This window comes from Lactuca serriola, chromosome 2 (genome assembly GCF_051521515.1).
Source record: "Lactuca serriola cultivar US96UC23 chromosome 2, Lser_US96UC23_V15, whole genome shotgun sequence".
Taxonomy (NCBI): Eukaryota; Viridiplantae; Streptophyta; class Magnoliopsida; order Asterales; family Asteraceae; genus Lactuca; species Lactuca serriola.
In genome coordinates, this window is record NC_136409.1 from 37,556,508 (window position 1) to 37,628,596 (window position 72,089).

Consider the following 72,089-nt stretch of genomic DNA (forward strand, 5'->3'; position numbering starts at 1 on the left):
ACCCAATAATGTTAGTATTGGTTTCATTCACTTTCTTACCGATGTTAGATCCAAACCCATCTGGCAGTTTCACATTTCTTATAAACTTACAAAAACGAATGCGGTCAGGTTTCGTGAACGAGTAAGGTGGATGGGGTTTATGGAACTTGTTTCCATTCTTTTTCAACCATAGATTTTTCCGAATGTTCAGTTTTGTCAAGTCCGCCCGAGCATTTGATGTGTCTTTAGACTTATCATTCATCAGAGAACTACCCACAAGACTCTCAACCACATTTTTTTCAACATGCATAAGATCGAAGTTGTGCTTCAGCTCTAGAGAAGACCAATACTCAAGTTCAAAGAATATGCTCTTTTTGGACCAATTCAACTCGAAATCCTCACGATCTCTCTTAATACCAGCTCGTTGAGCAGCTACTTTACCCGGTGGACGAAACAATAGACGAGCGTGTTGCGCTTGTATTTCTTCCTCACTAAACTTTCTTGGAGGACCTCTTGTCTCATGTTTGCCATTATAGTCCAAACTTTTTCTCCATGGATGGTCAGCATCTAAGAACTGGCAATGAACAATATATATGACTTTATTTGATACTCGGTATGACGGGGTGTCTTCGTTGCAAGTCGGACAAGCTTTGTACCGTTGTCCGCTCCAACCGGATAAACTACTACGACCGGGAAAGTCGTTTATTGTCCATAACAACATCGCTTTCAAATTGAAGAATGTATTTGTCGCTGCATCTTTAGTACGTACTCCAAAACTCCATAACTGCTTCAACTCATCCACCAACGGCCAAAGGAACACATCCAAGTCCTTCCCGAGTGCTTTAAGGCCGGGAATCAACAAGGTCAACATGAAAGATGACTCTTTCATGCATAGCCATGGTGGAAGATTGTAAGTGGTGAGTATGACAGGCCACATGTTGTGAGGATTACACATGTTACAAAACGGATTAAAACCATCAGCAGCAATCCCTAAGTGTACGTTTCGGGGTTCCCTCGAGAAGTCAGGATACTTCATATCAAATTTTTTCCATGAAGTACCATCAACGGGATGAATCATCGTACCATCTTTGGATTGTCCGGTACTATGCCAAATCATATCTTTAGTTGTGTGTCTTGAACAGTACAAACGTTGTAGTGTGGGGGTCACAGGAAAGTATCGTAAAACCTTATGAGCCACCTTCTTACCCTTTGTATTTTCATTAACCCACCGACTCTCATTACAAACTGGACATTTTTGCAACAACTCGTGTTCTTTCCAGAAAAGAAAGTAGTCATTTTTACATATGTGTATTGACTCATAACCTAAGCCGATCTTTTTAAGTGTCTTTTTTGCTTCGTAATGTGACGGGGGGACCTTGTTTCCTTCAGGAAATGCAGTTTGCAACAACTCAAGAAGCTGATCGAATGAACTATCAATCCGTTTGTTGATCACCTTGATATGCATCAGCTTTGCTAAAAAGTTAAGGGACGAAAACGAACATCCAGGATATAATTTGAATTGGACTTCCTCTAACAGCTTTTGAAATCCAACATCAACACCTCTACCGTCTGTATCTAGGTTCCCTTCGTTGCAGTTGGTATCATTTTCAATCACACCTCCCATAACATCATCAATAACATCGGCCATCTTGTTACTACGCGGTATGTCTTCGACAACCGGGTGAGTTGTATTTTCGCCGTGATACTTCCATATAATATAATGTGGACTAAAACTATGTTGAAGTATATGGAATTTCATTATGGCTAGTAGTATAAATTTATTGACATTGCATTTGTTACACGGGCATCTAATTTGACCTTTGTTATCGACATGTGGTTTGGACCTCTCGAGAAAAGATTCAAGCCCTTGTTGGAACATGGTAGAGTTACAGTTTTCAATAGTAGTCCACGTTTTATCAATAGACATGTTGCAACTGAAACATAAGTTAGGTTTTAGTGTTTACTCTACAAGAAGTAGAACTTGGATTGAATATTTATAACAACCGAATATTTCTTAAATTATTTTTTTTATTATAGCATGATACTTTAAACGATAGTATATATATTTGTTATTTATATCATCGTTTTTTTTTTCATATTTTGATTTATCAACTTATTTTTGTTTTTATTTTTCTATTTTGATTAATTATAACTTAGTAGATTTAGCGTAGCGTTTTAATTTTTAATTTTTTTATTATTAAATTTTACTTTAAATGATATTATATATTTGTTATTTATTTAATTAGTTTATTATGGTTTATTATTATTCTTCTTCTTTTTCTTTTTAAAACCTTTTTGACCAATTTTGATTTATCAATTTATTTTTGTTTTTATTTTTCTATTTTGAAAAACTATAACTTAGTAGATTTAGCATTTTAATTTTTAATTTTTTTTATTACAAAATTTTACTTTAAACGATATTATATATTTGTTATTTATTTAATTGGTTTATTATGGTTTATTTCTTTTTCTTTTAAAAACTTTTTTTACGAATGTTTCTTCATTAGCTTATAGAAAAAAATTATCTATTATGATTTATTTATTTTATTTTTTAATATAGAATAAAATATATTTCTAATAATGATATGAATATTCTTAAACTTTACATACAAATTCATGATAAACATACAATAGTTTCACATATATATATATATATATATATATATATATATATATATATATATATATATATATCAATTTCACATATAAATTCATCAACTCATACATGATCAACAAGTGAATGTATATAAACTACTCAATTCATACAAAACATATCAAATTAATCAACTGAAACATACATTCAAACAATTGAAATTAAAAAAAAAAAAAAAAAAAAAAAAAAAAAAAAAAAAAACAATTTCTCAGTTTCCAGTTTATATCAATCCAAAGAAATCAAAATAATCAAATTCATAATTTCACAGTTCACACTCAAAATCAATTTCACAGCTTCATAATAAATTTCACAGCTTCAAAATAATCATTCACAGCTTCAAAATAATGATTCACATTCACAGCTTCATAAACCATTTCACAGCTTCAAAATAAACAATTTCACAGCTTCAAAATAAACAATTTTACAGTTTCCATCAAGTGAAACTGATCAAACTAACCTATTTTTGCCAGGAAAAATGAAAGCTAGACAATGGTGAAGATTTAGTTGTGGTGAAGCTGCTGGAGCGAAAAAAAAAACAAATCACTTCAAATAAGAATCGATGGTGTTAATGTGAGTTAAAAGAAAAATGCAAACACAATTGGGTCCTGAAAACTAACCTCGCCGGAGATATGAGCACGAAATCGAAGGTCCCGTCGGAATTGGAGGTGGCAGTCGCTTTGGAGGTTATACCGCCGGTGGGACTCGGTTTTGGAGGACAATCGGCGGTGGGAGAAGGGTTTGTAGCCCAATCAACGATGGAGAGCGGTGGGAGTCGCCATAGAAACTGCAGATCGTCGGTGTGAAAGAAAGGAGAGGAACGTTCGTCTGGGGAAGACGAACTGGAACATAAAGGGCTACGCTAATAGCGGCGACATGGGGCTATTTGCGGCGACAAAATGGAGGGAATCATAGGCGCACTTTTTGGCGATTACCAACCGTTGGATTGGGTTGGAATTGTAGGGCCAGATTTCGTCTAAGGGTGAGTCAACGGATCGCCCCCTTTAGCGGCGACATGTCGCCGCTAAAGGTGTCGTCTCTAATGCCTTATCACAGGAACAAACCCTATCCGTTGGATTATTTGCCAAACCAAGGGTCACGATTGAAAGTAGCGTATCTCCGACGGATCACCGGTGGTTATCTTTAGCGACGTCGGTAATAGCGACGACAATGGGGTTTTAGCGGCGACATAAAGCGCGTCAAGTCTAGTGTCGCCGCTATTGCTTTTGTCGTCCCAAAAAGCGTCGTCCCTAATACTCCGAATTCTTGTTGTGAAGGGCTTTCTTTTCACATCATTTTTAGAGAGAGAAAGAAGAATAGATGAAGTAGATATTGTGTAGCAAGAAAGAATGGATGGAGAGCTTTCATGGATTGTGAAATGGTAAAAGCAATCTTGGTATGCAAGTATCCATAATCGGTGGTCTCGAGAAGAGAGCGTATAGGAAAATGAGAGCATGCAGAAGGAGACACATGTCTAACATTGTGGAAGAGTTGTATTGGACTATATTGGCGATGAGAGTAGAAGAAACTATGATTGACACGCCTAACAAAAAACCATACAAGAAATACACATCCCGACCTCAAGAAAATCATAGGAAAATCAGCCAAAATTCAAAAAAAATCTCACAAAATAGTTGTTTAATTCACAAATGTCCCACCTCATCCCACTTATCTTAATTCTTAATAGACAAGGTTTCTTTATATATATATATATATATATATATATATATATATATATATATATATAAAGAGAAGTGTGCGTTAGTCTGTGGAAGTAAGAGTGCAATTCATAACGCACACAAGGGGACATGTACTGCATGCTGAGGTGGCCAAACCGTGGGTGTTACCGCATTCACTCCCTCTGGTCTTATTATCTTTTATTTAATAAACTATAAATTGTTTTAAAAAGATGGGAAAATGTCATTTTTATGAACTTTTTTTAAGGGTTTTAAAAATCTACTTTTAAAAGTACTTCTCCATCTACCAAATCTTTTTTAAATTTATTGACATTTTGAAAAGTTAAAAAAATACTCCCTCTGTCCCAAAATAGTCCATCTTTCCTTTTTGGTTTGTCCCAAAATAATAGTCTACTTCTAAAAATAAATAGCATTTTTACCAAAATACACCCTCATTATTACTTAAACAACTAAGCATTTAATGGAACATTAAATGAAAAGTAAGGACAAAATTGTCATTTTATTTTATAAAGTTAGTTGTAATTAATGATTCCTTAATTTGTATGTTTTTTGTCTGTGGACAATAATATTGGGACGGGGAGAGTAATAAATAAATATTAAAAAAAAACTGTTTAATAATTATTGATTGAGTCACATAATTTCATATCAGATCCAGTAAGAGATATAAGAGTCTATATAACTAAATCAGGAGCTCTGAATTGTTATATCAAATAGTTTGAAGTAAACTTAATTAAAAAAACATATCAAATAAACGTTTTTCAAACTTAATCTCTAATATAAGAGGCGAGACGAGGCGAATAAGAGTGAAATTGTAGACAAACGTGATTCCTAACCACAAGCGAAGCAAAAAATACCAAAAATCCATAAATGAGAAGGTGACTAACAATAAGTTGAATAGTTGTGTCTTTTGACCAAAAATCCATAAATAAGAAGGTGACTAACAATAAGTTTAATAGTTGTGTCTTTTTTTTACTTAATACCGACTTAATTCAAACAATATTAGTTGTTTTTTTTTTTCTTTTTTTCCTTTTTTTACTTAATATATTAAGAATGTTTGAATATATTAAGGGGAAAAAGATGATCCACCTTTCATCACCAAAACAAAACATAATAACATGCTTATCCAATTTTAGTCAAATTGATTAGAGAAAAAAAAACACACACACATATTAAACTAGTTTCTCTATTCTTTTTCTTTTAGGTTGGAGGGAGTGGCTCGCTAGCCAAGCTCGTCTCCTGTGACATCCCCATTTTCACAGCTAGAAAAAACCGATTTGTTTATGTTTTATTTTTAAATAAAAGTAACATTTTAAAGAAAAGTGTTGCAGAATTTGTTTCCAGAAAAACATGATAAATATGTTATCAAAGCATTTTCGAAAAAATGTATTTTATTCATTTTAAAACTTTGGGATGTCATCATCAATACAGAAACATAAGCATAAACAGAACTTCCATTCATTTAAACTAGTGATCTACATCTCTTTAATCTCTCGGTGTAGTGTAGCTTTATGTCGACACTTGTGATAGAAATAAACTGAGTAAGTCAGGTTGGGAAACCTGGTGAGTACATAGGGATTTCAATCCCACAATGTTGTATCATATATATATATATATATATATATATATATATATATATATATATATATATATATATATATATATATATTAGAACTCAAAAAGTATACAATTTCACCATATATAAGCAACTCTTACCCCCACCCCGTCGATCCTCACAACGACATTAAATACTCTCGGACCTTAAAATTTATCTCTTTACTTAATCCATACTCCCGGATCTAATCCATGCTCTCGGATAAATAATTGTGTCCATTTCATACTTTCGGAATAGGGACAATTATCTATGTCTAAATCCATACTCCCGGATTAATGACAAATAACTATGTCATATCCATACTCTCGGACTAAGGAAAACTGACTATGTCTTAATCCATGATCCCGGATTAATGACAAATGACTGTGCTCAATACATACTCTCGGACTAGGGACGAATGACTATGTCTAATCCATGCTCCTGGATCAATGACATAATTTAAAGTTCTATTCTTCGTGTGTATCTCACTCGTACTCATAAGAAGATACTACTCAATATTCCTCATAATTAATTTAGGTTTATTCTTTATCCTAAATCATCATATATTATCAGGTATGCTCTTTAACACGTATTCAAGGAAAAATCAAATATTTCACACATAAACATACATTTAATACTTCAATCAATACTTATATTAAAATCATGTTCATGAAAGTGACTACGTACTCACTTGTTAAGGTGGTGATTCCGAACTCAGGCGGCGCTTCGCTTCTTAAAAATAATTTTTGTGACATCCCTAAATTCACGGTCATTTTAAAAAATTTATTTATGCTTATTTGAAAACCAGAGTATTCATTTTAATGAATAATATTGTGGAATTTGTTCCCAGAAAAACATGATAAATATATTATCACAGCATTTCCAAAGAAATGTATTTTGTTCATATTAAAACTTTAGGATGTCATCGTCAATACAGAAACATAAGCATAAACATACCTTATTTACACTAATGATATACATCTCCGTTAATCTCTCAGTGTAATGTAGATTCGTATCGACACGTGTGATACAAATAAACTGAGTGGGTCAAGTTGGGAAACCTGGTGAGTACATAGGGTTATCAACGCACAATAATATAATTATTATGTTTAATCATCAAACAATTAACCCAATTACCCATCCACATTAATCTTCCCTAAAGATTTATCATAAGGGTCATCTCCTATATCATATGTACCTCTTATTTCCTTACATCGCATTTCCTTATATGTTTGTTCCTAAGGACTTTTCCTAAGGATCATCGTCTACATCGCATAGACAGTACTGATTCGGACAGTAAGGGTTAGGGTATCATTGCATGAATACGTAGTTACAACATTGCCTGAACTCGTAATTCATATTAAGGGTTAGAGTATCATCGCATGAATACGTAGTTACAACATCGCCTGAACTCGTAATTCATAGTAAGGGTTAGAGTATCATCACATGAATACGTAGTTACAACATCGCCTAAACTCGTAATTCATCACCTACATGTTATGAGCCTACTGGTGTTTCCACATGACTGTCTAGAATAGTCAGTGGTCGTCATCTATACTCTGGTAGATGACTACATCACCACATCGCCGGTCAAGGTTATGGTATCTCCTCTCATCTCACATCACCTATTTATCATCACCTAATTATCATCACATTTCTATCATCACCTATCTTTCATCACCTAATTATCATCACATTTCTATCATCACCCGTTGTTACCCAATATATATTTATAAGTATAAAAATACATATACAGTTTAAATCACGTTGTCACACCCCCCAAACCATACGGCGGAAACGTCCGGGGGATTGTGTGACTAACAATTGAATAATCGTCACAATGAATATACATGAAACATAACACATTCATCACCAGCATTACATAATACAACCAGCATTGTTTACACCAAGTACATGTAGTGACATAAGAACATGGTTTGGCATGCGGAATTAAAGCTTGCACAATTGAACATGGTGATTTGGGTGTTTAAGAGATATATTGAATGTATATGGTGTTACACAAAAAGGATATAGATCTAGACTACATAAATAACACACACTTACACACTCACTTTTACATCTCTCAACCACACCTCTACAAGTGGACAAACCCACTATTTATAGAGGTGTTTACATGTCTCTCTCTCACTCTAACTAACAAATGGGTCTAAAGGCTAAAGCACCACATGCAAGTGGGTTTTACAAAAGTCAAACATTTACAAAGTCATGAATGAATAACTTTGCAACCCCAACATTTTCCCCCTCAAAGTTAGGAATGAATGACCCACTTCAAACCTTCCAAAATCAAGCACTACGCGGTTCGAGCCTCAAAGGTGACACATGTCGAAACGAACTTCAATATTCAATTCTTCCATGACTCTTCAATTTGGGCTCTAGGATGTGAGACCATACAAACCAAGCAGCAGCGAATGATCAAGAGTATCCTAAACTCCAAATAATCACCCAAAAGTTGCGCATAAAAACACACCCCAAAAATCTTCAATAATTCCAAACCCATTTCGAATACATCACTTCCGAACTTCCAATTGCATCATCTCGTAGGCTTTAAAAACTTCAAGATCACTTCGGTCTTCAAATCCGTGTAATATTAAAAATTCAAGTTCGAATTTCCATATAAAACTTCTCCCCCTTTTTATAATCGAAATTTGATTATAAAACTCCAAGGAAAAGGAACGTGCTCTATTCAGAATTTTTCATGTCAAAACTCCCCCTTAACATGCAGCATAAACATTGTGCTTCAATCCGAAAAATCCAAAAAATATTGAATTTTTAGCTTCGTTCACGGATTGCCTTTGACAAAATTTCTCAAAAATGGGTAGAAATTGTCAATTTCAAAATTCTGCAGTGACCCGTTGCATCAAAAACAGCCAAATATGCGAAACACACTCCCATTTGCGAAACTGGGTAGAATGTGTAAATTCGCACAAACTGCAGGGACTAGATTTAAAAATTTTGCAATTTCATCATTTTGTGACCCCATTTGCGAAGTTGGACCAATTGTGTAATTCGTGAAAAGATCAGGGACCAAATGCGAAACTCTTAGCTTTCTTCCCCAATTCGCATTCTACTGTAAAAGACTTCGCATTATCATTCAATTTCTTCGCATGTTCCATTCTTTGCATGTTTGACCCAATTAACCAAATGAACCAAATGCGAATGAACTACTTCCAGATATGCGAACCATGGATAAGAAAATACTTCGCATATTAACTCCAAAATTGAACAGAATGCGAACTCATGTTTGAAATCCAGATGCGAATTTGATTTTATATGCGAACCCAAGTGATCTCTGTAACCAAATGCGAACTCAAAATTGAGACCCAAATGCGAATTTCTCCAAAACATCACAGATTGCGAATGAACTTCCTGTTTGACTTCCAAATTGTGAACCATATCATATCCTTATATGCGAATGAAACACTTTTATACCAACCCAGTCATCAAATGCGAACATTATTCGTGAGACCCAGATGCGAACTTGCACAAACCAAATTCGCACTCATTGACATCAAAATATGCGAATCTAAAAACGATTAGTCCAAATTCCATTTTTCTTGACTTTGCATTGATCATCTGTTCTCTATCGCTTCTTTCACAACTCAAGGACGTTCATCAAATCGACTCCAAACATCTATCATTCACCCCAATTCCAAAATCGACTTCAACCGATGATCAACAAATATTTGACTTCAACCATTCGAAATTAAACTCAAAATAAGCTTGATTTCAACATTCACAGTCTTCGTTCAACTCATATCAACTGATTTCAACCTCTAATTCAACGAATCAACTCCAAAAAAAATCAAGTTTTACTTTTCTTTTCTGAGTTTAACTTTTTGAAATCGGAAGTCACAAACACGATATTGCTAAATGCAACCCAGAATTTCAGATCAAAACACGAATATTTCACTGTTCTTCATAATCTTCAAGTGTTCTTGATCAAGAATTTCATCAAAGTAAAAGACCAGTTCCCGATTTCTAAGATATGACTCAAATAAAATCGATTTCATCATATAGTGAATCATATGAAATCAATTTTCAGTTTCACATTAGAAATCAATAAGAATCGATTCAAAAGTCTAACAATTAAAACACATCGATTGTTCAGGATGACGAGAAGAAAACGAATACGTATGAACATAAGTCTAGAACAATGAATGTACAACCACTTTATGCGTATGATAAAAATCGACTCAATCAGTGAATATTAGAAATTGATGGAATTACTTCCTGGGCAAAATCATGAAATCAGATCACAAAAACAAATATGGACTCAAATTATGAATCAATTGGATGGGCTTAAACACCAATTCGCATGAACAGTAACACGAATTTTAATTGGGCTCAAAACTCGGACATGAACAGTAACACTCAAATGTTGGGCTCAATTTAAACGAATCATGAACAGTAAATTTTATTTTTGTTTTTTATTTGAATTTGATCTAAACAAAAATTGATTGGATCAACAATGAGGTTTGAAACGAATTAGATCCAATGAATCAAAACGATCAAAAAACAAGAACGCAAAGCACGAATCCAAATATTATGAGAGATCATAGAGAGAGACTCACCAAAATTGATCAAATTGCGACAAAAATTGCCAAACTGAGAATCGTTCTTCAAAAGTCACGTTGATCGTGAAAACCAAGCTTTGATACCAATTGTAGTGACAAAGAACATGGTTTGGCATGCGGAATTAAAGCTTGCACAATTGAACATGGTGATTTGGGTGTTTAAGAGATATATTGAATGTATATGGTGTTACAAAAAAAGGATATAGATCTAGACTACATAAATAACACACACTTACACACTCACTTTTACATCTCTCAAGCACACCTCTACAAGTGAACAAACCCACTATTTATAGAGGTGTTTACATGTCTCTCTCTCACTCTAACTAACAAATGGGTCTAAAGGCTAAAGCACCACATGCAAGTGGGTTTTACAAAAGTCAAACATTTACAAAGTCATGAATGAATAACTTTGCAACCCCAATAGTACATTGTTAAAAATACATAAGTTCTAACTGTTAAAAGTACGATAAGTGATGTTACATAAAACAAAACCATACACACTTGCAAATCTTCCAGCTTAACGATTACCTGAAAATACAAGTTATTTTGAAAACGGTCAACATATATAATGTTGGTGAGTTCATAAGTATGGTTGAATAAAAGTCTTTGTATCTTTCGTAGAAACCCAGAAAATCCGATATTTTCTGTAAATTGTCTAAAAATGATGTGAAAATCAAGTATGTTTGCATGTGTGAATTTCATAGTTATAACATATATGAGTGTAGTTTAAATTCATTGTATCGTGAATAAGTGATAAATGTATATGAATATTTTTCCCAGAAAATCCAATATTTTCTGTCTTAATGTCTAAGTTCTTGTCTCGTTGATCAAGTGCTTTCGTATTGACACAATTAAAGAATCAATCTTCTATGTGTATGACTAAGTCGCCCGTCTTGGCATTTTTCCAAACGCCGGTATTGCTCAAGATTTTGTCGCCCGAGACTGGCCTAGTCTAGCTGTAGCGAACAGCTAAGGTGTGGTGGGTCACCCCGTATAGATCTATACACAAACTCTCGCTTTCCCTCCAGGAAACTATGGTTATAACTATAGGCTACGATTATACACTCAAAGTTGTCAACCGACAAGTCTCACTAGATTCTTAACCTTTCCCGTTTAATGTGTTTTTCCCCATGTTTAATGTTTTACGCATAGGCTATAGATTTTCCATTCCAAAGGTAAGTATACGAATTCATAAACTATATAGAGGTATATTTACGATCTACAAAGTATATGAATTTTCATTCCAAGCCCAATGTAAACGGGCCACAAAGGTCCAATAACATAATAAAAGGGTAATTTAGGCCCAATAGGCATGTAAATGGGCCACAAAGGCCCAATAACAGATAACCCATAAATTAGGCCCAAATTAACATGTTAGTGGGTCGTAAGGCCCACTAAACATGTCATGGAAAACATCGGGCTCATTATACACTCAAATGGGCCCTTTGGGTCCATCGGCCAAATAGTGTGAATATTAGGCATAATAAATAGTTATCGACGTGTTTCATTCATTTGTTTTTGTTCTGTTGTGTGTTTTAGCTCGATGTTTACTAGATTGATGATAAAAAGTCTTCCTTTTTGTAAAAATGACATTTTTGGCTAATAATCCTCAAATTTTTAATTTAGATCCAAAGTTTTGTAAAATTGACACTTTAGTCCATAATTTATAAAAATTTGCAATTTTGTCCCAAATGTCTAAAAATTTACGGTTTCAACCCAAAAAGTTATATTTTCACATTTAGAACCCTGTTTAGCAGAAAATACATTTTCAGCCCCTTGTTTGTAAAAGTTTACACTTTCGGTCCAATTTTGGAAAACTTTACATTTTTTATTCAATTTGAAAATAAATGTTATTTTCACCTCTAAATTTGGTTTATTTACATTTATAAATCAAAATTTGGCCAATTAATATTTTTAACCCTAAAACTTCTTCTTTTTCACCAATTGGGCCCAAAACCGTGAGGCCCAAAAATTTTAGCCCATTAGGCTAAAATTTGCATTTTTGGCCCTTTTTAAAGTATATTTAACATAAAAATACCTTTTTATACATGTAGGACCTGTTTGGCCCTTATGGAAACATAAATGACACTTTTTGCCCTTATCTTTTGTTTTCTTGACAATTTTTTTACCTTTTACAAGGTTTTTGTTGAAATCTTTTGTATCTTAAACATGTGATTACTTTTGGCTTGACAATGTGATGTATAAAATGTCATAGTTCATAGGTCTTTGCTAAATACTACTTAAAATTTCGAGATTTGCCAAGATCTAACACATTTGTGCCAAATAACTAAGAATTCACACAAAACATTCATATAACACATAGATCTACACATTTTTCTTGTATTCTCCCCCAAAAATCATATGAAAACCGAAAACAAGGGGGTATGAACTCACTTTTTGCTTGATGTTTCGGTTTTTGAAGAAGAAGTGGAAAGAGATGAAGTGATTTTTGGCCCTAGCAACTCCCTTGAGTAGATCTCGAACTTAAGAAGATTTCTAGGAGTATGATTACCAAAAACTTTGCTTAAAAGAGTGATATATCATGAAAATGGAGTTATAAAGCTTGGATATGTAAAAACTTACCAAGAAATGATGATTATCTTGTGAAAATCCTCTTGAAACCCAAGCAAAGTCTTGAGAATTTGTGGAGGAAAAAGATGAATGATTCTTGAGAGTAATGGAGAGAATTTGGTGTAATGTGTGTGTGTGTGTTTCGGCTCTCGGCCGAGAGTAGAAAAGAGAGGGGAGAGAGAGAGAGAGAGAGAGGTGAGGTGACTAGCTTGGTTGTATGGTGGTCTTTGCATGGATACATGATGAACAAAATGGAGGTGGCACCTCCAAAGTCAACCCCCCCCTAAATCTCTTATTTTCTTTCTTTTTTTTATACATGGGCCGAGATTTTGGGCCAAGAAGAAAGGGTGTAGTAGTTTGGGCCCATTAACTTTAGTTAGGATCTTGGATCCTAAACATAAAAAATTTCGGCCCATTGGGCCCTTCGAAGCATTCATGGCCCAAAGCTCACTAAGGTTAGTTTGATTAGTTATGGCCCAATAAGGCCCATTAGGGTTAGAATGAATCATTCTAGACCCAAATGGTTCGAAATGTTTTAGATTTATGAATCGGGTCCAATTAGGATCCAATTTGGGCTTCTAAGTCCAATAAAGTTGAATTGGGTGCTTATTGATCCATTAAGCCCAATAAGGAAATCCTAGTCAAACATGAACTCAAGCCGGGATTCTTAGGGTTTTCAGACTCCTTCATGAACATAATTGATGAATCTAAATGATCATCGAGTGAGATTTACTTAAAGTACATGTTTTACAATAGATGAACGGTTACACAGGAATAGAATTTCTGAAAGACCCCAACTTTCGTATTTATGAAAGACCCAAACTTTCATACTATTTCAACATTACTCTTAAGTTACTTCCTCAAAACATGCTACATCCATATTTATAAAACAATATTTTATATTGATAAAGTAATTACAAAAGATTGGATACAAACCGACTAAGTTTTATTACATTTCATGTCTACCCAGGAATCTACTATTCATATACATATATGAACATTAAAATACAGAGAAATACTATTAACTATTCTAAATCTTTCAGCAGTATAAAACTATATTGGATACTCATCACCTGCAATTGTTAAATATTGAGAGGGATAAGCGATAACGCTTAGTGAATTCAATAAATAGATACAATATAATCTTATGCCTTTTATATACCAATATGACAGAAGCAAAAGGGAGCAAGAACAACAATAGCATATGCGTATCATATGTCACGCTTTCAATATCAACTCAAGATTTGATTCAAATATTTACGATCAATGAGACATAACAATTTCAATAACTGATATGCATCAATAAAGCTTTGGCCCAAATGGCACAGAAGACATATAATTTCTGATTATCAATATGTTAGATTTCAGGTTTTCACGCCCTGATTAGCATTTCGGTAGATTTCAGGTTTTCACGCCCTGTTTAACATTTCAGTAGATTTCAGGTTTTCACACCCTGTTTAACATTTCAGTAGATTTCAGGTTTTCACGCCCTGTTTAATCTTCTGCCAATGCTATTTAAATATAAGTCATTCACTTACGGGGAACATGCTCTACATGGCCAGAGGCTTCGTACCCTTACCAATGTGAATCTAAGTCTTTTCACTGATCACATGGTCAAAGGTATTACTTTTGCTATCAAAATAGCAGAATAAAAATAACACGGAAAAATAACTCGGAATAATAACACTGAGAAGCACATATAACACATAACATACAATTGTTCCTATATATTGAACTCACCTTAAAATAATCGGGGGTTAAAATAGTAATTTGAGCAGCATATCGGCTCCAAATATGGCTTTATTTGTTGAAAACCGGGAGAATTAGCTAAAAGCCGGACTCTAAAAAGGTAGAGCTTCAAAACCGAAAAGATAAATTTTGCGGGCTTCACGGCACTTCGGGCGTGTTTCGGGTGCTAAAAATGATATCGGGGCTTCGGGGGATGTCAAAATAGTGAATATATGGAATTAAGGTGAAAAAGTGACAAAATTTCAAAGTTAGTCGGCAAGTCTCGCAGGTCTCCCTTTTATAGGGTGCGAGACCGAGGATTACATGGCTGAGGAAGCTCCACGTCGTAGCTACGAAGCTCAGATCCAAAGGGAAGACGTGGCTCATGAAAGCTTCGGACACGCGGCAGGAAGTGAGAGGGCCACGAGGCTGCTGCGAGGCTCGGACGTGGCTTCGTATGCGAGGCTGGTAGGCGAGACGTGGCTCGCTTCGGATTGGTCACCGATGCGAGGCGTGTCTAGTTCTTACTAGACCTCGGCCTCGGACGGACACGAAGCGGACACGAAGCGGACACGCGTTGGTCTCGGACTGGGCCACGTTTCGGATACGTTGCTGCTTCGTGCGTGGTGACGTGGCCTGGCACTATTCATGCGAAAATTCTCGAAAATTGTGCCCAAATCTTCTAAAATTCATAACTTTCGCATATGAGTTCCGTTTTTGACGTTCTTTATATGCACGCGTAGCTAAAATTATGCTCTAAAAACTTTCGTTTAGACTTTGTCGGCTAATTTTGAATTTAATTTTAATATTATTATTTTTAACAGACCGGGACAGGAAAATCCGTTAAAAATTCATAACTTCTTCATCCGACATCCGTTTTCGTCAGACTTTTTACCGTTGTACTACAAATGACGAGACCTTCGATTCTTGTTTAGGATGTATCATCCAAATATCGCTCGATCTAAAATTCGAGTTTTTAGTTGTCTACTGCTAATCCGTAACTTAGAAAAATCATAACTTCCTCATGCGAAGTCAGATTTTGGCGTTCTTTTTATCGAATTTCTCAGTTTAACGAATACTATGACTTTCATTTAGATCACTAAGGCGAAAAATTAGTTTATCAAAAACTCACTTTTTACGTCATTCGGCGCCGTGTCGGTTTTATCGCGACTCTTCGGTTGGTCATAACTTATTCGTTATAACTCGGATTTCGACGGGATTTTCGCCTAAACACTTCTAACGAGATTCTCTACAACATTAAATAATAAAATTTTACTTATTTCAAATGTTATATTTTCGCTAAATTTTCATTATTTGGCTATTAATTGGAATCTCATAAGACTTCCAATATTTTATGTGTGATTCTAAACATAGTTTTACTTCATTTCTAGTAATACTATCTGTTAGAACTCAACACTCAATTTTATTCACTTTTAATAATAACAATACACAATTTCAGAACGTGTATGTTACAAATTCCTAGCTAAACTGCTAGTTGTGACACACGTAAACATGTATAAATCATTCATCTAACATATATACAAGGAACACATATAATTTGCACACATAACACGTAATTTATATTAAATACTTCATATCTATACGTAAGATGAAAGTAACTATGCACTCACATTAGTAGCGTGATTGGATAGAATCTAACTAGAAACGGTCAGCATTCGTCGTTGTCAGGCTCGGGAAGGGAAACAGCTTCAGAAAACGAGAGAGAGGAAAGACGTTTTGGTGTAAAGAAGCTTATGGTCGAAATGGCTATCTATAGGCTAATGTTTGGCCTCTCACGTCGTGAGCCTCACATGCTCACGTCGTGAGTTCGATCCTGCTCACCTCGTAGACCCGCCATTTGCGTTTATATCTCTGAAAGGTGTCCGCGTGACTTCTCACATCGTCAGAATGATATGCTCATGTTGTGAGCTTCCAAGAGTCATCTTGTAGACTTCCCAAGTGTTTTCTAGGCTCGATTAGTGTCTGTTTGATTCCTCGCATCGTGAGAATTAATGTTCACGTCGTAAGTTCAGTCAGATTAGGGTTTTTAACACATGTCATGCTCTCAGACAGTTGCATCTTCGGAAGGTCATAACTTTTGCATACAAGCTCCGTTTTTGACGTTCTTTATATCCACGCGTAGGTGGAGACGTACTCTACAACTTTCATTTAGACCACTAAGGCTAAAAAGTACTATGTCGTAAACTCACTTTTTACGATTCTCGGTGTCTTGTCGGTTTTGTTGCGAAACTTCGACAGGTCGTAATTTCTTTGTTATAACTCAGATTTCGGCGTTCTTTATATGTACAGAAACCTTGTGACATATAATACAACTTAGTTAAGATTATTTATTCAAAATAATCATTTATCAAAAAGTCATTTTTGACGCTTATCGTCACTAAATTGACTAGCCCAAATCTGAGGGTGCTACAATTTCCTTCGACGAAACCTAGTATTATTACCACTAGATTTTAGTCTAATATTTATTGCGACTAATTATTAGTCTGAATTCATCATTAACTTAGAGTCTACTTCATGATCTATCAAGTAAGGATCAGCCAGGCAGTACAGTTGGGAGGCAGGAGCATTTCGGCATATAGTTTTTCTGAAATTTAACAACCAAACCCAACGTGACCATTCTAGACACATATCTTGTAAGTAGTTTAATCAGTATAACGACTTTGAATCACTGATAAATCTTATTTATAGGTTCATAATAGCGATATTATATTTAAATATAAGTTATATTTAAAGTAAGGTAGGCGTATCTCACTTACAGCGGGTTTTGCGAAAAGTCGGATTCCGCTGGAGCAGAGCTTCTGAGCCGAAAAACTCTTTTTCTCAGAGCCTTCAGGCGCTCCAGGGCTTTCCTCTAGCACCTTGAGGGTACTAGGGATTTATAGGGGTTTTGGGAGTCCAGAGAGAAGTTAGAGAGAAAGAAAGACTTACGGTGTGAAGAAAATATGAAGAATTCATCCTTTATTTATAGGGGTTTGATCATAGAGTAAGCCCTAAGTTTCATCCGTATCTTCCGCGTACGATATCTGTTTTCTACACTCTTTATATCCACGCGTTGGTATTTACGAGTACTACAACTTTCATTTAGACCATGTCGACTAGTTCTCATTCTATCTCCAATTTACAAAAGTGTATCGAATTTATCGCGCTCGAAGAGTAGGGACTAAGTTTTGTCCATATCTTTAACATACGAGCTCTATTATCGGCATCCTTTATATCCACGCGTTGATATTTATGAGTACTACAACTTTCATTTAGACCTTGTCGGCTAATTCTCATTTTATCTCAAATTTACAAAATTGTATCGGATTCGTCGCGCTCGAAGAGTAAGTACTAAGTTTTGTCCATATCTTTCGCATACGAGCTCCATTTTCGTCTGTCTTTTTATCGTTAAGCTCCTATTAATAAGATCTTTATTTTTCATTTGGGTTGCGTTGGCCAAAAATCGACCGATCAAAATTTCAAATTTCGGGTTGTGCTCTGTTATTTCAAATCTTAGAAAAATCACAACTTTCTCATACGAAGTTAGATTTAGACGTTCTTTTTAGGCACGCTTTTGTTTTAACGCATACTACGATGTTTGTTTAGATCGCTAAGGTTAAAAAGTAATTTATTAAAAATGCACTTTTTATATTATGCGGTGTTGTGTCGGTTTAGCCGTAAAACTTCGACAGGTCATAACTTCTTCGTTATAACTCGGATTTCGGCATTCTATATATGTACAGAACCCTTATGACATATACTATAACTTGGTTAATATTATTTATTCTAAATAATCTTCTATTGAAAAGTCATTTTTGACGCTTATTGTCTCTAAATTGACTAGCTCGAATCTACGGGTGTTACACCTCCAGCTCGCCAAACTCGCTTCCACCCTTTCCACTGAACTCGTTAGCTGCCTCGCTAAGGAAGACTCGCTGGCCGAGCAGCGAGATGAAATAGAAAGAGAAAGAAGCAAGGGTTGAGATTGTCTTGACTAGCTTCACTTTCTGTTTTTTTTAATAAAAATAACACAAACTTCGACAGTGAGAAAGTAAACCTCCATTTTTGTAGATTTGCTATGGGTTGTTCCTTTTAACCAGAAAATTGGGAAGATGACATAGAAATCACGATTTGATAGTTTTGGTCCCTTGATTGTAGCCTTATGACAGATTTGACCCCAACTTACAATTTCTTTTACAATATAAGTTTCCAGAATTAACACAAAACCCCTTGAAATATAATTTAATTAAATTGAAATACAAATTCTTATAAAAAGATAATTTATTTGATATTAATTGTTTGTAGTTTAAAAAAATAAAATTATTTAATATTAATTTTTTTTTGTTTTAAAAAAAAATAATTGAATTAATTTTGAAAAAAAAATAGAGCATTCGGAGTATTGCCACTCCTTATGAAATGCTAAAATTTAGGTGTTAAGACAAAAAAATAACGTAACAAACAAAAAAATGATGTTGCAATTTGCTAGGGGGATTACCACTCTTTTTAGCTTTGAGAAAAACTAGTGTTTTTTTTTTCGAATAATCATGCATTTCATATAATGCATGTCTGATAAATGGTTAATGGGCTGTGAAAAGGCTTACATTGGCTAAAATGACTACATGGGCTATGAGTGGGACTTCTTTTTATGAAGATTTCTGAAATTAAAAACTTCTAAGGGAAAAAAAAAACAGTTTTTCATTCAAAATTCTATAATTTTCATATTGCAAGGCATACCTGCAAAATTACGAATTTCACAACTCGTGTATATATATATTATTATTATTATTGCAAGTCAAGACTACAATATAAAAAAAAATTATCATGGAAATGGTTATTGAGGATTTCTACAACAAAAAATTTATTATTATTATTATTATTATTATTATTTCGTAGATGAAATCAGGTCAAAAAATTTGTGCCAATTTTGCATGTAAAAACTAGGAAATTTGTGGTTTAAAAAAAAAAAAAAAAAAAAAAAAAAAAAACCTTATTACCGATTTATGTCAGGTATTTTGATTTAAAAATAAATAAATGAAAATTAACTAGTGAACATGATTGCAATGATATAAATATACTATTGATAAATTATCCAAATATATAAATCAGCTCTTTTATTTACTTTCTCAAAACACGAATGGAATTCAATTCCAACACGTAGCTCCAAATCCAATTCCATTCTTCTGTTTTACTAACAGAACAAAATCCTCTCATCAAAATAAATAAAAGTAAAAAAAAAATCTTTTAACTATAAGTTGAAATTTAAAAACTATTCAATTCTTTTTTTTACCAAACACATAACAAATCACAATCCCCTCATATTCAAAATCGTGAAACAGATTCCATTCTTTCAAATAACATTCTGCAAACCAAATGCCACGTCAGCCTCTAGATTTTTCGATATATGATTCTTTAACAAGTTGAAATCTGGGTTTTTTATATCACCTGGAATAAATGGAATTTAAATAACAAATGTAAGTATTTTGCCATCTTGCAAATTATGGAGAATAGCAATGTCCTTTATTATTTACCCACAAAAGCAATGTACTCATAATAACAACATAGTTATTACATTACCTTACAATTAATAGCAATGTACTTTCTATTATTAACTATAATAGCAATATACTTACATTTTGCTATCAATATGAGAAATACACTTTATTTCTTACAATCTTACAAATTGTTATAATTAGTAAGGATTTATAAGTACATTGCTATTATGGGTAAAAGAGTAAATTACATTGCTATTTCCTAATCTACCCTAAATTTAACTAAGTCTTTGGGGCTTTACCTGAACAACTCAAGCAACAAATAGTCCTTCACTTTGTATCCCCCAACCTCTTCATGCATCAAGTCTTCTGATAAAAGATATTCTTATATTTGCCCATGTGCTAAAATCCACCATTTTTATGGTGAAAGTCAAACGAAAAACATTCATCAGAGTTGACCTGTAATAGAAACATTCAGAAGTTAAAATTGGAAACTAATTTGTTCTTAAAAAGTAAAGTTGTTTCAGAATCAAGAAATCTTGAGGCTTCTCTGGTAATAATGGTGAATGATGAATTTGTGGCTATGAGGTTCATATTTTTGTTGGATGTTTTGTTTTATCATATTTATTGTAAAATGCATAAACACATAACTCATATGCCATAATGATGTTCATCTTTAGACCATGATATTTGTTTTTTGATAGATTCTATATCACATGTATAATATAAAGTATATAGATAAATATTTGACATGCAATTCCAAAAACCCCTATTTTTTATATTTTACTAAGCCAAAGCATAGTGAAGTAGGGAGTTTTTATATTGACAACTTCATTAGATATGCACATCCTAAATCCCAATAATGACCAATTTATAGCAAGTTTTTTTCAACATTACAAATGCATACGATAATCAAAATGTGAAGATTTACTTTTGGATACCTGATAATGCCAAGTGTGGAGCCATCTTGCATACACTGATGACCTCTCAAGGACAAATACGTCCAAAATGCAACTTCAAAACGCCACATCATCAGTCACACAGCCACAGGGATACCCAAATTTTTACTGATAAAACCATCTTTTTCCATCAAGGGTACCCCTAAAGCAACTTTCTTTATTTCATAAGCTTCTTTAGGCATTCCAGCTTTTAAAAGGTGTGACACCAATGAATTCACAGTAATCGAATCAGGGGCACATTCGTCTTTTATCATCTTCTCAAAAAGACTTATTGCTTCAACCATTCGCCCTTTCATACAATGCCCAATTATTAAAATAGTAAATGTCAACTTATCAGGATTCACCTTTTTCTCCTCCATTTCTTTAAAAATCACATTGGCCTCATCCACATTTCCCCGTTTACAAAACCCATCAATCACAGGGTTGTAGATGAAGGCTTTAGGGGCAATATCGTCTCTTTTATTCAATTCTTGTAAAAGATCATGTGCTTCATTTAATCTACCTTCTTTACACAAAGCATTGATGAGGATTGAAAATGTGCGAATGTTGGGGTGTAAATTTCTTCTACTCATTTCATCTAAAATCTTGAAGGCTTTTGAGAGCTCACCTATGCGACAATGGCCATTAATGATAGATGTGAAGGTGATAACATCGGGTTTACAATCAAAATCAAGCATTTTTTTATAAAAACTTGATAAAGAAACCATATTTCCAATTTTTCCAAACCCATCAATCATAACATTGAAGGTGAAATTGTTGGGTTTGATTCCAAGATTGATCATATCATCAAAGAGGAGTAAAGCCTCTTTCATCTTACCTAGTTTTTTGTAGCCTTCTATAACTGAAGTAAAAGTCACAACATCAGGTGAACATGAAAATCCATCTATAATCAACATTTCTTGCAATAACTCGTGTGCTTTTTTGACATTTCCAACACGAAAAAATCCATCCAAAAGGGTATTATAGGTGACTTTATCAGGCAAACAATCAAACTCCTTCATTTGATTGAAAAACTCAAAAGCTTTGTTAACCTTTCTAGCTTTGCATAGACCAGAGATGACTATGTTAAAAGTATAAGCATCAGGAGAGTAGCATTGTGATCTTAGAATTACTTTTTCAAAGAAAGATACAGCTTCATCCACCTTGTTGATCCTTATTAAGGAACTCAGAAGTCTGTTAAACACAAAACAACTGAGGGGATCATCTTTTTCTGAACTGTATTGAGAATAATCACTAATCAACTCCATGGCAACCTCAAGTTTACCAGAAATGATAAATGATGTAATTACGAACCCTAAAAGAGAACTATCTGGTGACAGGTTATCAATCCTCATTGAATCGATTACTAGTTTGGCTGCATCAGGAACACCCGATTGACAAAATGACCTTACAAGAAAACTATATGTTTCAAAGGAATGAACAAGATTCAACGTAACCTTGGTATACTCTAAAAACCTATAAGCCAAATTCGGGTTGTTCCAGTTAGTATTCATATGCTCAATAACAGTAAAAGCAATCGAGGAATCTAATTTCTTGCGAAGATAATCGGAAATGCGAACTTCTGTCACTGAGGATTTACGTCGAACATATAGAGTGCATACAACCTTAACGAACCAAACGGAGGCTGCGCCTCCGGTTTGACGTTGATATTTCGAGATCGAAGAAAATTTGGAAGCCCATTGAAGCTTAGAGAAGGTGAACAAATAGATTGGAAAAATATGGGTTCTTGGGAAATGATTGGGCAACCTCAATGGCATTGTTCCTAAGCTAATTTGCTAATGGAAAGTGAAGGAATCGCAAAGACTCTCACGTACCCTTCAATCTAGAATCAGCAAATATAGCACCTGACGATTGAGTCAGCCACTCCGTCCCCATCTAAAACCATAACAAAGGGTTAGCAAGTTTTGTGTGTGAATTGATGAAGAAAGCCGACCCATCGAATCAACCATCATCGATGTCAAACCCTCATCGAAAATTTCAGACCAAGCCTAATCCATTATTGTAGCCGTGAATGAATGAATCGGCTGTAGGTCTCTGCAGGTCGGCCGAGCTCAGGTGAAGGTCGTACCAGGCAACCTTCGGGATGCTAGGTTCCGTGAAGAGAAATGAGATTGGGCTAGCACAGCCCAAACACCTTCTACGTCGACAATTGGGCTTACAATGGTAAAATGGCCCAAACCTGATACCCTTGGGCCTTCGTTATTAGATCCACTTACCCGAATCGTCTCAGATCCATCGTGGGCGGCTCTGGTATTTTTTCGGTTTTGGTCAAGACCGGTCAGGTTTCGGCCCGAGCTTGGATGGTCTTTTTTTGGTATGGATTCTGTTTAATACCAAACAACCCGACAGTCTTTGTGTTTGTCTTTTTGTTTCGGTTGGAGTTTTTTCTAATGGTTTTGTTTCATAATACTAAAATAAAAAACTTCAACATTTCATTAATATCAAAAAATTTAAAAAAAATTAATTACATAACTTGTAAAAATGTAAAATATGAAACGACATAATTTGCACCGGTTCATGTCTCAACATGCCCCTTATCGCACTTAAAATTCTACCACTAAGAGAGAAAAAGAAACAAGACTATGAAGCTATGGTGTCAAGGTTTAAGCACTTCATCAAACGAATGGAACGATTTCACACACAAAGTAATAATGCAAAGGAAACGCAAGAACAAAATGTTTAACTTGGTCCACACTATCAAAATGATCAGCTATATCCACAGACGAACACGATATAAATGTTTTATTGATACTATCGAATCACAGTTATTGTATCTATTTTTCTTAATGCATGTTACACGAATTCAAGTGATCCATATATACTAGTAAGGAGACATAATATCAGCCATCTGTTAATAAGGTCAAGTGACCAAGCCAATAAACTCTGAGGAATCTACCATTGCACATGCAAGGGTGAGGCTCCCCTTGACCCCCATACGCTCTTTCAGTAGAGAGACTCCATGATTGGTTTAAACGGCGAATCAGACTCCACAACTTAATGTAACACCCAAAATTTCAAGCCAATTTTAAACTTTTTCAAAACACTTAAAACCATTTAACATTACGTAGTTTGTTTCCAAAATAATAATTATCATAGTGTCCCAGTTTCAAATCATAAAATTCATGACAGCAGGAGGAGCGGTATGATCATGCATTCGCCTTCTCGCGATCACTAGAGGTACCTGAAACAACAACTGAAACTGTAAGCCCGAGAGCTTAGTGAACTACCCCCAAAATACCAGCCTCATATAACCATAATCAAATCATGTCAACAACCGTATATATATATATATATATATATATATATACACATACATACATATCAGCATGCATCATGAGCCTACAACCTGACTGGACCGCCTCGCAGGCCTTCAGTCTATTTGGACCGCTCTCCGAGCCTTCGACATGTCTGGACCGCCTCTCAGGGCCTTCAGCCTATCTGGACCACTCTTCGGGCCTTCGGTCTGACTACCATACCCTTTTGGGTTTGTAGTCTATCAGGTCCACCCTGGGTATGTTAGCCTTCAGCACAAAGCAAGACCGCCTTAACCCAACCCCCGATCAAACAACATGTGCACATACATATCATACATTATCACAATAACAGTCAAACCGATCTAGCAGATCAAATAGCATAGCAACATCCTATAACCAGGACACCGACCTACCCATGTCACTAACATACCTATAACCAGGATACCGACCAAACCAGGTCACTAAGCATAAACATATCACCATCCTAACTACCAGGACGCAGAACATATCATGTAATAATCCGGATACAAATCCATAAAGGGTCGGCCTTGGTGCCTTAGACCCTGTTAATATAGTAAGGATAACTCACCTCGCTAGTAGTGTTGAGTCTGAAACTCTCTGACTGTTGTCTCACCAGGAATCCCGAACTGACACATAATAAGCACTAGGTTAATACCCAACATAACTCCCTTGACTAAGTGTCCACATTCCTTATTTAGTCCATTCTCTTTATTGGGCCAAGGCCCAACATCAAGTCCTTGACTTGAAAGTCTAAATATAAAGTCCACTATTGGCCCAATTTACTAAATTGGGCCCATCCTCCTAATTGGGCCTAAACCCATGATCCATTAACACTACCTAGCCCAAAACACCTTATTTACAGAGTCCAACAATGACCCAAATCCATCTAGTCCATTAACAGTCCAAGCCCGAAGTCCATTAGACAAAAGCCTAACAGAGGAGGTACGCGGGGCGTACTCATCCAACGTTGACCACCATCGGGGTGGTTGACCCAGTATGCTGGGCGTACTGGATTTACGCCAGGCGTACGCTGCATTTTGCCAAAACCTTATTAAGTGCTTAATGGCTTAAGTACTTAAGCCCAATCCTCAGATCCAGAGACCTAACATGCCTAGGATCCATAAAGTCATGAACTTTATCATTTTGAACGTCCATAAAGTTCTTATTGCTTGGTCTTAATCCATTAAGACCTTATTTCTCTTGCAGGGGATACATACAACAAATGGGACCTTATTTTATCATTCAGTGTCCCTTCAAGAGCCTGGAAGGACAACTCTTTTCGACCAAATCACAACATGCACCACTTTATGGCTTTTGGGACAAGAAAGGCTTCTAATAAAGTAAAATGAGGAGATCTATGTTTATATGCATAAAGTTTGGAAATGTATACCTTCTGGAGCTTCTTGAACACAAACTGACTTCAGATCTACAAGCATGATCTCTTCCTCCAACTCTTGATGCAATGGTTTTCCTCTTTAAGCACTCAAGAACACACCAAATGAGCTTATCACACAAAAGGGGAGGCTAGGGTTTGAGAGAGGCGATTTTGATTTGTGGAGGCTGAGGTAAAAGAGGTATGGGTGCTCATTATGTTGCTTATATAGCCCCCAAACCCAAAATATTAGGGTTTCATCCAGACGTTAGTACGCCCAGCATACTCAAGTGTACGCCTAGCATACTAAGGTGGACCTTAATACGCTTAGCGCACCCTTAAGTACGCGCGTCGTACTCTCCTTTGGCCCAAATTGCAAGTTTGGCCCTTAAACTTATATTGGCTCTTCATTCTCAAACCCAAGGACTATAATTGACAAAGTAATGATAGAAGAGGGTTTGGAAATACCTGCGACATCTCGGGATGTTACACTTAACATATGATACTAGCTTAGATCATGAGTACACCCGATCCATTTATGCTAAGACTTTGTATTGGTCAAGCTTTTCACTTTCTTGCCACCATTTTAAGATATTAAAGCTCTCATTTATTTTTTAAGAGTTGCTTTACAAACGTAATTGGTTGATTTATAAATTAAAAGTTCGTGTAAATAAGTTTGATATATTGAACATTTTTATTGGGAATAGTTAGTAAACCAGTAGGTACTTATAGATTGAGCATTATCGCAAGTGGGTACCTACTAAAACCTACTGTCACCTACGAAATCTACTACCAAATGCTACAACTCCTAATTTTAGGGCTATAAACATTAAAAAAAACGTAGATAAATATGAATAACTAATTGGTCGAGGAAGATCCTTATCATTTTCATCCATTGTTTTTAGAAGAATTTGTTTACACTTCAAAAAAAATTGTGTTAAAACGAGAGGAAATAAATTTTTGTTTATTTATATATCCTTAGAACTGAATCAGGCCTTAGGCCAATGATATTTTCACAATCCATAAAATTTTCACAATCAAAAGTTACATGTTCACAGTCAACTTTTTTAAAAGACATTTTGGGAAAATAAGATCACAAGCAACGTTGATTTTTGTTGATGCTGAGAAGACTGTGTCTATTTTCGACACTTGTTGTTTTTTTATTTTTTTTATTTTATGAAAAAACAACGAAAAAAAAGATAGGTTAATTTTTTGGGGTTTGTAACATCCTGTTTCGAAGAGTTTCTTATTTCGAGATTATAGACAATAAATGGATCAAGTAAAGGTCTTGGGCTTTAAGGGAATGGGTTTTAGATCTTATGGGATGATGATAATGTTGGATAATTGATTAAAACCTTGGTTTTTGTCTTGGAGTCAAAGGATAAAATAGGAAAAGTGATGTTCCATAATTCTTTCATGAATTAAGGATTTTAGTTTGGTGTGTTCTAAGTCAAAAATAGTTAGACATGGTTTTCGGGATCGCCAATACTTTTATGTGTATATAAAGAACATCGAAAACGAAGAAGTTATGATTGTTTGAAGTTGGAGTGAATGTTGGTGAAAACTCGGTCTCACGGGGTGAGAAGTAATTCTCACGACGTGAGAGTCCTCATGAGGTGAGAATATATTCTCAAGACATGAGAATTGTGCAACCCAAAGCCCATGACATTTTTAGGGTTTTCAAGGTATTTAAAGGTAATGATCCATATTTTAGGGTATTTTCTTAGCCTCCATTATATCTAGAACCTCTTGGGAGAAACTCTAGCCTCCACTTTCAAGATTTGAGCCACCCCTCTCCTCTCCCATCCATTTGTTGAGTTTTTGGTGGTTTTGGAGCAATGTTTTCATGCAAGATTTATCATTGAAGCTTGACAATTGGATATCTCAACTTTCATCTACCTTCTAGACCTTTGTAAGTTCCAAGCTTTATTGCATATTCATCTTGGATCTAAGTGTATTTAGTGTTTTGGTCCATTTTAATGAGTTTTGAGTGAGAGTTGGTAATAAGGTTTGCAACTTTATTACTTTCCAAGGTCCCAGGAGCATTGTATGTTTCAGATATGGACTTCAACATCCTTTTGATCAGTTTAAAATGTTTTCTTGGACCTCTTAGACTAGGAAATAGTTGTTGTTGTTGGTGGTGGTGGTGGTGGTGGTGGTGCTGCTGCTGCTGCTGCTATTGTTGTTGTTGTTGTTGTTGTTGTTGTTTGATCAGTTTAAAATGATTTCTTGGACCTCTTAGACTAGGAAATAGTTGTTGCTGTTATTTGATCAGTTTAAAATGTTTTCTTGGACCTCTTGGACTAGGAAATAGTAGTACTTGTTGTTATTGGTGGTGGTGGTGTTGTTGCTGTTGTCGTTGTTGTTGTTGTTGTTGTTGTTGCTGTTGTTGTTGTGGTTGTTGTGGAAGAGATTTCACGAAGAGTTGAGTACCTGCCTACACTTCAGTACCGCATACCATCTGCAGATGGACGAGCAGAGTGATCAGACTATTCAGACACTCGAGGATCTTATGTGTTCCTGTGTCATTGATTTTGGTGGAAGTTGGGACTCCTATCTTTCGTTGGCTGAGTTTTCTTATAATAGCAACCATCATGCCAGTATCGGTATGCCCCCATTCGAGATCCTATATGGAAGGAGATGTAGGACTCCTGTTTGTTGGGGTGAGGTGGGACAAAGATTCATGGGGAGCACTGAGGTAATGCTCAGGACGACAAAGCTTATACAACAAGTTCGACAAATATTGCTGACAATGCAGAGCCGCCAGAAGAGTTATGCAGATCGACGACGCTCTGAGTTAGAGTTTCAGGTGGGCGATCTAGTGCTTCTGAAGGTGTCACCCTAGAAGGGTGTTATCCGCTTCAGGAAGCGAGGCATGCTAGGCCCCAGGTTCATTGGCCTTTTCTAAGTATTGGCCCGTGTAGGCAAGGTGGCCTACCGGTTGGAGCTACTAGAGGAGCTGAGACGGATTCATGATACCTTCCATGTTTCCCGGATGAGTAAGTGTATAATTCACGAGACATTTATGGTCCCTGTGGAGGACATTCAGATCGATGATTGTCTGAACTACATTGAGAAGCTTGTGGCAATTATGGACCGGAAAGTGAAGACATTGAGCAACAAGGTAGTGAACTTGGTCAAAGTTCAGTGGCAGCACTGGAAAGGTTCAGAGTGGATGTGGGAACTAGATTTCGAGATACATGAGCACTATCCTGAGTTGTTTCTTGATAATGACTTTGAGGGCGAAGTCTGATTCTAGTGGGGGAGAATTATAACATCCCGATGTAAGGTACTTTTAGTAAATATTGAATCTTTAGCAAAAGTAACACATTTGGTACCTTGGAGAAAAAGACTTGCAAAATTGGTCGTACGCAGGGCGTATGTAAGAATACGCGCAATGCACTCATGCAACATGAAAGATCGCGGATGGACAACTAGTACGTTGGGCGTACGTGTGGTACGCCGGGCCTACTAGCCCAGACTTCAAATCCTAATTTTAAGGTTTGCCCTTATTTAAAGAACATTATGTATTCATTTGATCATCCTTATCAGCCACCAAATCCTCTCTAAAATCCTAATCCCAAGTTGAGTTGTTTGTGTGAGTTTTTGCAAGTTTTTGAGTGTTCTTGGTGCTTGTAGTAGAAAAAATGAGACTAGAGAAGAAGGAGTGGGTGCTAGCAAGCTTGTAGATCCAGAAACCTCTCCTCTTTGTGCATCATGTTCAGGTATAAAGTCTATATCTTGGCAAGCTTTTCTTTAGATCTCCATGGTTGAAGTTTTATGAACTTTTTTCCCCAAGATTGGACCTTTATGAGTTTGGAGCACTCCAGGAAATTGTAGTTGTCCTTTCATGCATTTTAGGACCTATATATTCATAAAAATGGTTGGTTGATCATTCCATTTGGCTCATGCATGAGTAAAGTAGCTTAGGGTGTGCTAGAAGCTAAGGATTGTTGCATTAGGTCCTTCCTCCATGCAAAGGCTTAAAGCCATTGAATTTATGGGTTAAGACATTGTAGAATGGTATATGGTTGGGTTAGTTGTCTTAAGGGATTAAGACATAAAGTTGGTAAAAGTGGAAACAGACAGAGTACGTTGTGTGTACTCCTAGCTACGCCTCACGTAGCCCAATCCGACCCCGACCCTATGTTGCTTGAGTTGTATGCCCCACGTAAGAAGAAGTACGCCCGGCGTACTCGCTGAGCAGTTGACTTTGACCTTTGGTCAAGATTTAGGGTTGGCCTATGAGAAGGGAAAAATAGTCTTTTTTTTCCTTATAAGGTTTAGCTATGGGATTTGGACTCGCGAGTGAGTTTTGAACCTTAATTATTAACTAGGGTTAATTATTTTGTTAACTAGGCGGAGTCTAGATTCGGCAATTCGGGTGTTAGATTTACTTGTCGTTAGTATCAGGCGAGTCTCCTCACTTATTCTTGCCTATTTGGTAGAATAGTTGTATATGTAATGACCAGCTGGGTCAAGTTGTTATGGTTATGTTATGCTATTTATATGTGGCTGAGGCTGCCGATAGTCTCCAAGGTTGTCACAACTAGCATTTTTGCTAGGAATTTCTACTCTCATAAAATCATTCAACCAGTATAATGATTGGTAGTCTAAGCAAATATCATACTTTATACTCATTTAAATACATCTCTCATGTTCAACAAAGAGTTTGGAACTCTAAAGATTCCGATTCAAGTTTAATATGAACTAGAGTTCTCTTATTGGGCCTAATGGACCAATAAACCTTCAACTTGAATATCTTGGGCCTAGAAACTCTAATTGGGTTCTCCCACACTCACAAATCTATAACATTTTGGACCATTTGGGCCTAGAATGATTCATTCTAACCCTAATGGGTCTTATTGGGCCATAACAACTTCAATTAACCTTAATAGACCTTAGAATCCATTCTTTTATACTATTGGGCCGAGAGATACCCTAGAGGCCCAATGGGACGAAAGATTTTATGATTAGGCTCCCAAAATCCTAACTAAAGTTTAATGGGCTCAATCTATTCCAATTCCTACCTTCTTGGCCCAGAAGCTTGGCCCAACATCAATTAAAACAAAAAAAAAAAGAGAAAACTAATGGGAGAAAATGGGGTGACACCTCATTGTTGTCTAACATATTTCCATGTCTTGAACCACCAAACATCTAGGCACATCACATCCAAGCTTGAAGAAGTCAACTCCTACTTCTCTCCTCCCTCTCCCCTCTTCAAAACTCACGGCCATTAGGGCCTCTATCACCACCATCATTTTCATCTTCCAAATTCAGAATTTTCCCTCATCCTCCTCTCTAATATGAAGAATTTCCCCCTTCCATCCTCCTAATTTTCGAGAATATCAAGAGCCCATCAAGAACTCATCTTCACGGTTCATCACATTTGGTAAGCTTTTGGTTGGACTCCATGGTTTTAACTTCAAGATACACCTTAAATCTCATCTTAACCCACCTTATTTTATGATCTATGCTCTTATAACACCTTAGAGTCGAAAATCATCTCAAAAACACATCTAGGGCCGAGATCTTTTCAATTCTTCATCAAAATCTGAAATCTTCAAACAAGGTGAGTTCATACCCCCTTGTTTTTGGTTTTTACTTGTTTTTGGGGGAGAATACAATTTGATTTGTGTATATCTATGTGTATATGCATGACTATGTGTGTTTTCCATGAATTATTTGGTGATTATGTGTTGATTTCTTCATCAATCTAAAAATATGTTAAGAACTTGAAGTTTATCACTTGGATCTTCATAAGAACCTTAAGAAAAGTATGTTTTATCACATATAATACATTTAAACTAGTATATCTGAGATTTATACACTTTAAATAGCAAAAATGAGTGTTGTGCTCTAAGATCTATAAATTAAACTCATAAAACAACCATTGACAGGAAAGTTTTGGTCTAATCTAGGACTGTTTTGACCCTCTTAATGGAAGTATTTTTCAAAAATGTTTTACATGGATAAAGTTCAGATTTATACCTTTAAAATGACTACCCTCACGTTTTCATACGATTTTTCTACAATTTTTGGCGAATTTTACAAAACTGCCTATCAAATTTGAAATAATTTCGGACCAGCCTGTGAAGGTGAGCAATTTCACACTTGTTAGAAGCCATTAAAAATTATGATAAAAATTGTGAACAAAGTAGACAAAATTTCCAAAGTTTCAGAATTTACGGATCTAAATTTCGACTTACTATGATTTTTCTACAAATTTTCCAAAAACTAGGTCGGAAAAGCCCAAAGCCAGAAAAATATGTATTTCCACAAAATTCAAGCCAAAAATGATATTTTTGACAAAAATGGGTTTAAAATGTTATTTTTACCACAAACTAGTCATCAACACAAGTTTTGAACAAAATGGAGACTAAAGTGTTATTCTTACAAAAATTGGGCCATAATTGTAAATTTTTGGCTTATTGGGCCAAGAACGTCATTTTTACAAAAAGGTGGGCTTTTTATATCAACTTTGTAAATAATCAAGCTAAAATAAACAAAACAATAGCAAACAGGTTAAAAACGATATTCATATCCTTATTGGGCCTGGAAATAATATACATGTTTAGTGGGCCTTAGTGTCATTTTACATGTATATTGGGCTTAGGATAGACATACATATTCCTTTGAGCCTGGAAATAATAGACACGTATAGTGGGCCTTAGTGGTCCACTTACATGTTTATTGGGCCTGAGAATGAGTTTTATATGTGTCCTTCTTTCTTTTATGATATTCTAGTGAATACTTGAACCAAAACCAACGATAAATTAACAAACATATTAATTTGATCATTTTCTAAGTTATTGGGCCTTAGTGGCCCATTTTTATGTGTGATAGGTCCTGTATACTATTTATATGTTTATTGGGCCTCAATGACCCATTAACATGTGCGACGGGCCTTGGATACTATTTGTGTGCTATTTGGGTTTGTAAATACCTTACATGTGAAATGGGCCTTAGTTGTCCTTTCATATATATATATATATATATATATATATATATATATATATATATATATATATATATATATATATTTCGGGCCCATGTTATATAATTTCATTCTAATTTGGGCCTTTAAATGGTTTACATGTTTAGCGATGCCTTAGTGGTTCACTTACATGGTTCATTGCGCCTGGAACGAGATTATACCTCTCTTCGCGTAAATTCGATTAAGGATCTAGTGAGTTTTGTCGGTTGGCACCTATTACGTGTACGATCGTAGCCTGTAGTTATAACCATAGTCTCTTGGAGGGAGAACAGGGATTTGTGCATAGATCTATACGGGGATGACACCCCACACCTGAGCTGTTCGCTACAATTAGACTAACTCAATCTAGGGTGACGAAAACCTTATAATCAAAAATCAAAACCGACGTCCAACAACGCCAAGACAGGCGAAATTGTCATTATTTAGTATGGTTATGACGGCTCACTTAGAGGAATTAACGTTATGAAGTTTACGGAAGACCCTTCTCTTTTCTTTTGGATTACTCGGAAACATTCTCGTACTAGTACTCTACCTCGGGGTTGGTATGACAACTTTCTCTTTTACAGACAACATCGGGTTGTCTGGGAACATTCTCTTTACATGCTATTTACATTCCCTATACCTTCTCTTTACCCTTTTAGTCAAATAAACAAAAACATACATGCATTAATACAAGATCTGACACAAACATTCTAAACAGTTTTCAGAAAATATCGGATTTTCTGGTGGTTTCAAAGTTATACAAATTATTTTCACAAACATGCTTATGAACTCACCAACATTTTTATGTTGACCGTTTTTCAAAATAACTTGTATTCTCAGGAAACCGTTGAAGCAGGATGAACGAAACAAACTAATGGATATTGTGTTATATTTTGTTTCATCATACTCTTACTATTTTGGCATGTAATATTCAAATACAATACTCGATGTAAACAATGAATGTTGTTATATTACATGCAAGGTTCTAAAAGGCGTGAGGCGTAGTGTGGCGGCAAGGCCAAGCCTCAAGCTTAACGAGTTATGGCGAGCCATGACGTTTTTCAAGGCGTGATGTAAGGCGGCGATTTTGTATTAATTTATAATTATATTACTGCATAAATATAAATTTATATCAAATATACCTAGTTTTTAGAAGTGTTATATCAACAACTAATAACAGAAAGTTAATAAAAAACACAATACTTGTATGTCCGATTAGAAAATGTATAAAAAAGAGCAAAAAAACGTGTCTCAAACGAAAAAACACGCGCCATAACACGCCATAACGCGCCATGACACGCCATATCATGCCTTGCCACGTGTCACGCCTAACAGCAACGTTATGAAGCTTTTCGTAACGGCGACGCCGTGCCTCACACCATGGCGCGCCTTGGCGCCCGCCATGACGCGCGTTTTAGAACACTGATTACATGTGTGATGATGATGATGTTATGTTTCAATTATATTCACTGTAATGATATTTCAAGATGAAGTCACGCGCAAGCCCCTGGACGTTTCCGCCGTCTGGTTCGGGGGTGTGACAAAGGTTGCTGATAACCCACAGGGCATGTTGTTAGCCCAATGAGACTGTTGATAGTCCACATGGTTGCTGATAACCCATAGTTGTTATTTATGTTGTGATGTATGTGGTATCTTGGGGAACTCACTAAGCTTCGTGCTTACAGTTGTTGATTTGTATGTGACAGGTACTTCTGAGGATCGCGGGAAGGCGAATCTATGATTGTACACACTCGCTGGGAGATTTACTACTGGGACAAATTTATGAACTCTGATATTTATGATACTGATTGTTTTGGATAATTATGTATTTGATTACTTGGCTTGTGAAACCTTATTTTTGGTAAATTACAAATGAAAATTTTGGGCTAAAATTTGAGGTGTTACAGATAGTGGGAGACATATCTAGTGGGAGACATACCTGGGTCAATGGTTGTGAAGTGGTCTAATGAAATTTGCAAGAAAGACTAAAGGGACGTGACATCTTATTGATCTAGTTTTTAACTGTGCTGACTAGGCTATTATCTGAAAGTCAGTCAAGAATTTCAAAAATAGTGATTTTTTAAAACTTGAAAGTGAAGTATATGCCCATGAGATGCCAAAAAAAATGACAAAGGACCTTTAAAAACAGAAAACGATAAGTTATCGGCTACACTAAAATAACCAATTTTTTTAGGGATAATGACTTAAAACGGTAATATATTTCTTTGATTTGTACACATCTGGTAACTGAGTTTTTTTTTTTCGTCCACATTTGCTACTTTAACTTATTTAACTGTACACTTTCAGTTCTTATGACTGACTACTCTAAGTAAGTCAGAAAAAGTGACTTAATAGAGTAATATAATTATCACTTTGTACACATTTAGTCCTTAATATATATATATATATATATATATATATATATATATATATTTTGTTGCAAAACAAGTCATTGTTGTTTTTGTACAAAGTACTTATGAACGTTTTTTTTTTTTCACGACATCATACATAGGACCATCATTAATGAGGTGTTCGGGGTTGTTTATGCTTATGATCACTGCAACCTCGATTGTTTGGTGCTTAGGACTTGTGTTCTAAACGTCGTAACTTCTTCATACGATCTCATATTTTAATGATCTTTATAAATACGCGTTCGTATTTGAGTTTGCTACAATTTTCATTTAGATTGCTCTCGTTAAAAAGTAATATGTTTTACTTAAAATTTTATAAAAAAAATGTTTATAGTTACATTCATAAAGAATGCATGTATATAAAGATCCTAAGTAAAAATATAGTAATTCTTAGTGGAATTAATCTAAACAAAAGTTGTAGTAGACTTAAATATGAATGTGTGGACATAAAGATCGTTAAAATATAAGATCGTATGAAGAAGTTACGACGTTCAGCACACAAAACCTAAGCGAAACACAATACCAAAGCAACCAAACAGTTAATGTCGCGATGACTATAAACATCAACAACCCCAAACACCTCATTAATGATTGTCCTACGTAGGATACCATGAGAAAAATCTAAAAAACCCGGTTATAAGTATTGAATGTGTACCAAAACAACAATGACTTATTTTGCAACCAAAAAAATAGTATTAAAGACTAAATATGAAAAAAAAAAAAAAAAAAAAAAAACTAAATGTATCCAGATATATATTATCTTATTATTATTATTATTATTATTATTATTATTATTTTTTAGTTTACTTGAAATAATCAGGTTATAACGACCGAATATATACGGTCAAACAAATTAAATGGATAAATACGTAGAGAAATTAATTAAAAAAGAATATAACAGAGTAGAAATTTCAAGGTTTGGTAGCCTGTCATTGTCAAATGTGATCCATGGAAGAACTTTCGCTGCATCTTCATCTGTTTCAAGTAAACGAGCTGAGTCGTACCTCCAGCCTCTTTCTAGACTTCTAGTTATGATGGAAGAAATCGGACACTCTTCATTCATCATCTTCTTCGTTACCCTCTCTCTCTATCTCTACACATAGATTTTCAAGTCTGGTTTTAGAGAGAGAAGAATATGGCATCCGGTGACGATGAAGATTGCTCTCAGTTGAAAGGAGTTGTTTTCATCACTCTCCCTCCGCCAGACAACCCTTCTCTAGGAAAAACCATCACAGCTTTCACCCTCTCCAACCAACCACATCAATCACCACCACTACCACCGTCAGCACCACAGTCAGCACCACCATCGCACCTTCCGATCACATTACCTCATGCGAGGAGAAGCCTTTTCGGACACCCTAGAAGAAGAATCTCTTTGACTCTTATGGGTATCGCTCTTTTTGCCATACTAACCTTTTGTTCCTTACAATCCCCTCAAAGTCTTTTGAAATTAACCAGTCCCGGATCCTTGAATGAGCTTGATCAAGATGATAAAGATGATGATAAAAAACCTAATTCCTTCATTTTTCCATTGTATCCTAAAATGGGGTCTGGAGAAATGTCGAAATCGAGAGATAGGGAGGTTAAGTTGGGGAAGTTTACGATGATTGGTTCTAAAAGTGCGGTTTTGCCTGTCGATGATGGAGGGTTGCCCATCAAGGTTGTAACTAGCTCTAGTGCAGTTTTACCTATCAATGGGGGTACTTTTCTAGATGGGTATGTGTTCTTGAAGTTTCAATTTTTCTTTCTAGGTGTTTGGGTATACGAATTACGATTTGAAGTTGCAATATCATGTTAAACTGATTATATTGCTATTTCTTGCATTTAATTTGTTCATTTGAAAACTATACAGGCTATATTACACACAGATTCATGTTGGAAGCCCTCCTAAACCCTACTTTCTTGACATAGACACTGGTAGTGACTTGACATGGATTCAATGTGATGCCCCTTGCATAAGTTGTTCCAAGGTAAAAATACAGAAACGAACACTTGTACTTTGACTACTTTCACAATTCTATTGATTTAATCATTGTTGAAGAATCCTTTTGCAATAACAAGAATTATGAACTCAGGGAGCACACCCTTATTACAAGCCGACAAGAGGAAATCTGTTATCTTCAAAGGACTCTTTCTGTTTTGATTTCAAACATACAAGCAAATCTGGATCTTGTGAGTCTTGCACTCAATGTGATTATGAAATTGAGTATGCTGATCATAGCTCCTCTTTAGGGGTACTTTCAAGGGATGAAATTCGTCTAGTAAATATAAACAACACATCAATTGATTCCAAAATTATCATCGGGTACAATTCTTCTCTTATATATCCCTTCCTAGTAAGGATATATTTTGATGAGACTGGACAAGCTTTCTAGGGCTATTTTCAATTATAGGGAAGAGAAGGGTATTTATGTCCTTTGCACATATGGGATATCAAGTTTTAGTCATGTCCCACCTTTTTGGGTTGAACAAAAAATGAAATTTTTGTTCCATTGACATCAATGACGCAAGCTTTCTAGGGCTATTTTGGATTATAAGGATGGTGAGGGTATTTACGTCTTTTGCATAGGAGATCAAGTTTGAGTCGTGTCCCACTTTTTTGGGCGAGAAAAAAATGCAATTTTTTGTTCCATTGACACCAGTCAAACGAGCCTTCTAGGGTCATTTTTCGATGATAGGGATGATGAGGGCATTTACGTCTTTTTTACACAATCAAGATTTATACAAAAAAAATGTTATCTTTTTGTTGTGGTGTAGGTGTGCATATGATCAACAAGGCATGCTTTTAAACTCATTAACAAAAACGGATGGGATTCTTGGACTTAGTAGGGCTAAAGTGAGTTTGCCTTCTCAATTATCAAAACAAGGTGTTATTGACAATGTGATTGGTCATTGTCTCACATCCGAGTCCATTGGTGGTGGATACATGTTCTTAGGAGTTGACTTTGTGCCACAAGTCAAAATGTCTTGGGTTCCCATGCTCAATGATGCTTCCATGTGAGCATCTCACTTCTTTTTTGGGTTTTTTATTGAGTTTTTTGGTGTCAAATGAAAGAAATAGCAACATACTTAAATTTATTTGTTTTTTATAGTAACTTACTTTCATTTCTTCCTATTACGACATTGTAAGTTTGTAACTTAAAAAATCTATCCAATTATAGCAATGTCATACAAATACACAACTATTTTCACTAAAATTATTGGGTAGATATTTCAAAGTACAAGGTTTCAATAAGAAGAAAAAAAAAGAAAAGTACAATAACCCATTGGTACACAAGTGTGGTTTTGAAAAAGGGCAAAATACAGATAAAAAAACACAACATACTTTCACTATTTTATCGATTTAGCCATTGAACTATCATTTTTTATGAAAATTATGATAATAGTTGAGTAGCTAAATCGATAAAAGAACAATAGTTCAGTGGCTAAATCGATAAAATGGTGTAAGTAAAACTTTCCTTTCTTATATACTTCATTTTTCTGATATCTAGCTTTCCATGTAAAGGAATTATCTTGCAGAAGTTTCTAGAGTGACATACGGATCAAAACAACTTGGTTTACATCATCAAAAAAAGGGAAATGGACGAATAATCTTTGATAGTGGAAGTTCATATACATACTTTACAAAACAAGCTTATTATGATTTAACTACTATGGTGAGTAACTCATTACTCATTCCCTTTTTCCTTTTTCATCCATTAAGTGTTGTTTGAATAAATGATGTTTAAAAGACATTTGAGAAAATGACACCAAACATGGGGAAACGGAAGGAAAAAGTACACGAGGGCAAATTTGTAAAAAGTTAGGACTTAATCGGAAAAGCCTTGTTTCTCTGACTTTCTCCATTAAGTCGTTCTTTCTGTATATAAATTGTAGCTTAAAGATGTCTCACTTGATGGCTTCATTGAGGATGATTCAGATACAACACTTCCCATTTGTTGGAGATTCAAGACTCCATTAAGGTACATTGAGAAGAAAAAATAAAAATAAAAATAAAAGTATGTTGCTATTTCTTGCATTTAGTCTAAAGTTATAAGTTTTGACTCGTTTATAGATCTATCAAAGATGTTAGCAAATTCTTCAAACCGTTGAATCTTGAGTTTGGGAGAAAATGGTGGAGTATTTCGACAAATCTAAGGATACATCCGGAGGGCTATTTGCTCATAAGTGTAAGAATTGTGCCCTAGATTTAATTTAATATGTGGTTTAATTTCTATGACCTAATGCAACTCTCTTTGTGTATGTAGAACAAGGGGAATGTGTGCTTAGGCATTCTTGATGGTAGTGATTTGCTTGATGGATCACATATAGTTCTTGGAGGTATGATCACATATGATTTCTTGCTAGATGTTATTTGTAGTGTTTCTTTTTGACTTAATAGAAAAAGTCATCAAAATGATGTTTTGTCATTAAGTCCTAAGTATTTACAAATTTGCCCTTTTCGTTTGCTTGGTTTGCAGACATCTCGATGCGTGGAAACTTGGTTGTTTATGACAATGTGAAGCATAAAATTGGTTGGATGAGATCCGAATGTGTGAATCCAAAGCAATCTAACATGTATCTACCATCTTTATGAGGCATAATTCTCACTTTCTTCTTATAGTATATATGTATATGTATATCAGTATTGTAAATATCTAACCCGTATAATTTTCCACCTCCTCTTGTGCACTTTCTTGTAATAGTCAACTTTATAACAATATGGTCGTATCATAAATATACCATCTTTTTGGTTGGGGCATAACATAATCTAAGTATACCAAACTAAATATGTTGTTATTTTGCATCAATTTTCAAACAAGAGATTATTTTGTTAAAAGTCTTCACACATTTTGGTTACTTTTGTTATTTTTTCGTATAGATTTATGGTTTGTAACTAGTTACACAATTTATAATCCATTGTTATGGAAATTGAAACTTTAAACGAAATATCCCGAATTATTTGTTATTACTACTACCAAAGATTAAAACCCTTTTCCATGGCTGAAACATGAAATCCCCAAAATTAACAATGGAAAAGAAATTAGGTTTTTTTTTTTTTTTCTAAGCTAACAAGTTGTCATTTCTATCCCTAGGCTTTACAAACCTCCAAAACCTACCCCAAAACCCAAAAACCTCCTCCTCTTCCACCCTCCCCTCCGCCGGCGGCGCCTTAAACTTCGCCGTCTCGCTCAATTCCTCAAACGCCACCACCAAATTCCCAAGCCTCGCCACAAATTCAATCAATAGCGAAGTAAACGTCACCAAAGAAAGCACGCTTGCACTCTTGTACGTATCCCCTTCATCTTGAATCACCATTCTTTCCGGTTTAAACGAGAATTCCCGAGTCAACGATTTGTGAAAACCATTTGTACCCGCGAATGGCAGATTCGTAGTTTCAGGACTCCTCGATGTTCCCAAATCGAGTCGGGCTTCGCTGAACGAATGGTACCCGTGGTATTTGAATGGATCGTTGTCGTCGGTTTTTGATATGTCTTGAATGTCTTGAAATTCGATTGGAGGTTTTCCGATTTCCCAACTGTTTGCATCGACGAGAAGGTAGGATTTCCGATCGACCTTCGTTTGTAGGTCTTCCGCCGCTTTGAGAACTTCGTCGAGGATGTTTAGCGATCCGAGTTTTTCCATTTTCTTCACTTTGTTACCGAGCTCCCGGAGGACTTTGGCTCCGGCGGTGCTTACTCTCTGAAGTTCGTCTTGGAAAACCCGTCTCCGATCCGCCGGAGCCTGCAAACATCCGAACGATTACAAAACCACAATCATAATACCAAAAAAATTGGAAAGAAAGTTGAATTCGGTTTTCTGAATTCCCTAATTCAAACTTTGGAATGGGAATGGGAATTGGAATTGGAATTACCTGTATTTCCGAGAGTATGCATCCATGTAATGCCATAACCATAAAAGAACAATGTCTAAGAGCACCACTAACTTTCACAAAATTTCTCCATGGATACTTGTACATCTTGTAACGACCATGTGGAGGCTCCCAAATTGCAAATCCCATCTTAAAAAAAAAAACATATCAAACATTTTGATTTTTTCACCTAAATTTAAAAAAAAAAAAAAAAAAAAAAGGGTTTGAACTTTGAATGTAAAATTACCAAAGTGTCCTCTTGACTTGTAGATTCCACAGCCGATCTATATCCGGTATAAAGCCGATCATCATACGCTTGGTAATTGAGAATTTTCGAAGGGATTCGTTTATATTCAACACAATTCAAGTATTGGTTAATAATACCTGAAAAATAATAGCCATAACATAACATATTAACATATGAAATTTGTGACATTTAATCCTTATAAATCACAAAGAATTAAACAAACCTTCAAGAGAGTTAGCAACATTGAAGAAATTTTTCACAACCAAATTATGCAAATCTTCACCAGCCCAAATGGGATAAATTCCAACATTCACAAGCAAACCAACACCAGCTCCCAATGCAATTAGCAAAAACCGATCAACAGCTGTTCCCATGAACTCGTTTGTTCGATACCCCGATGCCATTATGTAGCAATAAGTCAAAGTAAACACTCTGAATCCGTATTCATACGCCTTCAATGTAGGGTAAAGTTTTGCAAAAGTAGCAAGTGATCCTACAAAAGAAATAGTTATGTAATAGAAATAAAAGAAAAGTAGGATGAAAAATAAAAGTGAATTGTTATTTACTAGGAAAAGAAAAATGATATGGTGGTTACCTACTGTAAATATGCTGATGATAATAATAGCTTCATCCCATGCAGCCCCAAAGCGTTCACAAAAGTGAGCAAACTCGGCCATCGCAAGAGCAAGTCCACCCGCTGATAAAGTCCCTAGTCCACGGTTCAATCCTTTGCTAAATGTTGCGCCTTTATAACAAATTAAGAATATAACGTAAAATTAGTAGGGGCAATTAAGTAACTTCACATTTGTTTCGATAATTAGTTTTCTTATAGCAGAGATTCATCATGATTTTTGGTAATGCGGTTGTTATAGATCTGCTAGCTGATAGCTGAGAAACTAGGTGATACGAAATACCGTTTGGTGAAAACAGCTGATAAGCTAGTTGAAATATGTAAAATAACATAAAAGGGTATGTAGAAGATCGAATTTTTTATAATTAATAAAGGGTTATATTTTTGGAAGAGATCAGAAAAAGCTCATTGAAACGTTAGTCTGAATAGCTTTTTAAAAAGTTGGCTTATAAGCTATTTTTTGGTTTGTGAAACATGGAAAACTAAAAAAGCTTGAAATAAAAGCTAAAAGCTAGCTGTGGTGTGACAAACATGGCCTAAATTTACCAAAGAAAGGTTGAAACTTTATTGAATTCCATCACTACCAATACAAATGGGAAATGATTGGTGTTAAATTGTCAACAAATACATATCAACTTCACATTATAGAAATCACTAGGTCTGTATAAAGATTCAAATAGCAATTTGTAACACGAAAAATGAAGAGAACATGGACACATGGCGATGTTAACCAAGAAACATGAAATGGAAAAGGGTAACAAATGAAGAGAAAAAATATATGGGGGAATTATAGTTTCCTATAGTAAAATAAGTTTAAAACTTCCATCAATTTACATGGAAATTAGGACAGAAATTTGTAGTGTAAAAAGAGTAAAATCTAGAAACTAGTGGCGTATCCAGATCCACTTTTTCAAGAAACATGAAATTGAGAAGAAGGGTATCAATTTCATGTTAAGAAATCACTAGGTTGACATAAAGATTCCAAATTGAAACTCAAAACAATTGAACACAGCTTGCAAATCTTAAAGAAACGTGAAATGGAAAACGGGTATCAAATGAAGATGAAAAGGATGGGAACTGAAATTTACCTATACTGAATTCGAAGACAACCACAACAGTAAGTATAGCCCAAACGGAGTGTTCACTGATATCGGGAAGAGGTTCTTTCCAAAATATCAAGAAAGAAATCAAAGCCAAAGCCAATCCCAATTTCGCAGAAAACACAACCTTTCTAGGGTCCGATCGACCAACTTCCCAAGAATTAACTACCACCGCTCGTAAATTACTCCATAAACCTTTGAATTTCTTTCGGATTGAACCTAAACAAAAGCACCCACAAGCCTTCACTTCACCATCATCCTCGTGCACACCATATGTTTGTTCTAATGACGACGGAATTAGTCTCTCTCTTTCCATGTTCTCTAATGAACCATGTTTGTTGCCCATTTCTACAGGGTTGTTGAAGACTGAACTTGCATCTATCAGATGAAATAGCAGTTGTGGATGGAATTAAAGCCCCTTTTGTGATGTGTTTCCCCAAAAAACCAGTTAGATGGAGGATAGAATGAACCATTTTTGGGCAAAATCATTCATGTTGATGGGTTTAAAGTGTGGAATCGAGAGGAAAGGAGACAATGACACGAGAGTGTAATGACAACTTCGAGGAAAGAGGGGCGATACGGAGTCGGCATTCTGCAAAATGACTTTTGCGATGGGTAAATCCACGCCTTTTTCCAACACTTTTCCTTTTGAGTATATATGTCTGAAAGAAAATTTATTCACTAATGAATAATGATTTATAGAGTAAATTACAAATTGGTCCCTTTATTTTACTTAAAACTGTATGTTTGGTCCAATTTTTAAAAAATTTCCGAAGTCATTCTTACGTTTGTATTTTGTTTAGGATTTAGTCTCATAAAAATGAAATGCAAGTCGAAAATGGGACTAAATTTGAGATTTTGAGTAAGAAGTTATTTGGTAGAAACCGAATAACATGCGAATGTTTACGTTGTAGATCTGGATACCACTTGGATCGTGAAAACACTTTCCGAACTGATATTTATACCTTATGTATGTGTCACAAGAAATTCAACCTAGGATAATTCAAGTTGACACTTACGATTCTAGGCATAGAAATCGTAAGCCAAATTGCTAGATGAATTTTGTGAGTTTTTGAAGAAGAAGAGAGCTAATAATTTCGTGTGTATCTTTGTTGGAGCATGGAAATGCTTTACAAATAATAAATGATAGTTAGGTTATTTATTTATTCTCTTTATTGTATTATTGGTATTTTCTCTCTCCTATATATAAGGAGAGTTGCTCATGTAATTGTAAGGCCGGAAGGAGTAGGAGCGGGGAACGGTCGCGGGGAACTTCTCACCCGGTGGAACACCGCACCGTCGGCGCAGGAAAGGGTGGTGCGGGAATGGGTGAGGGAAATCTCTCCCGCGTTCTCTCTCCTGCTGTGATTCGTTGATATATATATATATATATATATATATATATATATATATATATATATATATATATATATATATTAAATTAAACCGTTATTCAACGGTAAAATAATAATAATAATAATAATTTTTTTTAATTTTTTTTTGGGCTGTAACGGCTAAATGGATTTAAATTCATTTTTTAAAACCCTTTTTACACACTATAAATACACAACTATTTACCATCAAACAAAATTCACACAAATCCTCTACTCTCTCCACTTTCTTCTAAAAAAAAAATGAATCCCAACAATCAAACCTCACCTTCCGATCGAAGGAAAAAAAGTTATGGTTCGAGTATAAACATCCATTCTCGAAACATTTTTGCTATTGATTCATCACCACAAGGAGTTGATTGCCTCCAACTCGATGCTCCCATTTAATCCCCACTATAATTCCAATACCAAAATGTTGGACAATATTACCCGATGCAAGTTCCAAATGTTTCGCCGCAAATGTTTTTAAACTTTGTTGTGTTTCCAGATCAACAATCGCCAAATCAACCTCAACCTCAAACCCAAACTCAAACTCAAACCCAAACCCACCAACAACGCCAACTTGTCGACGAGTTGGATGACTCTGAAGAAGAAGAGATGGTTCTCGAAACTCAACCCACACCACCCCCACAAAGACGTAAAAGGGAAAAAACAAGCGCGCGAGGGTGTCGTACAACCGGGAAGACAAAAGCCGATTGCATGGCTTCCACACGAAGAGTTAGTTTTGGTAAAATCTTGGGCTAACATTTCTGAAGATTCGATTCAAGGAAACGCACAGTCGGGAGAACATTTTTGGTTTCGCATTTTAGAACGGTTTCGAGAGGAGCTAGAAAAAGGCGACGACTACCGTACGAAACATCAACTGAATTCGAAGTTTCGAGAAATAGCAAGGGGGTTTCAAAAATAAACAGGTTGTACAACAACCTAAAAACCCAACGGAAAAGCAGCCAATGGGACGAACAAATACTTCAAGAAGCTTTGCATTTTTACCTTGAAGAAGTAGGAAAACCATTCAAGCGACACGATTGTTGGAAATTATTGGTTCGATGTCCTAGGTGGAAAAAATACGAGCAAGATTTTATTTTTGGAGTCCAACAATCAAAGCGAACGGAAACGGGTTCTAGTGGTTACACAACCTCCTCCGATGCTCGGGTCGGTCTAGATTTAAATCATGATAACGAACTCGAGCTAGAAGAAATTGTCGTCCCAATGGGTAGGGACAAAGCGAAGATAAAGGGAAAAAAGACTTCTTCGGGTGCATCTGCGGGGAAATTGACGAAATGCGGAAAATAACATCGTCGTTTGATTGATATAATCTTAATTTCTCTGAAAGTTTGGCGTTCGACAGAGAAAAGAAGAAACAAGGAAAAATGAGCGCGCGGAGAGATAAGAAATGGAGGATATGAATTTTTTGATGGAAAACGTCGATCATCTCTCGGGGCCGGCTCTCGAGCTCGTGATGAAGAAGAGAGAAAAAACTCTAAAAAAATATTTTCCGTAGGTCGTTCTTGGTTTGTTTGATTTTTAGTTTGTGTCTTTTTTTTGTTACTGTTCTAGTTTTTTAAATTTTAGGTTTAATGTAACTTTTATTTTAATTAATGAAATGTTTTTTTATTTTTAATTAAAATTTATGTTTAGCATAAATTTAAAAACTACAATCATAAAAAAAATTAATTTTATTTAATAAAAAAAAGTGAGGGAAGGGCTTCTCATCCATTCTTTGGGTTTTAGATTAGGGAAAGAAAAGTGAGGGAATAGGGGGTATGGCCCACAAAAAGTGAATGACGCTTCCCTCCCACTCCCTCAAGTCTAAGAGTGCACTCCAATATAGCTTTTCTAGAGAGAGAGAAAGTGGTGGGATCTCTCCCACCTAGGGAGAGTTTTCTCTCCCACGAATGTTCTTGTATTGTAATATTTATCTCTTTTCTAGTTCTATGGAATTTCTCATCATATGTTCATGTTCTTCATTTTATGTTCGTTAAATCTCAAGATATTATTTATGCCACATCCATCGATTGTTAAAATGAGTTTCAACAATTGGTATCAGAGCCGTACCTTGAACGTTCAAGCGACTAGTTCAAGGGAACGACTCCCGTTCGGTGATTATCTTGAAGATTTTCCGGATTTTGCAAGAATTTCGATTCAAACCGGAAAACTTTATGATGAGTTCTTCTATTTTTGGTCTTGGTTCATGCTTTCAAGAATAAAAAAGTTGCTGATGTTCGTTCAAATTTTCTGCTGAAAACCGTGTTCATAATGTTCTTATTATGTTGTTGACGAAAAGAAAAAGAAAAAGGGAGAAAAAATTATTATGTGGTCTTTTTAAAAAAAATGGTTGAAGATTTGTTCTAGGAAGCTTTCTCTTGGAAAGGAGACTCAAAATTATGGGCTTTTATTGAATAAATTAGAGAAAAGCACTTTGTTTTGAAGATTTTTTTTTCCAACAACCTCTTATGTTCTTCACAAGAAGGTATGATATTCATATCTTACAACTCAAAAATGTTGTTGTGAATTTATATTATGAAGTGTTTGGAAGTGTTTAATTGTTTGCAAAAGTCACTTGTCCTTGTTACTCTTTTGGGTAAAGAGTACTCTACATTTATTTTCCTTCCCAAGTAAAAAACCATGTGACTTGACCAATCCCATCAACTTTTGTTCCTTTAAACCATATGCGCACTCCACTTTTTGCCTTCCAATACCTCTTTTTGACCCAAAATGCTTTAGAAAAGATTCCCCTCATTAAAATATGAATAAATGGCCTTTTCGGTATCATTTTTCATGAAAAATAACATTTTTTGTCATCAGACTAGCCCTTCTCGGCCCCCAGAACCGCAGCCAAAAACGCCTACCGGAGCCATTCTCAGCTACCGGAACTCCTCTTGGCTGCGGTACCCCTCTCAGACTGAAGTCTGCTGACCAAGGTCTTCTCGGACTGCAGTCTCGGACCGCAGTCCTCACCCAAAGCCTTCCATTCCCTTCTGACCGCAGCTTATATAATAATAATAATAATACTAAGTCTATTAAGGCCCCGTTTGGTACGCGGAACAGGACGGGACAGAACAGAACAAGGTCCTATCACTGAGCGTTTGGCACGGACGGGACTGGGACAAAGTTAGTTGTTGACCAAGTCCAATGGGACTATTTCTCCAAAATTTAGTCCCATCCAAAACCATAGAACACAATGGGACAAAAGCCAAAATGACAAAAAAACCATTTCTAGTGTGTTTCGTTTTGTTCCGGTGTTGCCAATTACTATATAACGAGTTCAGTCTAGTTCTGTCCAGTCCAGTCCAGTTCTGTCCAATCTAGTTCTGTCACACCTAGTCCCACCACCAAACGCTACCTTAATAATAATAGTGGTTGAGAAGTACTGTTTTAACGCTTATATAATAATAATAATAATAATAATAATAATAATAATAATAATAATAATAATAATAATAATACCAAGTCTATTAATTAGTCACGATGAACATTAGACTAAAATCTAGTGGTAATGATACTAGGTTTTGTCAAAGGAATTTATTTTTAAGAAGCGAAACGTTGTCTGAGTTTAGAATCCCCACCTTAACAAGTGAGTGCATAGTTACTTTCATCTTACACATAGATATGATATATTTTATATAAATTACGTGCTATGTGTGCATATTATTTGTATACTTGCTATCTATGCTGGATGAACGATTTTATATATGTTTTAAATGATTTAAATTGTTTATGTATTTTATATCTACAAAATATGTTGGGTAAAACATGGATAGATGAATGATGTGGGATGAAAGCTGATATAGAGGAACATTGGCAGTATGAACATAGTGCCCTATAGGTGAACATTGGCATTAATGGACCTAATACCCTGTAGATGAGCATTGGCAGCCGCGCCACAACATGTAGATGTTTTTGATATACGATGTACTCTAAACATCCTAGCAGTTACGCTCTAAGGATAGTATCGGCAGCTGCGCCTAATAGAGAACATCATAACCCTGACAGTTGCACCTAAAGGAAAATATCGGCAACTGCGCCTAATAGAGAATGTCATAATTTTGGCAGCTGTGCCTAAATGATAATATTGGCAATTGTGCTTAATAGATAATATTGACAGCTGTGTCATTGGCAACGATGAATTTTGTGCCTACTCCTTAGGACAATCCATAGGACTGAATGAGTGAATGATAAATGATTTTTAGGGTAGATCCTTAAGAAATAAAGAAGATAATGATGATGGGTAATTTAGTTTATTGTTTAATGATTAAACATAATTATATTATTGTGGCTATGTACTCACCAGGTTTCCCAACCTGACCCACTCAAGTTTATTTGTATCACAGGTGTTGATATGAAGCTACATTATGTCACACCCCCGAACCAGACGGCAGAAACGTCCGGGGGCTCGTGTGACTAACAATTGAATTATTATCACAATGAATATACATGAAACATAACACATTCACCACCAACATTACATATAACAAACCAGCATTGTTCACATCAAGTATATTGTTATAAATTACATAAATTCGAAGTATTAATTGTATGATGAGTGATGTTACACAAAATAAATCCATATATACTTGAAAATCTTCCTGCTTAACGATTACCTGTGAATACAAGTTATTTTGAAAATGGTCAACATATATAATGTTGGTGAGTTCATAAGTATGTTTGAGTAAAAGTGTTTGTATCTTTCGTAAAAACCCAGAAAATCCGATATTTTCTGTAAAATGTCTGAAAATGATGTGAAAATCAAGTATAAATGCATGTGTGAATTTCATAGTTGTAACATATATGTATATAGTTTAGATTTCTTGTCTTGTAATTAAGTGATAATTGTATATGAATATTTCTCCAGAAAATATGATATTTTCTGATTTATAACAATGTCGAGGTTCTTGTATCGTTAAATACGTTATTTTGTATTGACACATTCGAAGGGTTAATCTTCGAAATGTTAAATTTGGTATAAAATCTCTATATGAGCCATTATAACCATGCATGATAATGACTAGGTTGCCCGTCTTGGTATTTTTCCAAATGTCGGTATTGCTCAAGATTTTGTCGCCCTAGACTGACCTAGTCTAGCTGTAGCGAACAACTAAAGCGTGGGGGGTCACCCCGTATAGATCTATACACAATGTAACATCCCAATTTTCGAGTCCAAAATTTTCATTTTTTTTTTAAATTAATTGATTTATAAAACTTCCACAAGAAAACATAGCGAAGACATATCATTTCACAAAACTAATATCTCATGTTTGAAAACCAAATCATAAATGTAACAATGTCAGAGTACAATCCCAAGAATCTCATAATGCGGAAATCCAACGTGTGTGTGTATGATGTGCAGCTACTACGCCAACTCCTTCCCCTTCGCTGAAAAGGTACCTGAAACAAAACTGAAAACTGTAAGCACGAAGCTTAGTGAATTCCCCCATCGTACCACATACCATATAATCACATAACATGCATACACTGTCAGGCATATCTGGGTTCCCGACCTACCCCTTCGGTCCTCTCGATCGGATACTGCCTAACATATTTGGGTACTGGCCTCCCCTTTGGTCCTCTCGACCGGATACTGCCTAGCTTATCTGGGTGTTGGCCTCCCTTTCGGTCCTCTCGACCGGATACTACCTAGCATATCTGGGTGTTGGCCTCCCCTTCGGTCCTCTCGACCGTATACTGGGGACTATTTCACCCCTCTACTACTACCATATAACATGTAACACATAATCGTATTATATCTAGCATGACTGGGTATGACTACTCCCTTTGGACCTATCGACCGGAAATCTTGGGGATTGTCTCCCCTACTGCTACTAGCATATAAAATCATATCATACTAGCACATAACATATCAGGTAGTAGCAAACCTAGATGAATATCAAAAAGACAGTCATCTAACATACGACTCCTACTGGTGGGCCGGCATTGGTGCCTTAGACCCACCGCTACTTGAAGGCAACTCACCTCGTAAGGCTGACTGCTGAAAAGCTGATCGACAGATGTCTGACTACTGCTCCGGTGATCCTCCGGCTATAAATCCATAAAACACTTAATCAGACACTGATAACTACTCTTAGGGTAAAATGAATATTTTACCCTTGACCAAGTCAAAGTCAAAGTCAACTTTCAGTTGACCTGACTCGACGAGTCGGGCCGCCAACTCGTCGAGTCCCTATCCTTTCAACTGCCCTCATCCACGCCTCTACTCGTCGAGTTTAGTAATGACTCGACGAGTTCTCCTTCTTTACGAACCTCGAATGATCCTTCATCCGACTCGCCGAGTTGTATGAACAACTCGTCGAGTTCGCCTTCAACTGTTGAACAAATCTTGACCCTGACTCGCCAGTTGTATGAATAACTCGTCGAGTTCATCTTTAATTGTTGGGAGATTGCCTTGGACTCGCCGATTCTTCTCATTCATTCGTCGATTCCTATCAACTCCAGGTCTATGGCTAAGTCCAATACGTTGGTCCACTCCCTTGGACCCTCTAAAACCCTTCAAACACTCAACTGGGTCCCCTCGACCCTCAACAGATTTGGGGACATCAAGCCTTGGACTCGCCGAGTCCCAAGAACGACTCGTCGAGTCGGGGTCGTCCAACACTCATTTCTCGATTACTGGTGTATAACACTTGTCCAAATGATAGATCTAGGCTCCTAAGATCGATCTAGCACGTAAAGTTACGAAATTTACGTACATGCATGAGACTATGAGCTAAAAAGACCCTAAAAGAAGCTCTTAAGTTGCATGGGGCTTTCCATGGGTGCAAAGGCAGTCCCTTTCTGCCTTCTAACTCCTTAAGGAGCCTGGATCTGAAGCCTCAACCCCCAACCATGCTTGCAATCATGGTTGGTCACCAAGAATGGCTTATAAAAGCCCTAAATCTCCCCATAAAGGGATCTAATGCAAGGAGCAAGGTGTCGACTTTATACCTTCCAAGGACTGTAGATGATGCACAAGCTTGACTCTTTCTGGTCTCCTTTGGATTCCTTTTGGTTTTTCCTTCCTTCTTGTCACCATAAAGCACTAAAACCACCAAAAATCCCTTAGATCTTTCACAACACAGTTAGGGTTCGAAACAGAGTGTTCTAGGAGCATAAAGGGGTGATGGAGGCTGTATAAGGTTGTTTAAATAGGGTGCAAACCCTCAGATTAGAGTTTTGCCTAGCCAGAGTCTACTCGTCGAGTCTTGTTGCCGACTCAACGAGTCCGTCACTTAACCCTCAGGTCTAAACTGTTACTACTTGACGAGTTGGGCCATCAACTCGCCGAGTCTCAGTCCAAATTGCGAAAAATACCAGAATGAAAAACATACCAGGAACCGAGTGCTACAAATCTCCCCCACTTATTTTAGACTTCGTCCTCGAAGTCTGCTGCTCGCTTCTATAAAAAGCTCTGGGTAATGCTCCATCATCTCATCCACCAGCTCCCACGTCCACTCTGAGCCCTTCCGGTGCTGCCATTGCACCTTCACCAGCTCGACCCTCTTGTTCCTTAGATCCTTCGACTTCCGGTCAAGGATTGCCACAGGCCGCTCAATGTAATTCAGGCTGTAGTCAACCTGAATATCCTCCAAGGGCACCACTGCCGAGTCGTCCACCAAGCACTTTCGTAGGTGGGAGACGTGGAAAGTATTGTGGATCTGACTGAGTTCGGCTGGCAGATCTAGCATGTACGCCACCTTGCCCACCAGGGCTATAACCCTGAAAGGTCCAATGTACCTTGGGCCCGACTTGGCTCGCTTCCTGAATCGGATGACACGTTTCCAAGGCGACACCATCAGGAGAACTATATCCCCGACCTGGAACTCCAGGTCTGAACGACGCTTGTTGGCATAGCTTTTCTGACGACTCTGTGTAGTCTGGAGCCTGCTCCTGACCTGTTGAATCCTCTCTGTCGTCTTGAGCACCACTTCGGTGCTCCCCATGACCCTCTGGCCAACCTCACCTCAACATATCGGGGTCCTGCACTTTCTACCGTATAACATCTCAAAGGGAGGACGATCGACACTCGCGTGGTAGCTGTTGTTGTAGGAGAATTCAGCCAATGGGAGGTAAGTGTCCCAGCTACCACCGAAGTCTAGCACACACGCCCGCAGCATGTCCTCCAAAGTCTGGATGGTCCGCTCGCTCTGCCCATCCATCTGCGGGTGAAATGCGGTGTTAAAGTGCATATGAGTACCCAACTCGTCGTGGAATTTCTTTGTAACGCCCCGATTTTGGTATGCTATTTAATATTATTATTTCTTCAAGTTTCAAGAAGGACTCGACAAGTCAGTGGCCCGACTCGTCGAGTAGAGATGGGATTTCAAGCACGTTTAAGTTGGCGACTCGGCGAGTCCATATTCCGGACTCGGCGAGTCCATCAGTCTGAATGAAACCCTAAATCCCCAGGTTTTGCACCCTATTTAAACCATGTCATGAGCCCCAACCTCGTCCCCTTCACCCTCAGAGCATCATTTAGCAAACCCTAACTTTTCCTTGAGCATTTTGAGCATTTCTTGTGTGATTCTTGAAGTTTTGAAGAGAAGAAGGGAAGCTAGATCCAAGGGAGTAGAAGGAGATCCAAGATCTTGCATCTATTGCAGAGTTATTGAGGTAATAATCGGATCTCCTCTGTTTCTATGATTGATACTCCTTTGTTGAATCACATTTAGACCATTTTATCCATTTCTTAGCTTATTTATGGTAAAGAGATCACATGAGGGTGATTGGCCTTCGGGTCTAGCCATGTTTCAGTCCCAAAGTCGTGGATCTAACACCTTTATGGAGCCATTTTGCTTGGAAGCCTAGATCTACTCCTTTAAGTGTCTTTTTAGCCTTTAAATCCCTTTTCATGTGTATGTACATGTAAAGTTGTAAACTTTATGTGGTAACTAAGCTTTATGAACCCATATCTATAAGTTGTATGCATTGGATTTGAGCAGAATCATCGGAGTAGTGTTGCATGCAACCGACTCGGCGAGTTGTTCTTCATACTCGGGGAGTCGAGTCGCGAGTCCCCGATTCCTTCCCCTTTTATGTGTCATGTCGAGTGGAATCAGTGAGTTATAGGTGGACTCAGTGAGTCGGAGATCGGACTCATTCATGAAGGGACTCGGCGAGTCAATGCCCTGACTCGGCGTGTCTAAGGCAATCTTCATACCTCAAGAACAGACTCGACGAGTTGTTCATACAACTCGGCGAGTCACAGCCAGAGTGTTCATGTGTTGAAGGAGGACTCGACGATTTGTTCATATAATTCGGTGAGTCGGATGCAGATTGGCTGAGTGTTAGTATCGAAGAGAAACTCGTCAAGTCTATGCCAAACTCGACGAGTAGTAGCGAGCAGAAGCAAGAAAGTGAGAGTAAGGACTCGACGAGTTGGTGACCAACTCGACGAGTCAGTGACCAACTCGACGAGTCAGGTCAACTGTATGTTGACTTTGACTGATAGGTTGACTTTGACTAGGGGTAAAATAGTCATTTTACCCTCAATATAGATATCTGTGATTGATTGAGTGTACTGATGGGAATTGTAGCCGGAGAGATACCGGAGCAGCAGCAGACAGTTTCCCGAGCAGTTCATTCAGTAGCCAGATTACGAGGTGAGTTTCCTTCCAGTAGGAACGGGTCTACGACCACAATGCCGGCCTAATTAGCTAGCAGTAGTTCCGAACTTCGGTCCGATGCAGTAGATAGTGTGTTTGATGCCTTCGTGGCTCAGACATGATTTATGTGTTATGTGCTCCGGGCTACGGCCCGATGCAGTATGTAATATATGTGTTTATGCTAGAGGGTATGTGTTATGCTAGTTGATATGTGATTATGCTATGCTATGATCAGTTAGTTCCGGACTTCGGTCCGATGCAGTCAGTTCCGGACTTCGGTCCGACGCAGGTAATTCCGGACTCCGGTCCGATGAAGTCAGTTCCGGACTTCGGTCCGACGCAGGTAATTCCGGACTCCGGTCCGATGCAGGGGACAAGGTTCCAGTCAGTGCCGGACTTCGGTCCGATGCAGTTTCCGGACTTCGGTTCGATGCAGTGGGCAAGGCCCAGTATGTGATTTATATGTATTGTATGGCATGTGGTAGTTTGGGGGAGCTCACTAAGCCTCGTGCTTATAGTTTCAGTTTTGGTTTCAGGTACTTCTGCAAGTAAAGGGAAGAGCTCGGGATGATGGCATCGTACACACCACAACTTCAGTTTTTGTCCTGGGAGTTTGTTTTGATACTTAGTTTGATTTTGATACAGTTGTTTCACGACATTTTATTATGGTTGGAGATATTTGACATATGGTTTTACGATATGACGTTCAGTATATGACTTTTATTATTATTAAAACAAAAATTTTGGGTCGTATTTTTGGATGTTACAAGTTGGTATCAGATCCTTTGTTTGAGGGATTCGGATACACTCTTGGGTGCGTCTGAACTCAAACTAAGGAAACGGTAAAAGGTTTTAAAAGAAAAACATTTTTGAAAAAGAACTTAGAAAGAAAAGAGTTTTGATAAAGAGAAAAGGGTGTGGTGCATGCGATTAGCCAAGCTCAAGTAAGTACTCCCAAATTACCCATACAAGTTTATATTATGATTATCTGTTTCAACCTCAGTAGAACAGCATGCTAGTATAGGACTAAGGATGTAGGAGGATGCCTTTGATGGGTTTTGAGCATTCTAACACTTCCTAAGTGTACATGCAACCCTAATAAACCTTGGATCTATGTTTGTCTAAGATACATGCAAATAATTATTTTTCCAAGGCTTATATCCTAACTAGCATGGCATGGGGAACTTGAATCAAATAAAGCTAGTAGAAACACTTACCTTGTAGTTGTAGTTGATTCCTTGGAGTTTTAGAGCCTAGCACCAATAATGTGGATGCCTCAAATGAAAGTCACAAATCACCACAAACTTGGAACTTTGAGAGAATAGTCACACTTCTCTTGAAATCGGCCCTCACCTCAACATGTGTCAACTAGTGTTCACTAGATACAACTAGCTTTATTTCAAGAGCCAAAGCCTCCTTTATATAGTGTGGTGGATTAGGGTTACATCCATGTAAACCCTAATACCCATGTCTCTTCATTTCCATGAGATCCATGGGTTAAAGCTCCATGGAGTATCCATGGACTTTTCCATCCAAGCCTAGCCCATTCCAAATAAGCATAAGCCCACACTATATAAATATAGAAGCCCATATTTAATTAGTAATATCTTTGATCACTAAATTAATCCTAGATTAATTATAGATCACTACTAATTAAATAATATGATCTTATATTAATATATTAGAACTTATAATATATTAATAAATCATAACTTGTACTATTCTCAAATATTATCCATAAATTGTTCGGGTGAAGTGCAACCCAAATGGACCATGCCGGGTCGGGTCAAGTACATACCAAATATAGTTATGGACTTAGACACTATATCCAACAGTCTCCCACTTGGATAAGTCTAGTAACTATATTTGCAAGTATAACTTCAGGAACCGATCAGCAATCGTAGCTCTTTAAACTCTGTTGAACTAGAACGCGCCATTTAGATAAGCGATCATATAATCCTCTGTTCTAGATATCAGCCGGACAAATACATGGAACATTGTCTTGCTTATTGTCCAACATTTGTTTCCCGATTTTCGATTTGTTTGACATAGAACTCAACTGAACACATCAATTTAGTTCTGACCGGGCCCGGTACATAGGTCAAAACAAAATCATCGAGGGGCCCAGATATCAGCTTCTAATCCAAGAAGGAACAGATAAACTTCGACTCATATGTTTGTTCTACCACTCATTGAATTACACACAAAAGCACGTTTTATAACATCGAGTTACCAATGCGTTTACGTACAATCAATGCATAACCAACTCGTAAGTAACAAATCATATCTCTAGGTTTGAAGACTTATATGATATTACCGTCTCACGATCACTCGAGATAGAATTCCATGAAGTGATTCCAGTGAGCGTGGGTTGAGTCCAATGCTCAGAACTTATGAGCACTCATGATTGTTGTAGCCTTGTCCAACACCTTAGACCTCTGCAACCAATCATGACAGTCTTGATTCATACCTACTTCCGACATATGACCGACTGTGGAGGTTTGAATAATATGATATACCAAACATAATTATTTTGGAAGTCAAAACATGCAAAAGAAATATAGTAAACGATCGACAAGAGATAGCAACACTTTACTCATAAATAAAACACTTTTTATTCATCATCTAATGTCAATAACACTTTACAAATTTCGAGGTTACCTAACTACTAAATTTAATATCATCCTTCAGCCCTATGCTTCGAGCATGCTGGAGATGCTTAACCCTACTCAGTCCCTTCGTGAGGGGATCTGCTGGGTTCTCATCCGATGATACCCTCTTCGCCACGAGGAGTCCTTCTTCGATTCGATGTCTGATAAAATGGTATTTTCTGTCGATGTGTCTGGATCTCCCGTGATCCCTTGGTTCCTTGGCTAAGGCAACCGCACTATTGCTGTCACAGAAAATCTCCATTGACTCTTTTATAGCTGGTACAACTCCAAGGTCTCCGATGAAGTTCTTTAGCCATATCGCCTCCTTTGCTGCCTCGCTCGCTGCTATATACTCTGATTCACAAGTGGAATCAGCCACTGTCTCCTGCTTGGAACTCTTCCAAGAAATTGCTCCTCCGTTTAGGGTAAAGACCCAGCCTGACTGAGAGCGGAAATTATCCCTATCAGTCTGGAAGCTAGCATCACTATACCCTACAACTCTCAAGTCATCACTCCCACCGAAGGTAAGGACCCAGTCCTTAGTCCTTCGCAGGTACTTGAGGATATTCTTTACCGCGGTCCAGTGTTCCTTGCCAGGGTTCGCCTGATACCTGCTAACCATGCTCAAAGCAAAGGCTACATCAGGTCGAGTACACGTCATGGCATACATGATCGATCCTACAGCTGAAGCATAAGGAAATCGACTCATTTCTGCTATCTCAGACTCACTACTAGGGCTTTGTGTCTTACTCAATCTGGCGTTACACTGAATGGGTAACTCACCTTTCTTGGAGTTATGCATGTTGAATCTTTTCAACACTTTGTCCAAGTAGGTACTTTGACTAAGTCCAATTAGTCTTTTACTCCTGTTTCTCAAAATCTTTATCCCTAGGATATAGGCAGCTTCACCAAGGTCCTTCATAGCGAAACACTTCCCAAGCCAGGACTTTACTTCCTGCAAGGTTGGGATGTCATTTCCTGTGAGTAGTATGTCATCCACATACAATACCAAAAAACTGACTATGCTCCCACTAGCCTTGATATAGACGCAAGATTCATCTTCACTCCTCGAAAAGCCAAATTCCTTGACTTTCTCATCAAAGCAAAGATTCCATCTGCGAGGTGCCTGTTTCAATCCATAAATGGATTTCTCGAGCTTACACACTCTATTGGGGTACTCTGTACTGACAAAACCCTCTGGCTGAACCATGTAAACATCCTCAGCCAACTTTCCATTAAGGAAGGCGGTTTTGACATCCATTTGCCATATTTCATAATCATGAAATGCAGCAATGGCTAACAGAACCCTAATAGACTTTATCTTGGCCACTGGTGAAAAGGTTTCATCATAATCAACTCCCAGAGTTTGAGAATAACCTTTTGCAACCAGTCGTGCCTTATAAGTGTGTACATTACCGTCCATGTCGGTCTTCTTCTTGAAGATCCATTTGCACCCCACTGTCTTACGACCTGGTACATTTTCAACCAAGTTCCAAACTTGATTGTCATACATGGATTGTATCTCGCTATCCATTGCCTCTTTCCATTTAGCAGACTCGGGGCCTGCCATGGCTTCCTCGTAGCTGTTAGGGTCATCTTGACTTACTAGTGTCCCATCACTAATAAGTGTCTCACCTTCTGCAGTAATATGGAATCCATAGTAATGCTCAGGTGCATTCCTAACTCTCGTGGAACGCCTCAGAGGTACAGGCTCATCAACTGGCTCAACATGAGTTTCCTCCTCAAGTTGAGGGCTAGTGTTTGAAGTTCCTTCAACGCTTGATTCTTGAATTTCTTCAAGATCAATTTGCCTCCCACTGTCTCCTTGGCTTATAAATTCTCTCTCTCGAAAGACTCCTCTTCTTGCTACAAAGACCACATTGTCACTAGGTCTGTAGAAGAGGTAACTAAAGGATTGTTGTGGGTAGCCGATGAAAATACACCTCTCGCTTCGAGGTTCGAGCTTATCATGAGTCTCGCGTCTCACGAAAGCCTCACAACCCCAAATCTTGATGTGGTCTAGCTTAGGTACTTTGCCAGTCCACATCTCGTGAGGAGTTTTGGCAACTTTCTTTGTAGGGACAAGATTAAGAATATGGGCGGCAGTCTCTAAGGCATACCCCCAGAATGAGATTGGTAGCGTAGCTCGACTCATCATGGAACGAACCATATCCAACAAGGTTCGATTACGCCTCTCAGCCACACCATTCAACTGTGGTGTCCTGGGAGGTGTCAATTGTGAGACAATCCCACATTCCCTAAGATAGTCGAGGAACTCTGAACTAAGATACTCACCTCCTCGATCGGATCGAAGCATCTTAATGTTCCTGCCCAATTGATTCTCGACTTCCTGTTTAAATTCCTTAAACCTCTTGAAAGTCTCTGACTTATGCTTGATTAAGTAGACATATCCATATCTACTGTAATCATCAGTAAAAGTCAAATAATAACGATTAGCATCCCTTGTGGCATGTTTGAATGGTCCACACACATCCGTGTGTATAAGGTCCAACAAACCTTCACCCCTCTCACATGTGCCTGTGAAGGGTGACTTTGTCATTTTTCCAAGTAAGCATGATTCGCAACTATCATCTGACTTTAGGTCAAACGACTCCAAGACTCCATCCTTTTGGAGTTGGCCTATGCGTTTCTTGCTTATATGTCCAAGACGAAAATGCCATAATGATGCTTTATCCAAGTTATTACTATGAGTAGAATCAATACACAAAACATTATTTCCTAAGTTATCTACAGCAGATACAGCTTCATACACACCATCACAAGGTAATGCTTTAAAATAAAAGACATTATTATAGAAAGCATCAATAGAACCAACTTCATTATTAAATGAAAAGGTAAACCCTTGTTTGTACAAAGCATGAAAGGAAATAATATTTCTTGCCATTCCTGGCGAATAACAACACTTATTCAAATCTAAATTAAACCCACTACTTAGCGATAAAGTATAAACTCCAATCTTGGTAACAGGTAAAGCTTTCCTATTCCCCATGATCAAGTTTATTCTTCCTTGCTCCACATTCTCACTTCTTCTTAGTCCCTGCAAGTCACAACAAATATGAATACCACAACCGGTATCAAGGACCCAAGATTTAGAATGGGGTGAGTTATTAGAAATGATAGTGTAAGTACCTGCATGGTTGGGTTTGACTTTCCCATCCTTCACATCCTGCTGGTACTTTGGGAAGTTCCGCTTCCAATGAGATTTTTCATGGCAATAGAAGCATTCAGCCTCTTTTGGGTCAGAAGAAGGAGTGACGAAACCTTTCTTGGTTCCACTTGAAGAAGAGCCATCAAGGGTCCGAGCCTTGGTACCCTTCGAGGACCTCTTTCTCTTCCTCCATCGATTTTTCCCAATTGCTAAAACCGGAGTTGAGTTTGGAGTAGGAGTGATAGCAACCGACTTCCCCTTAAGACCTGATTCTGCGGTCTTGAGAAGTCCCTGAAGTTTGCTGAGTGTGACCTCTTCCTTATTCATGTGATATGTCATGCGGAATTGATCATAGCACGATGGTAAGGAGTGCAAAATGATATCTATTGCAAGATCCTCAGGGAAGTTCACATTAAGCTTCAGCAAACGATCCACATACCTTTGCATTTTCTGCATGTGGCTCGTGACGGATTCCCCGTCCTTCATCATGGTTGTTATCATGGAGCAGATGATTTCATACCTCTCTTGTCTTGCACTTTGATGGTATCTTTCCATCAAATCTTGGTGCATTTCATAAGGGTAGAAATCCTCATAAGACTTTTGGAGTTCCGCTGTCATCGTGGCCATCATGATGCAAGCCACTTTCGTAGCATCCCTTTCATGTGCCCGAAAGTCAGCGATCTCCTGAGGAGTTGCAGTGGTCTCATCAATCTCCTTAAGCTCCTTGTCAAGGACATATTCTTTGTCCTTGTAGCGGGTAATCATCCTGATGTTTCTGATCCACTCATTGAAGTTGGATCCATCAAAGGTGACTTTCCCACACAAGTTCATAAGGGTAAAGGAGCCATTAGGATTAGAGCCAGAAGCAGCATTGCTTGAAGACATCTTGAAAAGAAGAGAACAAGATTAGTTTAGATATAAGAGAGTCCTTAATAAAACACCCAAATGTAATATTAAGGCTAGGATCCAATCACAATATAATATAACGTAGAAGAGGTATGCCGTAATCTAAGCTATACCATATTTGAAAGGTAGGTGAATGACGATTCACCAATTTCCACCACGAAAACCGAAATGTTTAAATATTAGGTTTTTGATTGGTTCTTAGAAATTCCTAGATTCTTTGAGATTCAATGAACTTTTCAAAGGCATGTTTCAATCTCGAGTGTGCCCTCCAAGTTTTATGACTGGGATGCCGAGGATCACAAAACGAGGTGTGAAGTAACCATGCAAATCACTTGGTACCCTTAAGGTTTATCACTCAATCGATGTGCCGGTAAACCACACACGCTCCACCGATACTATAATAAACCTTTAAGTCACCCTTTACCTACCTTGTTAAGTCCAAGTTAGTGTGCCGGTTAACCACACACGCTCCACCAACGACAATCAAAGTGTAAAGTGTAATTTCATGGATTAGCACCTTATTCACATTTTTCCTAAAGTAACTAAGATTGGGAATTTAATAAAACATTTAGTTACTTTATAATATTCATCATACTTTGAATGAGAATTTATAAGTCCTTGTCTTACCCGTTCGGCTAACGACCCTCCACCAGTCAAGCAAGCGGTGGGTGAGAGTAGACACCCATTAAGTCACCATTTTATAGGCAACAACCTTATACCCACCTTATAGACCGGCTTCGTGAATGAGGCGTACTAGTGGTAAGACGACTTTGTTCTTATACATATATATATATATATATATATATATATATATATATATATAATTATTAAATCATAATAATATAAGTATAAGGGTTGAATTTTAACTTTTAAAATTCTAAGGGTTGGAACTAAAGTTTTAACTTGACTTTACTTGTTCCAAAACTTGAGGGCAAGTTTTGTAAACTTTCAAAACTTTTCATTTCTTGTAACTTATGAGTTTAATAGAGTAATAAAATAAAGACTCTTCATTTTTCTAACTCTTATGTTCTTTTAATGGTTTTTAATCCAAGAGACTTTTGGTTTTCCATAACTTGAGGACAAGTTATGGACTCCATTAAAACACATTATGATCAAGAATTAAATTACCACATAGGTTACAAATAATTCCTATGATCATCTAAACATCATAAGAACAAGAATATGAATATGAACACTTTCAAGAATCAAAATCACATAAAACTTTGTAATTTTGATAACTAGTTGTTGTAAATGAATTAGCAAAAACATTGTACTCCATCTAAAACAAGTTTTCAAGTACCAAAACAGTTTAGAGTAATGTTTCCAATCCATTTCCAGCAACTAAAGTCGAAATTCCGTTTTTTTTTTAATTATTTTCGACTTTTCCAACTATTTTGCATCAAGTATCAAACAAACAAGCCTAGGCTCTGATACCACTGATGGGTTTTGAGCATTCTAACACTTCCTAAGTGTACATGCAACCCTAATAAACCTTGGATATATGTTTGTCTAAGATACATGCAAATAATTATTTTTCCAAGGCTTATATCCTAACTAGCATGGCATGGGGAACTTGAATCAAATAAAGCTAGTAGAAACACTTACCTTGTAGTTGTAGTTGATTCCTTGGAGTTTTAGAGCCTAGCACCAATAATGTGGATGCCTCAAATGAAAGTCACAAATCACCACAAACTTGGAACTTTGAGAGAATAGTCACACTTCTCTTGAAATCGGCCCTCACCTCAACATGTGTCAACTAGTGTTCACTAGATACAACTAGCTTTATTTCAAGAGCCAAAGCCTCCTTTATATAGTGTGGTGGATTAGGGTTACATCCATGTAAACCCTAATACCCATGTCTCTTCATTTCCATGAGATCCATGGGTTAAAGCTCCATGGAGTATCCATGGACTTCTCCATCCAAGCCTAGCCCATTCCAAATAAGCATAAGCCCACACTATATAAATATAGAAGCCCATATTTAATTAGTAATATCTTTGATCACTAAATTAATCCTAGATTAATTATAGATCACTACTAATTAAATAATATGATCTTATATTAATATATTAGAACTTATAATATATTAATAAATCATAACTTGTACTATTCTCAAATATTATCCATAAATTGTTCGGGTGAAGTGCAACCCAAATGGACCATGCCGGGCCCATACTACTGGAAGCAGAGGATCTGTACTTGAATGAAGGAAGGCTGAGATGAGACCGAAAGGCCTGTAGTAGTAGTAGTGATCCCTCGAGATATATCAATGCTTCTGACGTTTATCGTAATGTGTTTTCAGAATGGTGGTTTTACGCCCTAGACCAGCAGGAGGCAGTTCAGGTGTCGGGGAGGGATCAGGATCAGGTTCGGGAGCCGAGCAATTAGATGAGCAGACTAGAGAGTTCTTCACTTCAGAGGTTACTCGTATCATTCTTGAGCAGACTCCAGTGATCTTTGGTTCGATCAAGGAGGGTATACTATAGTTGATGGAGGAGAAGCTAGGCACCTTTCATGCTGAGGTGGCGGTCATGATGGGGTCGCACACGCTTACTTTCAGGGAGTTCCGGGCATGTGGAGCTCCAGATTACCACGGGGCGCGGGACCCCATAGCGAGTACCAGATGGTTGGCGGACGTAGCCAACGCATTCCGCACGAGCAGGTGTCCCGAGGGGGACAAGGTTAGGTTGGCGTCCTGTCTTCTGAGGACAGGGCACGGGATTGGTGGGAGGAGGTTGGTCATGCCGTCGGGAATGACACAACTTTGGATGCCATGACCTGGGCAGACTTTACCACCAGGTTCAGAGCTGAGTTCGCACCCGTTATTGAGGTGCAACAGTTAGCACGTGAGTTCTAGGATTTGACCCAGACTATAGAGACAGTGGCGGAAATTACCGCCAAGTTTAGGGAGAGGGCACTTCTCGTTCCTCAGTACGCAGCTGATGAGGAAATGAAGAAGGTCCGTTATCATGAGATGTTGTGGAGTGATATCCGCCAGTTTGTGAGCCGGTCCAGCTGTAAAACGCTGGATGACATGATTTCTAGGGCTCGAGAGAGAGAGAGAGAGAGAGATTGACCTTGAGATGGAGAGGAAGCCGAAGGCGGCTTCGGGTACAGGGACTTTGAGCAAAAAGCCCAAGGTTTCAGATCACAGATCCAGGAGTCAGCAGAGCCACAGTCGTTGTGGCAAGTGTGGGAGATTGCACGACGGGGTGTGAAAGGCAGGGAGTTCCGGCTGCTACAAGTGCGACCAAACTGGGCATATGAGCAAAGATTATACAGCCACTACCACGGCCATCGCAGCGACTGATCTGATTTGCTTTCAGTGCAATCATAGGGGAGATAAAAAGTCCCAGTGTCCGAGTTTAGCAGCTGCAGGAAAGGTGTCAGCACCTGCGCTGCTACTTTGAGTATTACGGATGGCCGTCAGGGCCGAGTCGAGACGCCGGTGGCGAAGAGTAGGGCTTTTCAGCTGATAGTAGAGGAGGCGCGAGCGACTCCTGACGTGGTGATGGGTATGTATTTATCCCTTATCTCTACATTTATTATTGATTGTTTCTTATGGTTATATGTTTTTATAGGGTCGTTCTCAGTGAACGGCATTTCAGCTACAGTATTGTTCGATTCGAGGGCTACCCGATCATTCATCTCTCTTGCGCTTAGCAAGAGGTTTAGCAGAGCTCCAAGGGAGCTAGATTGTCCACTTGAGGTTGAAATAGTAGCTGACAGGACCGTTAGGGTTGCAAGGGTACACAGAGGATGTTCTCTACAGTTATTCGATGAGCAGTTTCTGGTGGACTTGGTACCTATTCCCCTGCGAGGGAATAAGGTCATAGTGGGCATGGATTGGCTGAGCCCCAATGGGGCGGTGATAGATTGTGAGCTGCAGTTAGTGAGGGTTCGCTCTCCCAGTGGAGGAGAGTTAGTGATTCAGGACGAGAGGCCACAGCACGGACTAGTTCTGTGTTCAGCGGCGAGAGTGAGGCGCTATTTTCAGCAGGGTTGCATCGGTTATGTTGCCTATGTTTTAGATTCCCGGGAGAAGGGAAAGACGATAATTGATGATGTTTCGGTAGTGCGAGACTACCCGGATGTATTTCCAAAGGATTTGCCTGGAATACCTCCCGAGAGGCAGGTCGAGTTCGGGATTGACCTAATCCCTGGTGCGGCTCCGATAGCCAAGGCACCGTATCGGTTGGCTCCCCCAGAGATGCAGGAGTTATCTACGCAGCTGCAAGAGCTGCTAGACAAGGGTTTTATCAGGCCGAGCAGTTCGCCCTGGGGTGCCCCGATTTTGTTTGTAAAGAAAAAGGACGGGTCGCACCGTATGTGTATAGATTACCAGGAGCTGAATAAGGTAACGGTGAAGAACCGCTACCCACTTCCGAGGATAGATGATTTGTTTGATCAGCTGCAGGGAGCGTATTGGTTTTCCAAGATTGATTTACGCTCCGGGTATCATCAGACGCGAGTCAGAAGCGAGGATGTGCAGAAGACTGCTTTCAGGACCAGGTATGGTCATTATGAGTTTGTGGTGATGCCATTTGCGCTCACCAACGCCCCAGCCACGTTCATGGATCTCATGAACCGCGTGTGCAGGCCGATGTTATACCGGTCTGTGATAGTACTTATTGATGACATCTTGGTTTATTCCAAGACTCAGGAGCAACATGAGGAGCACCTGAGAGAGGTGTTGGAGATTTTAAGGAGGGAGAAACTTTTCGCAAAGTTCTCCAAGTGCGAGTTTTGGTTGCGCGAGGTGCAGTTCCTTGGACACCTCGTCAACCAGAAGGGTATTTTGGTAGATCCGGCCAAGATAGAGACCGTGATGCAGTGGGAGGTCCCGAAGTCTCCATCCGAGATTTGGAGCTTCCTAGGTTTGGCAGGGTATTACAGGAGATTCATCCAGGATTTCTCCAAGATAGCAGTACCGCTCACCCGACAGACCAAGAAGTCGGTGGCGTTTCGTTGGGGGCCTGAGCAGTAGGCATCATTTGAGACCCTCATGCAGAGATTGTGTGAGACACCGATTCTTACCCTGCCGAAGGGAATAGAAGATTTTGTAGTCTACTGTTATGCCTCGATCACAGGTATGGGAGCAGTGCTGATGCAGCGAGGCCGTGTGATAGCTTACGCCTCGAGACAGTTGAAGCCTCACGAGGCTAACTATCCTACACATGATTTAGAGCTGGGGAAAGTGGTGTTTGCCCTCAAGATTTGGATACATTACCTCTATGGGGTCCGATGTAACATTTACACGGATCACAAGAGCTTGAGGTACCTCATGGATCAGCCGAATATGAACATGAGGCAGAGGCGATGGTTAGATGTGTTGAAGGATTATGACTGTGAGATCCTTTATCACCCAGGGAAGGCCAACGTAGTGGCCGACGCCCTGAGCTGCAAGGCATCAACGGCCCCGATCAGAGATATTTGTTTGAGGATGACAGTGACTACTTCATTGTTGGAGCAAATCAAAGAGGCGCAGGTCGAGGGCCTCAAGGAGGAAAGGAAGAAGTGTGAGAGGATTGTGGACCGAGTAGCTGTACTGGGGCGTACTGGGGCGGAGTACGGAAGGTGTTGATGGATGAGGCTCATAAATCTCGATTTTCCATCCATCCAGGGGCAACGAAGATGTATAGGGATCTTCGACCCGACTATTGGTGGCCCTGCATGAAGAGGGATGTCGCCTAGTATGTGGAGAGATGCCTGACCTGTAGGAAGGTTAAGGCAGAGCACCAGAGGCCTCATGGCAAGATGCAGCCGTTGGACATTCCAGTGTGGAAATGGGAGGATATCACTATGGATTTTATCACTAAGCTTCCCAGGACCACCCGTGGAGTGGATTCGATTTGGGTTATAGGGGATCGGTTGACGAAGAGTGCTCATTTTATACCGATCCAGGAGAGCATATCGGCTGAGAAGCTAGCCGATATTTATGTGCGAGAGGTTGTGGCACGGCATGGAGTGCCTGTATCAGTGGTGTCAGACAGATATGTCTGTTTTACTTCCAGATTCTGGAAGCGGTTTCACGACGAGATGGGTACTCGTCTCCATTTCAGCACCGCTTTCCACCCTCAGACGGACGGGCAGAGCGAGAGGACGATTCAAACTCTTGAGGACATGCTTCGGGCATGCGTCCTAGATTTCGGTGGCAGTTGGGATACGCATCTTCCATTAGCGGAATTTTCGTATAAAAACAGTTATCATGCGAGTATTGACCGTCCTCCCTTCGAGATGCTTTATGGGAGGAAGTGTAGGACCCCGATTTGTTGGGGCGAAGTCGGTCAGAGCATCATTGGGAGCACCGAGGTGGTGCTCAAGACGACAGAGTTGATCCAGCAGGTTCGTAGGAGACTGCAGACTGCGCACAGTCGGCAGAAGAGTTACGCCGATAGGAGGCGTTCAGACTTGGAGTTTCAGGTGGGCGACATGGTCCTCCTGAAGGTATCACCATGGAAGGGTGTCATCAGGTTTCAGAAGAGGGCAAGTTGGGCCCCAGGTTCATCGGTCCTTTTAGGGTTTTGGCCCATCGGTTGGATCTTTCGGCAGAGCTTAGCCAGATCCACAACACTTTCCATGTTTCCCAGTTGCGAAAGTGTTTGGTGCACGAGTCAGCAGTCGTACCCTTAGAGGTCATTCAGGTTGATGGCAGCCTGAATTATATTGAGAGACCGGTTGCGATCTTGGATCGAAAGACAAAGACCTTGAGGAACAAGGTGGTTCAGTTGGTAAAGGTGCAGTGGCAGCACCGGAAGGGATCTAAGTGTATATGGGAGGCAGAGGAGGAGATGAGGGAGCACTACCCAGAGTTATTTCCAGATGCAGTAGCAACAAACTTCGAGGACGAAGTCTGAGACAAGTGAGGGAGAGTTGTAACTCCCCGATTCTGGTATGCTATTTAATATTATTATTTCTTCAAGTTTCAAGAAGGACTCAACGAGTCAGTGGCCCGACTCGTCGAGTAGAGACGGGATTTCGAGCACGTTTAAGTTGGCGACTCGGTGAGTCCATATTCCGGACTCGGCGAGTCCATCAGTCTGAATGAAACCCTAAATCCCCGGGTTTTGCACCCTATTTAAACCATGTCATGAGCCCCAACCTCGTCCCCTTCACCCTCAGAGCATCATTTAGCAAACCCTAACTTTTCCTTGAGCATTTTGAGCATTTCTTGTGTGATTCTTGAAGTTTTGAAGAGAAGAAGGGAAGCTAGATCCAAGGGAGTAGAAGGAGATCCAAGATCTTGCATCTACTGCAGAGTTATTGAGGTAATAATCGGATCTCCTCTATTTCTATGATTGATTCTCCTTTGTTGAATCAAATTTAGACCATTTTATCCATTTCTTAGCTTATTTATGGTAAAGAGATCACATGAGGGTGATTGGCCTTTGGGTCTAGCCATGTTTCAGTCCCAAAGTCGTGGATCTAACACCTTTATGGAGCCATTTTGCTTGAAAGCCCTAGATATACTCCTTTAAGTGTCTTTTTAGCCTTTAAATCCCTTTTCATGCGTATGTACACGTAAAGTTGGAAACTTTACGTGGTAACTAAGCTTTATGAACCCATATCTATAAGTTGTATGCATTGGATTTGAGCAGAATCATCGGAGTAGTGTTGCATGCAACCAACTCGGCGAGTTGTTCTTCAGACTCGGCGAGTCAAGTCGTGAGTCCCCGGTTCCTTCGCTTTTTATGTGTCATGCCGAGTGGAATAAGTGAGTTATAGGTGGACTCGGTGAGTCGGAGATCGGACCCATTCATGAAGGGACTCGGCGAGTCATTGCCCTGACTCGGCGAGTCCAAGGCAATCTTCATACCTCAAGAACAGACTCGACGAGCTGTTCATACAACTCGGCGAGTCACAGCCAGAGTGTTCATGTGTTGAAGGAGGAATCGATGAGTTGTTCATACAACTCGGCGAGTCGGATGCAGATTGGCTGAGTGTTAGTATTGAAGATAAACTCGTTGAGTCTATGTCAAACTCGACGAGTAGTAGCGAGCAGAAGCAAGAAAGTGAGAGTAAGGACTCAACGAGTTGGTGACCCAACTCGACGAGTCAGGTCAACTGTATGTTGACTTTGACCGATAGGTTGACTTTGACTAGGGGTAAAATAGTCATTTTACCCTCAGTATAGATATCTATGATTGATTGAGTGTACTGATGGAAATTGTAGCCGGGGAGATACCGGAGCAGCAGCAGACAGTTTCCCGAGCAGTTCATTTAGTAGCCAGATTACAAGGTGAGTTTCCTTCAAGTAGGAACGGGTCTACGGCCACAATGTTGGTCCGATTAGCTAGCAGTAGTTCCGAACTTCGGTCCGATGTAGTAGATAGTGTGTTTGATGCCTTTGTGGCTCAGACATGATTTATGTGTTATGTGCTCCGGGCTACGGCCCGATGCAATATGCAGTCTATGTGTTTATGCTAGATGGTATGTGTTATGCTAGTTGATATGTGATTATGCTATGCTATGATCAGTTAGTTCCGGACTTCGGTCCGATGCAGTCATTTCCGGACTTCGGTCCGACGCAGCTAGTTTCGGACTCTGGTCCGATGCAGGGAACAAGGTTCCAGTCAGTTCCGGACTTCGGTCCGATGCAGTTTTTGGACTTCAGTTCGATGCAGTGGGCAAGGCCCAGTATGTGATTTATATGTATTGTATGGCATGTGGTAGTTTGGGGGAGCTCACTAAGCCTCGTGCTTACAGTTTCAGTTTTGGTTTCAGGTACTTCCGCAAGTAAAGGGAAGAGCTCGGGATGATGGCATCGCACACACCACATCTTCAGTTTTTGTCCTGGGAGTTTGTTTTGATACTTAGTTTGATTTGAAACAGTTGTTTCATGACATTTTATTATGGTTGGAGATATTTGACATATGGTTTTATGATATGACGTTCAATATATGATTTTTATTATTATTAAAACAAAAAATTTTGGGTCGTATTTTTGGATGTTACATTCTTCCAGAACCTGGAAGTAAACCGCACATCTATGTCGGAAATCACGGAGACTGGCACTCCATGACGAGCCACCACCTCTTGAATGTATATGTTGGCCAACTTCTCGGCCGATATACTCTCCTGGATTGGTATAAAATGGGCGCTCTTGGTCAACCGATCCACAATGACCCATATGAAATCCACTCCCCGCGCGGTCCTGGGAAGTTTGGTGATGAAGTCCATGGTGACATATTCCCATTTCCACATGGGAATATCCAACGGCTGCATCTTGCCGTGTGGCCTCTGATGTTCGACCTTGACCTTCCTGCAGGTCAAGCACCGCTCCACATACCATGCTACGTCCCGCTTCATGCAGGGCCATCAATAGTCCAGACGAAGATCCCTATACATCTTCGTCGCCCTGGGATGGATATAAAACCTGGATTTGTGCGCCTCCTCCATCAATGTTTGACGCACTCCTCCATGATAAGGGTCCACACCCTACGGTGGAGGGTCAACAACCCTCGACTATCATAGTCGAAGGAGGAAACCTGACCCATAATACGCTCGCTCTTCCGATGTTCCTCCTTCATAGCCTCCTGTTGGGCCTCTCGGATCCGCTCCAACAGCGGAGCCACCACACTCATCCTTATACAAATACCCCTGATCGGCGCTGCCTTGCGGCTAAGCGCGTCGGCCACAACATTGTCCTTCCCTGGATGGTAGAGGATCTCGCAATCATAGTCCTTCACCACATCAAGCCACTGACACTGCCTCATGTTCAGATTCGGCTGATCAATGAGATACCTCAGGCTCTTGTGGTCTGTGTAAATGGTACAATGAACCCCATAGAGGTAATGACGCCAAATCTTGAGGGCAAAAACAACAGCCCCCAGCTCCAAGTCATGCGTCGGATAGTTCGCCTCGTGAGGCTTCAGCTGCCTCGAAGCGTAAGCAATGACATGCCCTATCTGCATCAAAACCGCTCCCAAGCCTGAGATGGACACATCGCAGTACATAACAAAATCCTCCATGGCCCCTGGCAGGGCTAAGATTGGCGCCTCGAACAATCTTTGTCTCAATGTCTCAAATGCAGTCTGCTGCTCAGGCCCCTAACGAAAGACTACGGCCTTCTCCGTCAGCCGTGTCAAGGGTACAACTATATTGGAGAAATCCTGGATGAATCTCCGATAATAGTCGGCTAATCCCAGGAAACTTCGAATCTCAGATGGAGACTTCGGAACCTCCCATCTCATCATGACCTCTACCTTGGTCGGGTCGACCAGAATACCGTCTTGGTTGACAAGATGCCCAAGAAACTGCACCTTGCATAACCAGAACTCACACTTAGATAACTTGGCGTACAAGCTCTCCCTCCGCAGGGTATCCAAAACCTCTCGTAGATGCTCCTCATGCTTTTCCTACGTCTTGGAGTAAACCAAGATATCGTCGATGAATACTATCACGAACCAATCCAACATCGGTCTACATATGCGGTTCATGAGATCCATGAACGCGGCAGGAGCATTAGTGAGCCTGAAAGGCATCACCACGAACTCATAGTGACCATAACACGTCCGAAAGGCAGTCTTCGGTACATCCTCCTCTATGACCCTCATTTGATAATACCCCGAACGCAAATCAATCTTGGAGAACCAAGATGCTCCTTGTAACTGGTCAAAGAGGTCATCAATCCTCGAAAGTGGGTAACGATTCTTCACTGTTACCTTATTCAACTCCCAGTAATCTATACACATCCGATGCGACCTGTCCCTCTTTTTCACAAATAGAATCGGGGCTCCCCAGGGCGAACTACTCAGCCTAATGAATCCCTTGTCTAACAGCTCCTGCAGTTATGTAGACAACTCCTTCATCTCAGGAGGAGCCAACCGATACGATGCCTTGGCTATCAGAGCCGCACCAGGGACTAGGTTGATCCTGAACTCCACCTGCCTCTCCGGAGGTAGCGCGCACAACTCCTCGGGGAATACCTCCGAAAACTCTCGCACTACGGGCACATCACTCACCGTTGCCCCTCCTGCCTCCCGGTTGTCCATAACATAGGCGACGTATCCTGCGTAACCCTAATGAAGGTAGCGCCTAGCCTTCGCTGCCGAACATAAAGTTGGTCCGCGCTGTGACCTCTCGCCATGAATCACCAGCTCTCCCCCACCTGGGATCCTGATTCAAACCAACTGTTGCGCGCAGTCAATCACTGCCCCGTTGGGGCTTAGCCAATCCATACCGATAATAACTTTGTTCCCCCTCAACGGTATGGGAACCAAATCCACTAGATAACGCTCTTCGAACA

At 38.3% G+C, this 72,089-nt stretch overlaps 4 protein-coding genes across 4 annotated transcripts in view; 1 reads left to right on the forward strand and 3 right to left on the reverse strand.

Moving 5' to 3' along the window:
- Positions 1–1,627, reverse strand: part of LOC145089169 (uncharacterized) — a 2,073-nt gene extending 446 nt beyond the window's left edge. The window contains exon 1 of the mRNA XM_079027645.1: positions 1–1,627. This exon is cut by the window's left edge and continues 446 nt beyond it. Coding sequence (XP_078883771.1) covers positions 1–1,627 — 1,627 coding nt within the window.
- Positions 1,628–19,908: 18,281 nt separating this feature from the next.
- LOC145086148 (Pentatricopeptide repeat (PPR) superfamily protein) lies at positions 19,909–23,352 on the reverse strand. Its single transcript, XM_079023888.1, has 3 exons — positions 21,245–23,352; positions 20,606–20,762; positions 19,909–20,256 (listed from the first exon to the last, which is right to left on the reverse strand). Exon 1 carries the CDS (start codon positions 23,017–23,019, stop codon positions 21,340–21,342), a length of 1,680 nt encoding a protein of 559 aa, XP_078880014.1. The 5' UTR covers positions 23,020–23,352; the 3' UTR covers positions 19,909–20,256; positions 20,606–20,762; positions 21,245–21,339.
- A 12,869-nt stretch (positions 23,353–36,221) lies between these two features.
- On the forward strand, positions 36,222–40,068 carry LOC145086150 (Eukaryotic aspartyl protease family protein). Its single transcript, XM_079023890.1, has 9 exons — positions 36,222–37,015; positions 37,152–37,269; positions 37,375–37,604; positions 38,057–38,296; positions 38,805–38,955; positions 39,176–39,261; positions 39,354–39,468; positions 39,547–39,619; positions 39,760–40,068. Exons 1-9 carry the CDS (start codon positions 36,435–36,437, stop codon positions 39,873–39,875), a joined length of 1,710 nt encoding a protein of 569 aa, XP_078880016.1. The 5' UTR covers positions 36,222–36,434; the 3' UTR covers positions 39,876–40,068.
- A 149-nt stretch (positions 40,069–40,217) lies between these two features.
- On the reverse strand, positions 40,218–43,757 carry LOC145086149 (aluminum-activated malate transporter 9-like). The gene is made up of 6 exons (XM_079023889.1): positions 43,117–43,757; positions 41,993–42,142; positions 41,621–41,890; positions 41,398–41,534; positions 41,154–41,300; positions 40,218–41,023 (listed from the first exon to the last, which is right to left on the reverse strand). The coding sequence occupies exons 1-6, from the start codon at positions 43,472–43,474 to the stop codon at positions 40,343–40,345; spliced, it is 1,743 nt and encodes a 580-aa protein (XP_078880015.1). The 5' UTR covers positions 43,475–43,757; the 3' UTR covers positions 40,218–40,342.
- Between the last annotated feature and the right edge of the window lie 28,332 nt (positions 43,758–72,089).

Coding starts and splice junctions, on each gene's coding strand:
- LOC145086148 (XM_079023888.1), bottom strand. CDS start 23,019: ATGCCATTGAGGTTGCCCAATCATTTCCCAAGAACCCATATTTTTCCA.
- LOC145086150 (XM_079023890.1), top strand. CDS start 36,435: ATGGCATCCGGTGACGATGAAGATTGCTCTCAGTTGAAAGGAGTTGTT. Junction 37,016..37,151: donor GGGGGTACTTTTCTAGATGG/GTATGTGTTCTT, acceptor AAAACTATACAG/GCTATATTACACACAGATTC. Junction 37,270..37,374: donor CTTGCATAAGTTGTTCCAAG/GTAAAAATACAG, acceptor TTATGAACTCAG/GGAGCACACCCTTATTACAA.
- LOC145086149 (XM_079023889.1), bottom strand. CDS start 43,474: ATGGGCAACAAACATGGTTCATTAGAGAACATGGAAAGAGAGAGACTA. Junction 41,891..41,992: donor CATCAGCATATTTACAGTAG/GTAACCACCATA, acceptor TTTCTTTTGTAG/GATCACTTGCTACTTTTGCA. Junction 41,024..41,153: donor GCATACTCTCGGAAATACAG/GTAATTCCAATT, acceptor GGATGTTTGCAG/GCTCCGGCGGATCGGAGACG.